Consider the following 65,737-nt stretch of genomic DNA (forward strand, 5'->3'; position numbering starts at 1 on the left):
GCCACATGCGGTATACTTAACTCGTCGCCATTAATTGAGAGTATGTTAGCAACCAGTTCAGTAACCCCATGGGCCGACGCCAAGAAGGCCGGCAAACTTACGTCTATCACACGACGTACCCCAATGCCGCCATGACGGATAGGTAAACCCGCTTGTGTCCACTGGGTCTCATTTAGTGACACATTCACCACCGTCTCTATTGTACACTTAATAGCCAAGTCAAATGTTTCGATTTCACGTGGGTATAACCAGACAGGTGCCGTGCGCAGTAGGTAAGTAATTTTAGGAACAGCAAGGCACTTTTGTATTAAAGATAAGGCGACGTGTGGACTCAAACATTTGAGACGTTCATTAGCACGTAGAAGGACTTCTTTGCGACTTTGTAGAGCCTCGGGAACTGCAGACGGAAATATCGGGGCACCGAGTAAACTAAAGGAGTCGGGTCGAAGTTCTCTAAGGCCAGGCAATACTGTTGAAAAGGAGGGGAAAAAGGAAGATGACTCCGCGCCACAAGCAAAAAACTCACACTTAGAGGCATTGACTTCTAAACCCAAATTCCTAAGGCGCGGTAGTAAAATATCCAAGTCTTGATGTACATCCTCCGGTTTGCCTCCAAGTGTACCGTCATCGAGGTACCAGATATTAAGTGGAGATTTTAGCTCGGTGATGATTTTTTGTATTGACAGGCTAAAAGTGAGGGGTCCAAGGGGTCTCCTTGTTGAGCACCCACTTGGGACATTATGCGGTTGGTACCGTAAAAAGGTTGGATGGTAGGTGGTACACCTGGTAGAGAAAGGGGTAGAGAGTTGGAATATTCTCCCAAACTTCGTTTAATAAAGTGTCCCTCTCCACAGAGTTAAACGCATTTTTTAGATCTAGTTTAACTAGTACACTATTCGTATTATTTGGGTTTAAAACAAAAGTACGCACTGCATGGATCGCCGCTTCGCAACCTAGAGGCGTCCCGAAGCCAACTTGATGTGGTTGGAGATAGGAAGCCATTTGCTCTTTTACTGCACGGCACCCAAGCTTGGCGACGAGTCGTCTAAGCGTGCTCCCTACAGCTATTGGACGTACGCCTCCCTCCTTCTTCTTCAAAGCACAAAGGGTTGCTCCGTACAAATAAGGGCATACCTCAGGGTGTAACTTTCCGCTGAGTAAAAAATTACAAAGGCTAGTTAAGGACTATTTATAGATTATTTTTAACATAGATACCTACACCTGCAAGAGTTTTTCTTTAAAACATTACAAGTCTATCCTACTGCTACAAAATTGTAACACTTTATTTTCAATTTTTTTAACTTAATAACCTAACCACAAAATTAAATTTTTTCATGAAACATGGCTAAGAACACTCCCAACTAACTCAGCTTTCAAACAAAAAAAAAAAATCTAAATCGGTTCGTCCATTCGGGAGCAACGATGCCACAGACAGACCACACACAGACAGACAGACAAACAGACAGACAGACACGTCAAACGTATAACACCCCGTCGTTTTTGCGTCAGGGGTTAAAAAGTGTAGTCATAATGTAAGTAACATAATGCAAACGGGTTAAAAGTTAGAAGGATCTTCTTTACAAAACTGTGTTTCAAAAGTTGTTTACCGTTCAACTTATTTATATTTTATTTGATCTGACGCAGTGTCGTCAGCATTTCATTTCAGTCGTAATATCATTACAATTTCAAGTATCAAAATTGTATTGACCCAACAGAAAGCATTTTACAACTAGGGCATGACCTTCAAAAATGCTGAATTGTTGTGTAACGTAGTGCCTTCTCCGAACGTGAGTCACGCAGCCATAATATAAAGATTTTGTTCTTTTTGGAATTTTTACCTTTACTTAAAGTAATTTGCGATCATCAGAGTAATCAACATTTTAAAGTTTTTGGGGCCAAAGTATTTGAGACGCAATCCAGTCGCATCGTATTACAATTGCAATACACATGACAGCAATACAGTTGGTTAATACCAATTTGGAAATTGAATAAATGCCTTAGCCAATTTACATACTTACTTAACATATTTATTATTGTCTTTTTAGTTGGTATTCAAGACAAGAAACAGAAAAACAAATGAATCTGACACAATTGCAGGGATTGATGAGGCAAGCTTAGATAGCGCCATCTGTTCAATACTTCGCTTGACAACGCTAACGAGATCAGACTAGCTCGACGTTCTCGAGCGTGATCCCATATATTGAGCACCACGATTATTATGGAGTCGCGTAAGTAGCCGGTCAGGTGTTGTAGGAAATCGGACGCACCTCAGTCACATTTCCGTAGCACTATGTGCAATTTTAAACGCTCAGCGAGTTATAGCTAATCGTATCGAAAACCAGAACACGTTTGCTCTACCTTTCTAAGTATATAGTTAATATTACGGGTCTTTTGGTCACCATTCGAATGGTTTTATTACATGTGAGCTGCACCTTAATTACGTAAGCAATAGGAGTGTACGTCCAGGAAACTATCTCAAGTATCTCGCAAACTGGATATGTAGCGATCGGACAAAGACCTAGCGGTCATTCCCTCGATCTGGAGCTAGGAAAGTTGCACACGAACGCTTATATAAATGCCTGAACTTGATTCAGTAGTGCACTTTTCCATGTGACTTCGCCTAGAGCGCTTTTCTTTTCACACTAGAAAATAATGTGATTTTACAATATCCAAAGCGCAAACGTCCATCATGTCCAAGAGGATCCTAGTAAGTTTTAAAGCTATTAAATGGTTAAAAGTAAATTAACAGGCAATTTATAGTTTTACAATCGTTTGTTACGCAAAGCAAATAAGCCCATTTAACGAGGTAGCTGATTGATGGCGTTGTACGCCTTTCTTCAATAGGCGATGATGGATCATTAAACTGATTGGTGTTTTCAGATGTTCGTGGCTTTCGCCGCGCTGGTGTGTGCGAACGAGGTGGAGGATTCCGAGCAGAAGAAACGAGGCGCCGGCAAAGGGACCAGCTTGAACTCAATTCCCACTGGAGCCCAAAAGCCGGAATACACGTATCAGGTTTATTCTCAGACTCCAAGTTCACTAGGCAGTTCTTACCAAACTCAAGCTCCGAATTCATTCTACCCAAGTCAAGCGTCGAGCCAATATTATTCAGTCCCGAGTCAGCAGGAGGTATCTCCAGGGTATTCATCTCAGCCACAAATAAACCTTATTCCTCCGCCAGCTACTTCGCCATTTCTTCCCATCAATTTTGTTCCAAATCCTGGTTATCAGTCCAAATACCAAATAATTCCTTCTAAAACTGCAAACGGGAACATACAGCTACTCATACAACCATCCTCTAATTACCAGTCGAGTCCTTTTCTGCAGTATCCCCAGTCGCTATTCTCACCTAACCCTGCGAACCACCAGTACAGTCAGCAGCAACTTCAGCTGCCTTCTCAGCAACAGTTCAATGTGGCCTCTCCGTACCAGCAACTGCCTTTAGGACAGCCTTACTTGGGTCAGCCATCTCCCATGTTTCTTTTAGCACCACCAAACCCCTACAATAATTTGCTTTATCCTGGTCCGAATCCTTCGCAAAGTTTTTACAACTACTACCCATCGAACGCCCAGCAGAAATACAATTTATCTTATGGGTCATCGTCGCAGCCGTCGGTTGAGTATGAGAAAGCCCAGGGGCCTGTATCATCGAGCCTGCCGAAGGAAGATAATGATATCGGGTCGCATGGGAGCGACTACGTACCTTCGGACTCAAGTACCAGCTACAAGACGGCGTACGCGACCAGTCGCAGCGGCTCCTACTCCAAGCTAAAATGACTGTGTATAAAGAAATTAATGAATTTTATCTAGTTACCGATTTCGTGGCTTTAATTTAGTCGTATGTTACAGGTGTTCAGTTGCCATTTTTGTATCATGTTACAAAATGTTATTTATTAATGTAAGTATGGCAGTTGTTGGTAATATTATTAAATGTACAAAATAAAATATATAACTATGTGTTCAAAGTGTTTTCATTTTCGATCGACGTCACTTGCGATCAAATAATAAAATATATAAATTAATTACCACCTATACAAGTTACAAAAGTTTATATATTTTTATTCAGATAATACAAGTAAAAGTAGCAACATAAAATTATAAAATACTATAAGTAATAAAGACATATACAATAAAGAAAATATATGAACTAAAGTAAACTATGTACTAACTTATATTTAACTTATAAATAAATAATACTCCCTTAGTCATCACTATATGTTATGGTGCCCAGCTGGTAGCGTTACCTCTGTGGATAGCCAGACTTAATCTATGGCCGTTATAAAAATACTTACTTCAAAACCCTACTAGCAAACATATCTCAATATATCTGTCGTCCTTAAATAAATTACGCGACCTCAACGCAACTGTCAGGAGAACACTACATATATGAAAAAAAAAATCCGACAAAGTTTTAATAGGTGGAAAGTTGAACTTGTTAAATATACTTAACCGAACGGTGGATACTTTTCCACATGTTTTCCTATAAGAGAGTTTGCTCCATAACTCTTACTCGTTCCTCCATGCTCTGATAGATAATATAGGTTTCATTCCATTCGATATACAGTATATATACTCGTATGTATGTAGGTAGTAGGTACAGTCGACTAAAAAGAGATGTATCCACTTTTTCACTTTATTACAATGCAATAAGGTGAAAAAGTGGATACATCTCTTTGTAGTCGACTGTACATGTATTACATTCACAGTTAAATATCGTTTTCATCTTCACAATTCGGATAAATCTGATTTCATAAGAACAATTGCTGACTGCGGGGGATGAATGAGTTAAATGATGTAATCGAGACAAACAAAGGTATAGTACCTATTTGTGTGGGATAAACTTTTTGATATGACTACACCAAAATTGCGACTATTTTACACAAAAGTACAGGGTGATAGATTAGATTAGATTAGATTTCTTTATTTCATGATAAAAATTACACTATAAATTTGCTACATGTCAAAATTATGTTTATCTTCTCATCATGATCGTCAAAAATTACATAATAAATTCCAAATAAAAATAATTGTGTCTCCCAAATGAGGATCGTCATTTACAAAGAAAGAAAATACACATGCCAAGCTAAATAAAATTAATAAATTAAGTTACAATATCATGAAAACGTACGTGAGATTTTTATGAATGATATAAAAAATGTAATGAAAACGTAGGTAAGTATTTGTATTAAGAACCTAAATAATAATTTGATTACCCTATACAGAGTGCATTTTTTTGATACCACACGGTGGTAACTAAACAGTCCAAACACAGTCGACAGCCTGCTTCATGGTTAGCAGTCAGAGTAGCCTATGACCATTGGACGTGAGCAACTTCAGAGCTGTTATATGCGCGTTTTGAAGCATCTCGGCAAGGACCTCATTCCACAGTCATAGTTAGAAATTTATAAACATGATGTAAATTTGAAAAGCTTTGCTCGACGGGTGATCGGATATTTATTTATGTTTTACAGTTAAGCCTTATGATTTCGATCATTTTGGTAATCATCACTATCACTACATAGTATAAAACAAAGTCGCTTTCTCTGTCCCTATGTCCCTATGTATGCTTAAATCTTTAAAACTACGCAACGGACTTTGATGCGGTTTTTTTTAATAGATAGAGTGATTCTAGAGGAAGGTTTACATGTAGGTATAGTACCCGTGCGAAGCCGGGGCGGGTCGCTAGTATTTTACATAAAAAAGGTTTTTCTGGGCAAAAAAAGAAGTAATAAGATTACCTTGCAGTTTATATGTTATTGCTTGTATATATTATAAATACGATTTGTTAATCGAAATATCTACCTACATAACTACCTAGATGATGTACTAAATTCATGTGATATATCTATATATTGTATAATATATATCCCACGTAGAAACACAATGCAAATCGAGGACGCATATGCCTCTATACAGGGTGACCTGAAAGAATACATTATATGCATTATTACCATAAAATTATTCTTCATATGAAATGTATCTCCTTAATTAGATATTTTATACTTTTCTTCTTCTGTACTGTCAAATAATTCATACCCATAGGTCATAAAGCTATTTTATAAGTAGTATTCCGGGTTAAAATATATGATTATTTCATAAGAATATTTTACGTAAGTATGGCAGGCATGAAAAGTCCAAGTTGGCTCCCTCCTAAAAAGGAAAAAAGGCTCCTTATTAAAATAGGTACGGTGCATTAGGGTAATTCCGAAACTCGTCTAATTTCGAAAGTCGACAAAAATCACCATTTTTTTTTCAATTAGCCTCTTTTGTGTCCCACTGCTGGGCAAAGGCCTCCCTCGCTTTCTCCACTCGACCCTGTTGTCGGCATTCAAAATCACCATTATTTCCATCATATCAAGATTCCCCTTTCGGAATTACCAGAGCATTTCTATCATTCGGCATTACCCTAATGCATCTTAAATAATTCTTTTTGACACTGAAATCCGAGTTTAAATGTCTAATCGAGCCGTACGGCGGTGATCTCACCCTGTATGGGCTATGGGCTGTATGTCGCGGCGCGCCACGCAATTAGACAAGTTTGGTTTTAGTGCAAGTGATTCTACGGGTTTCCCTTCCAGCCCTGCGCACGCGCCGCTATAGATCGTAAATCGAACTTTCACTTCAAACTTAACGCGCAATAAGTAAGGCTAAACACTTTATCCTATTTTCGCTTTCTCAGAGTAATAAGCTTAAAATGTAGAGTCTATCTTATAAATATGTATTTTTTGGGAATAGGCATTACAAATCAAACACTTTGAGTACTTATAAAGAATACCTAAAAAGTTTTGAGTAAATGTAGCTAAAGATGAAGTAAGAAAAGTAAGATTTTTAAAGCCCTGTAAATTAGGGTGGAGCGTGCTTGTATGGAGAAAAATAAAAATTAGAAATTCATAACGGAATAGGTATCAAAAGTTGCGGAAAAATTTGAAGATTATATTCCTGGCATCAAATTTAAAATTAGGTACTACTTTTGGCCCTATACCAGCCGTAAAAGCAAAAAAAATAAGGTAAAATTAAGAAATAAATTAAATATGTTTGACGTCAATTTTTATTTTTTATTATTAATTTATATTGTAAAGGAAGCTGTAATTAAGTGAATTTAACCATAATAATGTTTAAATTTATTAAAAAATAGTAAATAATGATACTTCAAAATTTCATTTTTAACTCAATAATCACGTTATCAAGCGAAATACGATAAACGAAGTAACATGTGCAGTATATTTTTTGGGTTGTATTTTATATAAAAGGACATCTTTAGATATAAATTAAAAGCTTTGGGTTTTTGCATTTTTCTTGATTTTTCCTATTTTTACATGATGACCAAAAGTGACATTTTAGGCGTTATTAGGCAATTTAGGCTTACTTTGAAGCATTGTAACTAAAATTTTTGGTTGGACTGATACGTTGTTTAATATGCTAAGATGAGTTTATTTAGATTGAATGTAATTAGGATTTTTTGGAAAATCCCAATTTTGCAATAAATTTAGGTCTCAGAAAGAAAATGTTTTGAAGTACAAAAAAATTAAATTAAAATCATTTTAGATACCAAAGGCTACGTTTAAATTCGTTTAATATATAAATTTAATAAAAAAATGTAAAAATAAAAAATTAAATTTTACAAAAAAATATTTTTTTTTTATTAAATCAATGGTAGAGGGCCAAAAGTATATAGCTAGATTTTTTTAATTATTTTTCTCGTAATCTACATAAAATTAAGCATTCTTTGAGTGGTATTCAATTGCATATTTCCAAAAATTTTTAATTCGCTCCACCCTACTGTAAATTGATTGGGGGGTATTGTAAGAAAACTCTGACTCAAACAAAATTTGTGTTTGAGGCAAATGCATGAAATATTCATTACCTTACCTCTTTAGAACTAGCAATAAAGCCCTCTTTTTTGCCTATTTCAGGATCATAATGTATGATTTTAGGATTGAGACACGATTGAGATCACTTTTCAGGGGGGCTACCATGAAGTGCTAAAGCCGTTCAGTTTAGGTTGAGAGAGAGGGACGGAGCTATGGAACTGCTATAGCTTCGTCCCTTTCTCTCAACCTAAACTGAACGGCTTTAGCACTTCATGGTAACCCCACAGTAATTGTTTACCAGGGGATCGATTTTTGAATTTCGAACGCACGAATTCGCCGTTTGAAAGTTTGTGGAAAACGACGTAATCGTAATGCTATTTTTGAAAAAGGACGGCTAGTAATTTTGAAACTAGTGGTAATGACCCTCGTTTTCGACTCTGTTAGTAGAAAATCGCTACTAGTGGAGATATTATTGAACGAATTTCACGAAATCGAATGGCCGAGATTCAAAAATCTGCCCCTAGTACCACAAACATTAGGTAGGTACATTTACCATAGGGAGAGTAGTCATCACTAAATAATATTAAACTAAAATGTTGTTATTCGTATGGTTATAAAACCTGAGTACTTGTAATGATTTCAACCAGTTTTACACTTGTTTCAAAACATGGAAGTCACATTGGCACGCTTTTATTACCAAATTCCAATAACTTATCACATAATTAACAGCCGTGATAAACTTAAACACAAACATGATATAACAAGTAGGGCTATTTATTATAATTAACGCTTGTTTCGGTTTTCAAGTAAATTGGCACGTCCATTTGGCTCATATCACGTCAAATTAACGTGAGAATAAAACGCGTGTCGTAACTGTTATCATTATCACTTGTGGGCGCTGGGTGCTATCAGCGTAGTACACAGAGTTTAAACAGAAGGAAATGAATAAATTAAAATTTTGAAAAAAATCCCTATCTAGTGGACCGATTTTCATGAATAATGGCTAAGAACACTCCCGACTAATTCAGCTTTCAAACAAAAAAAAACGAAATCTAAATCGGTTCATCCATTCGGGAGCTACGATGCCACAGACAGACACAAACGCAAACAGACAGACAGACACGTCAAACTTATAACACCCCGCCGTTTTTGCGTCGGGGGTTAAAAACAGGAATGAAGGATAAAGGGAATGACGGCTCTAGGTAAAACTGTCATTTTGAAAACAAAACCTTTTAGGACCTGTTTATATGACTCTAAACTGTTCGTTATGAAATATTTCATCGTTAAAACTAACGGAACGGATCATGACTATTTTTCCGAATATTGAAAGTTATTTTAACAAGATTTGGAGTAAATTGAAATGAGTTCCGAAGCCTGCCACTTGCTAATAAAATAATGTTTTTGACAATACACAAGATTATGCATATTTGTGACATTCAGGTCTGACCATCCATGATGTGTTTTTAGGTTTCATAAATTACTGTATGGTTAGGATGATGATGAGTATTCTTTCGAAACCCCTGCTGGGGTGTGAGTGGCCCCTCGCGCTGGGCGCTGTGGGGGCGCTGTGTCGGGGCGCGCCCCATTCTTGTGGGGCGGTCTGTCGTCGTCGTTTTGGGGATGACAGGGCGATCCGGTGATTGCTAGCCCTACTGCTGCCGACCGTTATCTAACCCCCGCGACCCCTAACCTGGTGTTGTTTGAGCGGGACCAGGTTTCGGGGTCGCAGTGAAGGCGGCCGGCAGCTCGGGCTAATGGTTAGGATACTGTTTAAGATATGTGTAGTGTGCAACAGTGAAAGGAGTCCGCCTAACTAATTGCCGCGTTATTCGTATCATTCCGATTGCAGTGGGATGAGCATGAGCAATCGAACCACCTGCTGTAAATACAGGATGTTGCGCGTTTTGGATTATAGTCGGTTTGGCTTTAAGTACGAGTACCTACAATATGTCATGTATTCATTTGTATATTGACACAATTACAGTTGTATTTACTTTTACTTTTATTTAAAAGGTAGGTTAATATCATGGCTTATTTATATAGGACTTACATAATTCATACTAACAATCGTACCTCGATTTTTAGCGCCATCTATTAAATACTACACTGATGATGCCTACAAAAAATATTTTTTTCAAAATGTGTATTGACGTGATGTCATGATTTTAAAATAAAGAAATGTGTCATTTGTTCTTATAAAAAATAAAAAAAGCCAAAATATTTAGGGAAAATATGATTTTGGCCACTTCCAGGCTGCGAACAGCGCCATCTAGTTTTAAGCTTAAAAGGCCCATACATTTCAGGGGTACGCTTTTGGGTACTGGGCTTTGTCAGTCCAGTATTAAATCGTTATTGGTTAATATGAAAATAAAACTAACACTGCACTTACGCTCAAACATTGGGCAAGTGGTGGTTTATACCCAATACAAAAAAAAATAATACGTATAATTCGCTTAAAAATGGAGACTGATAAAAGCAAATAAACCGCCTCATGGTAAGGCTGGTCGAATGCTTGTTTGCCACCGACGTGGTTGTCTCATGTCTGTTATTTGTCACAATAATACCAACGTATGCATATCGTCACTACTTTTAAAAAAACTTGTATCTTCGGCTGTCAATGAAAAGAAAATAGTAGTAAGTATGTATGGAATGCATATAGACTTACTGCGTTTTAACTTTGAGGAGCAGCGTGAGATACGAGAGTTTTTAAAAGTAGTGACGATATGCGAAAGTGACTCATGCTTAATGATGTGCAAATGGCGGAAACTTTCCAAAAAAATCTTAAATTTCTTAAAAAACTCACGCAACTTTCACGAAAAATAAAGGGAATTTAAATGAAATGGAAAGTTTCCATCCATACAATTGTCCAAACAAAGTATGGAAAGTTTCCGAAGTTTTCCTATGTGAAAATTTTAGAATTTTGGAAACTTTCCGTCGGCACGTCAGTACTCATGTTATGACAAATGATATAAACATATGCACGAATAAAATAGAAACATACTGTAGATGCCCGCAAAATAAACACCAAACTTGTTCGATGTAGGTACTACAAGTTTACATGGACCGGTCTGTTCATCTACTTTTTATACAATCTCACTCCCAAATCAATGTCGATGATTTCAAGTTAGTTTGACGTTTATTTCGAAGAGGTAAGACATAAAATAGCGGTAAGTTGAAGTATCGTAAGAAGTAATAGTAAAGGCTATTAATTATAGTTATTTGTTATACAAGGGTGCAAAGTTGTATTTTAACGCCGAGTGTGGAATTGAAAAACGAGCAAGTGAAAGGATTCTATAGTTGAACCACGAGCGAAGCGAGTGGTTCGAGAATAGAATCCTGAACTTGAGAGTTTTTTAACACACGAGTAGTAAAATACATTTGCACCCGAGTGTAACACAAAACTTTTCCCCTCATTGTAGCGAGGAAACTACAACGCAAAAAATGCGTTTATCACTGCTTCCAGTAGTTCCACAGGTGGTAAATCATCTTTATTACTAGATTCACCTACTTTTATCAATTTTAAAGCAGTTAATTTGACTTTATTCAAGGTCAAATTACTTTACCCACTAGTGGATAAAATGCGTTTTTACCCGCTGGTATTAAAGGACAAAACACGTGTTTCCGAGCTAGTGAGGGGAAAAAAATATTACTTAACGAATCCTATATTTGACGTGGATGTGCTGTAATACTTAGGTTGGGCCTTCCTTTTCTTGTCATAATTCTTACTTACCTTTTTACGTTAGAATATGTGCAAAAAATCACATAAACTATAGGGCCCCAAACAACTCACAAGTACTGATGTGCTGACGGAAAGTTTCAAATATTCTGAAATTTTCACATAGCAAAACTTCTGAAACTTTCCATACTTTGTATGGATGGAAACTTTCCATTTCATAAATTTAAATTCCCTTTATTTTTCGTGAAAGTTTCGTGAATTTTTCATGAAATTCAAGATTTTTTTGGAAAGTTTCCGCAACTTGTACATCACTACTCACGACTCTCTTTCCGATCCAGACAATTTCTCTTTCCGAGAAGCCGGCCTAGCCAAAGTAACAATTGTTAATACGAAACGCCTGGCTCTCTTGCACCCTACTACAAAAGAACGATAGAACTAGGTATGAAATTACGAAGCTATTGTAGGTTCTTAGACTCCAACACACCCAATGAGACAACAACACACACAATAAATAAATAAGAAATAAATAAATTAAATGGTTGTATTTAATTAATTTATTTCTTATTTATGAAATAAAACCATGGAAACGGATTAAATCGCGTATAATGAATTTAAAATACATCCCGACGTTTCGAACTCTTTACAGCGTTCGTGGTCAACGGGTGACTGAGGAAAAATTACAATGTGCAAAAGCTACCCACATACAAGAAATATTAACGAACCATGACCACAAATAATATAGATTTCTAAGGCAGGTTCACACACTATTAATAAAGCTAGTTATACAATATTCAAAAAAATTTACCATTACTATGTTAAAAAATAATTAACCAATTAATCTACACAAAATTAACAAAGAACAAAACTGCAAATGTCCAACACCATACAACACAAATGCCACACAGCCTTCGTGATAATGGAACAAGCACGACGAAGGCTGTGAGGCTACGGTTTTTCCACCAGACATGGGGTCCAAGAAGAACGAAAAAGGGATAACGGGGCGATTTCGACGCATTCTACCCGGAAAGGTAGGAACTTACTATTAAAGGCATGGTGGTGTTAACATTTAAATCAAAACAAGATGGCAATTAAAGATAAACTTACGTACACGCAAGCACTTACTGATTATTCGTAAGATAAGGGCATAGAAACTTACCAAAAGCTAATGCAAACGTTCCAATCAACTTTGTGAGGAAAACTTTTTTTAGATGTAAGCTTATTCAATGTTATCTGCATGATTAAATAGGTGCGTGCCGTTCGTCCTCAAATATTTTATAAGAAATATTCAAATTGTTCCGTGTGGTGACGGGTTAAGAATTTCACCAGCCCCTTTCTTCCCGTGGGTGTCGTAGAAGGAGACTGTGGGATATGGGTTAAATTGTGTCGTAGGCGAGAGGCTGGCAACCTGTCTGCAATGTCACAGTTTCGTTTTCTTTCAACCCCTTATTTAAACTTTAGTAGTTTCATGTGCTCTGCCTACCCCTTCATGGGACACAGGCGTGATTGTATGTGTATTTCAAAAATGGCAATAGTTATAATTATCAGTTCATTCAACTAAAAGGCACTCCTGATCACTGGCACTCCCAAGAAAACGAGTCATTGGCAATTATTTTTCCCACAGTAACTTTTATTTTCACTAACTAATGCTGAATACAGCAATGTAATCTAAACACCTAAGGAAGCTGATTCAGATAAAAATGTTTTGATATTACGTACTTTAAATAATATACCCGGAATGATAATCGTTGACGATAACCGTTGATCGAAATACATTCTGGCTCTGTCGCGCCACTACTACATAAGATAGATAGGTAGAGCTAGCCACGAGATGCTTGTGATGTTGACTTAAGGCCGGTTGCATCAAACCGTCTGTCACCGTTAAAGCGTTCGTTAAATTTTATTGTATGGGAAGTTCCATAGTCTGGTGCGTGACGATGACAATGTGTCTGTCAAATGTGGTTGATGCAACTGGTCCTAAGGTCCCACCCACTATTGCTTGCGTTGATTGGTGGCTCTAGGCACTGACGGACGTCCATAATCATATCTTGTGAAGAAGACCGTATCGTCAAGGGCTGTATCGAAACATCATACATTTTTGAATTTAGAATCGAACTCACTGGCCTTCTACGAGTAGATGCACTGGTAATGCTTGTCGCACCAGTTCAGTTTAGTACTTGAGGATCAAGTGCGGTATTCTGGATACTGACGCGTATGTCCAAAAGGGAAGTCACTATCACTATCACATTTCCTAGTATGTTATACAACCTGCGTAAAAGTATTTTATATCGGAAGCAGGGCTAGGAATCTTGTCGAGAAAAGTTACGTTACCGGATAGATGTTAATATGAGACGTTTAGTTGGAGTAGTTATTTATCTTAGAACATATCCCGGAAAGGTGGAATGAAAAAGGTACTTACAAATTAATTTAGGAAATATGGTACTTTAAAGGGAAAACGAAAATCTATAAAGTTTTAGTACCGATCGTAGATCAAGAGAAAACTTTTTTATATCTTTTTACCTGACACTTTTTTACCGACTTACAATTTGTTGGTACATGGCAATATATTTGCGTGTTTTTATTTTTAATAAGAACAAATGAGTCAAATGACGTAAGTATTTCTTTATTTTGAAATTATGATATCACGCCATTACACATTTTGAAAAAAAAAAAGAATTTGTAGGCATAAATAATCAGTTTATTTAGTTATGACAGTATTTAATAGGTGGCACTAAAAAATGGTACAATTCCTAGTATGAGGTATGTAAATTCTATAGGTATAAATAAACCTTGGCCTAGGTATTTCGAATTGGGTCGTTAGTTACTCTTTTACAAATAAGAAAGACACAATGGTAAATAACAATCGTTATTACCAGAAGCCGATTAAATTCTCAGTAACCAATTTACCAGACGTTACACACGCCGATGCCCCCATAGCTCCGAAAGACGCGCGCTGACCGGAACAGTTGGATAACGGTGCATTATGTAATATGGGGCTCGAATGGATCGATCCATATTTGTTTACTTTTTGCTATGATGGTGAAAAGTGTACTATATTTAGCTTTTATGCAACTTGCAACGTTTTTTCGTGCACGAAGAAGTGCAAATTTGTCAAATTGAATATGTAGGTAATGGCATGGGTTTACGAAACATTAATTACACGATCTATAAGTACTGGTGAAAAGTTTAGTTAATATGTTACTACATTTTATGAATCTTGCTACGATTGTGTGGCGAACCTGGGGCCAATTTCTCGAAGCTAAGTCACAATTTACAAGTTAGTCAATGTCTAATATGACAAGTTGAAAAGAGACTTCCGCTTGTAACTTGTAATTTTCAGTTTTTAGAAATGGGCTCCTGGCAGCTAAGTTAGACTTAGGTATTCGATTCAGTTGAAAAAAGTCTGACATGCATAATGTAAGTTGGAAAAAAATATTGCAATGTAAGAGCTATATCGTATAATTGTTAAGAAGATTTGTTCATATATATGAGGATTTTGATATATAAAAAGATTTGAACATATTTATTACCTACGTGCCTAAGAAAATTAGGTTCTTAAAGTAGATTTATTTTTTATTGCACCATAAAAATAGGTATTATGCGAATACATTTTATATTCATTGGTATATAAAAAATCAATATTGGTTATTGATATTTTTTTCTTTACAAATTCTAACACTGATTGACAGGAGTTCACAGGTGCACCACTTTCGATCGTTAACATATTTTAAACTAAACGTTTCGTGTACGTACGTCATATGTAGGTTGTTTTCTTAATGAAGTACAATATTTTGTGTTTACCAGTAGATATTTTGTAAACTATGCATGTACATATTTGGGTACATAGTTTTTACTGATAACTAACAAGACCTGCCAGTCACTGAATCGACCTTAGTAGAGTATTTTGTACAATAAGATAACGCATCACATAATTTTAGAACAAAACGGGACTTAATCGCGTAAACACTTACATTTATATTAGGCCCGACGTTTCGAACATCACATTATGTTCGTGGTCACGGGTAGACTGGCGAGGAATTGCATCAACATCTTCTAGCCGCGCGAGTTTCTCGAACTACCCGCACTTGTTCTTGATTATTCACTTTTGCTTTTGTTTTTTTTCAATATAACGCATCACATAATTTGTAACACTTTCATTGCGTGTGAAAGGAATTGGTAAAAACTATTTCGAAAGAAATTTAAGATGGGCGTAATTTACAAAAAAGAGATTAGAGATAAGGAATATCTATTTATATTGAATGTTTTTTAGATAACTCTCCCTAGTCACATAGATTTTAAATTTTTAGCGAGATAAGGTAGGTTATAAAAAATACTAATAGATGACTTTTTAAGTTTAAAAAAATCAAAGCTGCTAAGCTGAAACTCTGATTCTCACATGAAGTTTGAATACAAGCGTAACTTACCACAAAATTTTAATATTTTAGTTCCCTCAGTATGTTTGTGCTTTTAGATATTATCATTTATCTCAGGAAGTTAGTTTAAGTAGAAACTGTAGCGCTCTCAGAATCTCTGTCACTCCTTGCGTTATCCTGGCAACGAGGATGCCGCACGCATTTAGCCTGGGATCCGCTTTGACAACTAAACTGTAGGTATTAAGTGTGAATTGTTTTAGTTTTTTAAGCCTTAGCATTAGGTAAATGTCTTACTAACACTAATATTAGTTCTTTAGAGTTGTAATGTTCTACTAACCATCTAAATATGGACCTTGAGTCTGAAATAAATGTTTTTTTTTATTATAATTTATTTCATTTATTTAAACCTTATTGGGATTAGTCCGGCTGAGAATCTCTGTCAGTGCAGGTGCAAAATACTAGTATTTAGGGATGTACCGACTAGTCGCCGACTACATTTCCGGCCACATTTGTAGTCGGCGATTAGTCGGCGACTAGTTGGCAAAAAAGGCCGATTAGTCGGCCCCTTATAAGTGATAGAAAAACAGGACGAAACTAATCGGCCATCCAACCGCCAAATCAATAGTACATCCCTACTAGTATTATAACTTCTATACTATATAGCACTTATGCCCTTTTACACCTAAACTGCGAGAGACTTGTACCTACCCATTTTATTGGGCCACAAGTTTAAAGTCTCACACACTTGACCCGGTCGGGTGTCAGCGTTCCTGTCAAGGTGTCAAAAACGGCTTCCACTGCACATCGCCCGAATTGACCCCGTCTGCCAAGCTGTCGAGTGCTAGCACAGCCATAGACTACTTCTTACAGATTCCGCATTAAAAAAATCTCGTATGCACCCCGTTTTTTGAAAAGTCACGGTCACTATCGTCATATTTAAATAAGTGGATGGGCTCTAATTTTGCTCCTACTGCAGTCGTCACTCCCAAAATGATTGGGCAATGTGGGTATACGTTATAGTAATTTCTGCTTGATGAAAAAGTCGTTTATTTTTCATGTTTAATTCTCTTGTCATGCCTTAAAAATAGCAGGTTTGTTAGAGTAGGTAGTAGGTACCTAACCGCTGCGTGTAACTGTTATGACTAGTCCATCTATCAGTAATCGATGGTGTAAATAAGCACAAGCTTCACGCCTCCGCTGACACTGAGGATAACAATTTCGGACAACACATCCGAGTGTTTATTTGATTCTAATTGGTTAAGCAATATAAATGCAGTAAATTGTTGTTAGTGTTCTATCATTTCTCACGGTTGTATAGCGATTTATTCTGATTGAATAAGTAGGGGAGACCGAGGTGAGTTGGGACAGAGGCGAGTTGTGACAACGTCGATTTTTGGGATCTTATTAATCAATCAATCAATCAATTCAATCAATCAATTATTTATTCGTGATAACTACAAAATACACAAGTAAGAAAACAGAAACAGCAAATAAAAGAAATTAAACATATAAGTTACCACGAAAAGGTCCCGACTCAGCATAAAATGCTAACCCGAGGGTCAGCGCTGGTCTTCCGTCGGGACCATTTTGTTGGTCACGAACGCAGCTGTACGACGCGGACCTGTGACACAGTGAACGCAGCGCAAAGATAAAACTAAACGCAGCGGCGAGCGCCATCTTGTTGCCGCTAAGACGTCATGGGTCATGGTGACATGGTTATTAACTATCAGCAAGTTCGCAACAGCGCACGTCACGTTTGTTAGCCTGAGACTTAAAGTATAAAACCTCAGGTTCCCCTAGGTGATATAAGAACTATAAACCTAAACTACTTACCTGCCTAAACTTGAATATTTAAATTAGAAATTCGAGAACACTGTGAATTGTTTTACTTGCAGCATCTCGTAGATCTGTAGCTTACCAAGAATTTTAACTAGCATAGCATGAAACATCAAACTCGTGATGTACAGGCAGGTTAGTAAAATGTTCAGTAGTTATATTATACGTGAATCGTCAATAAACAAAATATACGATGTTATAAATGACTTGACCTTTGCACTTTCCCTCACACAATTGTTACGCTTTTCAAAACAAGCAGTCCAATTTAGGGTTAGTTGTTAATTCCTGACATATCAATTAAAATATGATATACATTTCCTGTCAAAACTATTAAGTTTTAAAATAAATGGTCTCAAAAATAAACTCTATCCAGTTAAAAAAAGAATCGCTCTTCAATTGTTTAAACTGAGTAACTTCAGAGCATTCAAAAGTAAACGCTAGTACAACTCGTATCATTTACGAATACGCGCGTCATGACTTGTAAAGTAATGTTAATAAAGGTAAAATTCGACAAACCTGCATGTCTTTATGGATGACACAAACTGACCCGCACTCAGTTTGCTATTAATAGCTTTCTTTAAACTACTTCTAAATGGTAACCGCTACTGCGTGATTACTTCATTAGTGTTTTTTCTCATGATTACACACATACAAATTCATGAAGATTGTATTCATGAATTTGTATTGCAATTTGTTGTTTTGAATATACTGAACGAATGGACCTAGAATTAGTTTGAGCAATTGATGAGGCATGGTGAATATTATTAGCGTAAATTAATTAGAAGCTGTAAATACGTAATCAAATGCACAAACGCTTAGGATATCGTTATCGTAGCTATTTCTATCGCTCTTCCGTATTGGCGCGACAGAGCCAGCAGGCTGCGTTTCGATTGGCGTCTAGCGTTTCAGCGTGACAACGATTACTTTATATACACCGTGTTTCACTTAACACTAAAAACCTGAAAACAGTTTGTTCAGAATCGAGAGTAGAATCGATTGAGTTATATCTTGATGGGGGTAATATTTTTATTTAAATTAGTATTATTAGTTATTTTTTACGTGCCTATTCTATTGTACTCGTAATACAACATTGTGTATATCGCATTGCTAGAGGTTGTTTACCTTTTTTCAGTATTTAGGGGTATTAATACTGGCCGGTTACTTGGACGATTATTTTTTCCGCTACTAGTTTGACGTTGTTTGTCAGTTTAATCTTAATGTTTATCATAAGTCATAACAAATTGAACTCGTACCTAATTACAACCTTGTCATTTTGAATATTGAGTTTATTTGCTTACTGCGATTACCTGTCCAATTTGAAGTTTACTGTGACAAAGATTTAAAGTGTTTTACAGTGACATCTTAGCTGTCTATTGGTAAACCTTATGTCGTTGCAGTAACATACACAAATAAATAGTCTTATGGTTTATGATGGTAGTTAGCAATTATTTTATTGAGTGTAGAGCTAAAAGTCAAGTAGAGCTGTACAGAAAATTAAAAATTCAATTTAAAAAAAAGTAACGATCAGATTAAAAGATGAATACTCTAGATGAGTTTAAAAAAATAAAAATCAGTTGGGGTGTCTGAGGTTTTGAGTGATACCGGAAACACCGTGTATACATACTCTATACATACTCACAATTTTTCGTTTTCTTTCAACCCCTTAATTGCCAAGAGTGGCACTGAGACTTTAGCAGTTTCATGTGCTCTGCATACCCCTTTATGGGATACAGGCGTGATTGTATGTATGTATGTATAATGTAATATAAATGTATGTATATTAGCCGTACTTAATTTTAATAACTAATGTTTTTTTTAGGGTTCCGTAGTCAACTAGGAACCCTTATAGTTTCGCAATGTCTGTCTGTCCGTCCGTCCGTCCGTCCGTCCGCGGATAATCTTAGTGACCGTTAGCACTAGAAAGCTGATTGGTATTAATATGTATAACAATCACGCCGACAAAGTAGTAAAATAAAAATTGGAAAAAAAAATTTGTTAGGGTACCCATGTAAAGTGGGGACTGATTTTTTTTTTCATTCAGATCTGCCTTCATGAGAAACGGTATACAAGAAATTTGTTAGTTATTTTTTTTTAAAACCAGCATGAGGCCCTTAGGCCCTAAAATTCAAGGACCCTTATCATTTTGGTACATACTTACTATGTAGTATTCAATTTTACTTGATAATAAGGAAAAATAATCATTTGGATTTAAAATAACAATTGCTGAGCTTGTGGCTCTAGGGTTTTTTTAAAGGTCACGTTTAATACTGTAAAAAATACGAGTTCTCAGTGATGAGAAAATAATCTCCTCAACACGTCGCATATTAATAAGAAAACTAATTGGCAGAATATTACGAGCACACAGTATGTTCTTCAAGTTGCGGCCTAATTTGTTAATCTACTGCTAAACCGAATTATTCTTCTTGCTTAGCAAGTCAAAGTTTCCCGCCGGGGTGTTCGTGGTTCAACTTTCATTAGCCAGACTCTATACATATGAATGTATAGAGTCTGGCTAATGAAAGTTGAATAACACCATAAAAATTAGTAAAGTAAGTGCTGTAAATATTAGAAATAATAAAAAAGAAATCATGTTATCAATGTGTTGCCAGCTCCAATTTTTTTAAATTGCCACGTTTTTTCGGGATTAACTTTCATTAGCCAGACTCTAGCGACCCTGCGATACTCCATCCAAGGCGGTGACGGAATTGACGACCGGTCTGGCTCAGTCGGTAGTGACCCTGCCTGCTAAGCCGCGGTCCTGGGTTCGAATCCCGGTAAGGACATTTATTTGTGTGATGAGCACAGAGACCTGAGTCATGGATGTATTTAAGTATGTATTTATCAATTTAAGTATGTATATCGTCGCTCAGCATCCATATTACAAGCTTTGCTTAGTTTGGGGCTAAGTTGATCTGTGTAAGGTGTCCCCAATATTTATTTATTTATTTATAATTCGTTGGTGTTTTTAGACGGTAGGTAGTCCTAGACTGATTAGTCCGTCATCGCTCCTGGTTCTCCCGGACCGGGTGACATGCGTAAATGCATTTCCCCGAGCTTATCGAACATTCGAGATGCATGTCTTTTGAGCGCTACTGTTTTAGTTATACAATTAAAAAAAATAGTGAAGTGGAAGGAAAAATGCGGGAAAGCGGAACTCGTCACAGTATGGGACAAATGATTATGAGAAAATGTTCTGTAAGGGCGTGCCAGCTTAGATGATGGGCTTTAGACGTAAAACATCGAGTGGTAAAATCTATAGCGATGTACCTTTTCCGGAAACGTTACTACCTTACAAAATACCTTACTAAACATACCTTAAGTACGACATTTTCTGTATAAAGTCCTAAATATCACACTTGTCATCTTCAGTCAAAAAATCCGCGACCGATTTAGCAACCATCGCGGCATTTCACTCGCACTAGGCAAGGGAATGGAATAAGATCAAAGCTCCGCGCGGCTTACAAAGCCTAAGCTTTAACGTAAATTAGCGATTACGAAAACCGCAACGGACAAGATTAATTTTAGCGTAAACTTTCTATTTAAGTCCATTAAATCATCAAACGTACGCACTGTCGGAATTACGAGCCCCAATGCAAATGATATCGTCTAGTATGAAAAAAATATTATGTCCTAACTTCGACCTCAAAATTCAGGATGAATTAGATGATTAGTAGAACATGTAACATAAAAACAAGAGAGCTTATAATGCATATTTTATTTATTCAAAACATAAATTAACAATTTTCCTCACTAGTAAACAAAAAAACATAATTTCACCAAATGTAACACTCGCAAAAATGTTCGTCTTCAGCGTAGCCGATGCAGAAAAGAACAACTACCACTTGGTGGCGTCACCTTTTGCATCTAAAACGGCCTTAATTCTGAGCGGCATTGTATCTACCAACTGTCTATACTCCTCAGGGGTTATTCCATTCCAGACACCCACAAGTTTCTCCTTAAAATCAGCTTTGGATTTAGAAGGATCTTTTCGCAACTTTTTCTTCATTTACCACTACAAAGTTTTTATGGGAGACAAGTCTGGACTGCTGGATGGCCATGATATGGTAGGAATTTGTTTTTGTTTCAGCCACTCCATCGTTGTCTTGCCAGTATGACATAAGGCACCATCTTGTTGAAAAGTAAATCCATTTATATACTTGAACTTTCTTATAGACGGTAGTGAACTCTATTCCAAGATGCTTTTGTATTTCTCTGCATTGACGGTTCCATCTATAAATTGCAGACATCCCACACCCTGTGCCGACATACAGCCCCAAATCATTTAAAGATGCTGGAAACTACACCTTGCGTTCAAGACAGTCTTTGTGAAATGCATCTCCTTTTTCTTGAATGACTTTACTTCGTTCATCGCCAACTATGACCTCAAATTTGGATTTGTCGCTCCATATTATTTTTCGCCACTGATCGGCAGTCCAGTTTCTGTACTTTTGTACAAATTTCAACCTGTTAGTTTTCTGCTTTTGAGTAAGTAATGGTTTCTGTTTAGCGGTGTGAAAACCGAAGCCCATTATTTTCATTACTGTCTTTCAGGTATCGACTGAAATGTTTATTTTGATCGCGTCATGCCATAGTTAGGTAAGTTCTCCTGCTCTTGCATGACGATTTTTCCTGATGATGCTCCTCAAAATCCTGTTTTCTCTTTGGCAGTTATTCTTCGACGGCCAGATTTATTTAAACAGGAGACGGTTCCGTGTTTTAGTTGATGCTGGATGATTGTATGCGCCGTAGATCTTGGCAAAAAAAGGTCTTTGGATATTTTGGAACGTAGATTTGCCGCTATTGTTACTGGAAATTATAATTTTCCTCACTGATTCAGGCACCGACTTACCTCTTGCTATTTTGGTATAAAAATGTTGTAGAATAATTATATTTTTTACAGAATTTACCTTTTTATGTAGCCGTATATCATATCAGACGACTTATAATATTATTAATTCAATTTAAAATATTATTGTATAATATAAATCTTACTAAACTATTTTTATTTAAAATAGACGACCTATTATGCCTCAAATATGAACTAGGCGTATTTTTTTGCTTTAGATATGTTATTTTTATGATATGATTATATTTAAACATTAGGGCATTTTGTACGGCGCAAGATTAAACTAGTTTTAATGGCTTAGTGTGTCGTGTATTCCATTTATCATCAAAGTCAATCTGGGTTTAAACACCAGTTTCGGAAATAAATATCGCACGTTGAAGTGTGACTAGACGATATCATTTGCATTGGGGCTCGTAGTTACATAAAATTATGAAGTGATTAAGTTAGCATCTTTAGTAATGCAGATAGTATAAGTACTTACAAAATATATTTGACGACTGGTCTGGCTCAGTCGGCAGTGACCCTGCCTGCTAAGCCGCGGTCCTGGGTTCGAATCCCGGTAAGGGCATTTATTTGTGTGATGAACACAGATATTTGTTCCTGAGTCATGGATGTTTTCTATGTATATAATTAAGTATGTATTTATCTATTTAAGTATGTATATCGTCGCACCCATAGTACAAGCTTTGCTTAGTTTGGGGCTAAGTTGATCTGTGTAAGGTGTCCCCAATATTTATTTATTTATATTTAGGTACGTACGAAGTATCTAATTCATTTGCGGTTTTCAGCGAGCAACAATTAATACAATTATACACAGTGTATTGTATTGTAATACCATATGTACAATTATGATAATTATACACAGTGTTTCAAATCCTATAAATCGTTTGTGGTTCACAGGAGACAGAGAAAAAATAAAGGAAAGCTATTCTGGTAACATCTCATGGACAGAACTTCAATAAAGTTAGACGGACAACCCAGAAAAAAGTGGAAAATAATGGGATTTTACATAAAAGGGAACGGAATTCACAGTTTTCTTAACTATACCTACATATTTCGTGACTGTTAAGTTACTAACTACTCGTGGATTTAACCACATACTGTCATCCTCGTTAGTATGCTATAACACCTAAATTACTATCATTGAGTCTTTGCAGCGTATCCAACCGACACTGAAACCTGTTAAGATCCAGATGATATGAGAGAGACGAACATGAAGAGCCTTGTTTGACGTTTACCGCCCACAAACTATGAATTTTAATTAGTTTGTAAAGTCTAAGAACTTAATTAGGCAATATAGCCGTTGATTAAGGACTAGACTAGACTTGCAATCGAATTTAATTACTAAGCACTATTTGTATAATCGTTCATTCAGACTATGGCGAAATGACACAAATTATATCACTGGATGCTTTCGCGTTCATTATAAATGTTATGGTATCGTTTAGAACTTTAATCATAGATTGTCAGATCAAAATCTGCCAAAAACATGATTGTAGTAAATATTTCGTTATTCATTTGAGGACGCCTTAGGTATCGCTTGACATGTTGAAGGAGGATATGAACTCGATAACAAATTGCCGAGAATTAGCGCAGGACCGAGAAAAGTAGCGTTGTCTGTATCAGAGGCTGTCTCCAGTATCTCATGGAGGTAGTAGGTTTAATAACCATACAAAAAAAAAATAAATAAGTACAACTTCTGAGTCCCTTCTTTACCTTCCGGAGGGCTAGAGCACATGATTGGCGTGAAATTATGTCGCCCCGAGATAGACTACTCATCCTTATCTCATGAATACAATTAGAAAAGAAGTATGATATATGTCGCGAATTGTTGCGTCAATCCTATGCTAGTTATAGCCCTGCAGGTTAGAAACTGCCTCCCTAACAATTAGTATCAGCTACTTAATTAAAGATGAGGTGAATTAACCGACAGGGTGTCGTCCCTGCTCCACTTACTTAGAAAGTCCCAGTGAAACCGTCGGGCGAGGAAAAGTGACAAAGGTAATACGCAGTTTGCGTCACGGATTAATGACACGGTCAGGTAAGAGTTGGGAAACGGTGGATGCGTGTAATGCAATCTGCATCGGTGCCGAGCGTTGGGTTGCGACTCGGTTTTTGACCTTTCGCAGATGTCTTATAAAGTTACCACTTTTTGTAGGTACGTACATATCTCTGACGCCTGTATTTCTAAAAGGGGTGGGCAGAGAAGATGACACATTAACATATATTATTTAAATTATTTAATATTGAATTTGTGCACGTTGTAGAATGAGCTACCTTCTGAGGTGTTTTCCATGGGGTTCTTCAAGAAGCAGGTAGGTATTTAGGATTCTCAAAGGTCGGCAACGCAAGTGACTCCCTTGATGTTGCTTATGTCCATGGGCGGCGATGACTGCTTCCCATCAGGCGGCTCGTTTGCTTCATATAATATTATCATGAAAAAAAAATGTGACCAATAGATTAGACTAGGTACTATCAGCTGCAAAAGTGGATGGTAAATTTATTAATGAATTCATTCATAATTTCTCCATGCACTTTTGCGGCTGATAGTACAAGAATGTTAAAAAATTAATAATTATTAACTATGTAGTGTATTCACATGTCAAGTTAGCGTGTGTGAAATTGAAACAGTGAAAGCTTAGCTGTAGCAAACAAATGGGTTGCACGACTAACAAAACTTCAGGCATTAAACATTTACTAACCTTTTTACAAACTTGCAAGCACAACTAATAAAAATGATGATAATCCTTGTAACATTAGACTTAAAATGCATATTTGAACGAGTGTCTTTATTGTAACGTAAAATATATATATCAAAATAGATTGCACTACTCAACGCTGTACTAAATCAATATGTCACTGAGCGTTAGCACCTTCATAATTGTTTTTACAGGGGTCCTGTTAAAAATAATCATGTCGTAATTTATGACGGTCTAATAATATCTGAACCGGATTTAAGATTCGTTTTCGTATTAACATAATATGCTCCCTCGCAGTTGATGATAATTCAACCCCGATACGAACTAGTGTTAAGATCATTGTAACTCGCATTAAAGATTATATTTATTATATATTTATTAAGTTATAATTATTTTTTGAAAGAAAACTTACCGAATGTAAAAGAGCAGTAGTTTTTATGGTTAATTTTAATTATAAACGACATGCGAACAAAAAGAACATTATTTAAAAAAAGTCTTACGCTAAACATTTACCACAAGAAATAGTTGCGAGTGGTTCGAGAATAGGATCCTGAACTTGCGAGTTTTTTAACACACGAGAAGTAAAAAATACATTTGCACCCGGGAGTGTAACACAAAACTTTCCCCTCACTATAGCGAGGAAACTACAACGCAAAAAATGCGTTTATCACTGCTTCCAGTAGTTCCACAGGTGGTAAATCATCTTTATTACTGGATTCACCTACTTTTAAAAGTTTAAAGTAGTTAATTTGACTTTATTCAAAAAAATTACTACCCATTAGTGGATAAAATGCGTTTTTACCCGCTGGTATTAAATGACAAAACACGTGTTTCCGAGCTAGTGAGGGGAAAATAACATTAAGGCCCGCTTGCACCAAAACCACTTAACTCAGGGTTAGTGAGCAACTCTTCCCTCCCCTCGGCCCTCGGGTAACTCTTTTTAGATAAATACATTTTAATGGAAAAAATTAGTAATTTTTTTTACGAAAAATTATTAATAAAAAAAACATTAGTCTAATTATATCGATATATGTATGTAATATAGCTTGTAACAATAGGTTGTTTTTGGTTTGATATGGCCGCTATGGTTTGATAAATGGCGTTGGTTGTTATTCGTATTGCTCGGATAATATTTTAGAGGCATAGGCAGTCCTAATTAAGCTTCTTCAAGTATATCTATAAATTATTATGTAATACCTTTGTCAAAGTATTGCTAAAGCACATTTGAGTACCTAATAAATAACCACATATAACCATCAGTGTATGAAACCTCTCACCTACTTCTGCTTATAATCCGTACTCAATATCCTGTTACTAATTGCTAGTAAAATGTTTAAAACGTGTACGCAAGTTTTTGGCTAGTTATGGTTTAATTACCGACAAATTTCTACTAGTACCCACAACCCACAACATACCTATCTTAAGTATGCGTGGGTACCTAATTAGCATAGGTTTTAGTATGTAGAGCAAATTTAATGAGCTAGATAATGCGTTCCTTATGTTGATTATAGGATTATAGGATTAATGGAAAATATCTTTCCAAATGCATCAAGTTGAAATATGTACATAAAACATTGAAATGCATGCGCTATGACATGGGTTTCTTCAAGAAGCTTTTTCTACTCGTCGACTGTAATCTGTCAATTAGGACACCACAGACTAAACTATAAGTGCTAACTTTTCAGTGCTGGATACTCTATGGCAGTTCCGACTCAACTATAATATCTCATTATAGTTGACTTTACTTCATTATAGTTAACTGTAATAATTTCAAAAATAGAACTTCATACAATTTCTATACTAATTTGCGATACCTGGCAAATTGTTCTGCATCTGAAACACATTTTTTTTTATCTGTCGCGTTATCGCCCAATCAGAGACGGTTGTTACAAACAATTGGTTGCTAGGTAATACGATGTTGATACAACGGTGAACGACGCTATTAACATTAATTTTAACTTAAATGATGATATTTCCGTCCATTGATGATGAAGATGATGACTCGTAGAAAAAGTATTGTATACAATAGTGATATAATTGACAACATTTCATATTTTTGAGTACTACTTTTTATTGTTTGGTTTGAAAGAACTCAATACTCCCCCCCCACACACACACACACACGCAAACACACACACACACACACTATTGTAAATGTACCTGTAGATTATCCTTATTATTTTTCTACATTGATGATTATTTAATACAACCTCATTATTGCAATCAACTCCTGTTAGGTATACATTGTAAAAAATCTCGTTGAATATTTCTCCTTGTCTCCGGGGTGAGAGCCTGGAGATCTGTATTACAGGTTCACGCCTAGTTCAGACTCCAGTCTCTCACAAAGGATAATAAAACTAAGCTGTTCTAATTTTAGTTCAAATTGTTTGTATGTCCTTTGTGAGGTAAAAATAAATGAAATTTATTATTATTATTATCCTTTATTTATTTTGCTTCTTAGGTTAAGCTTTTTATAATATGAATATCAAAGTAAAATACAAAAACACATACAAAACAATATAAAAATATATAAACACATTATAAAAAACCTAACCTAGGGTGCCGCCAGCAGCGGGGCAGGGCCCAAGCTGCCGGTGGTTAGGGCTGCAGAGAGAGGAACCGTCGAACTATCCGCGCTGTGTCCAAGATCACCGCCTTCTGCATCTGGCCCTTGATCCAGCCACCTAGCGAGAGTCTCTTAAGATGTTGGTCGAGACTCTTCGCTATGAGACCGTTCGCTGAAACGACTATCGGAACAATGATCATTGATTCAACATCCCACATGGCGGTTATCTCGTGAGCCAAGTCTAGGTACTTACTGGACTTGTCCTTCTCGGCTTTCACGAGATTCTCATCATGGGGGATGGTGATGTCAACGAGCACTGCCCGGATTTGCGATTTTTTTGATATAGTGGCAGCTCTAAATCAGCTATTTGACGTCACTTCCCCTTTAAACTATTTTTAAGATTTTTTATACTAAAAATGCGGAAAAAAAATAAAAAAATGATTTATGTGATCTACAAGCGTATACCTCGAAATGGTTTTCGATTTAGGGACATTGAAAATTTTGAAACGTTGTCAATTAAGCTTCTCACTCTCGTACCGTACTATTAGGCCACTCAGCAAGCTTCGTGGCCTAAATATGGTACTCGACTGAAAAGCTTTGTATTATATCACGATTGTATAAAATACTATTAGGATTTTCAAAGGTCGGCAACGTATATGGCTCCCCTGATGTTGCTTATGTCCATCAGGCGGCTCGTCTGCTCGTTTGCTGCCTATATCATAAAATTCATAACGAACGCTGTAATGGTATACACAGTGTAACATAAGGAACCCGAAATATTTTTACCACTCATTTCTGGTGGCAATGCGGTGATGGGTCAAGTAATCCGTCTGCTCATTTGCCTCCAATACCATGAAAAATAAACCTTACTGTATTTCTGTGATAGGCAACCACATGTTACTTACTAATGTGATTCTTTTGCAAAATTTCAGACGTTCCGTCATACACAATTCTTATGAACTGCTATTAACAGTATTGAGACATGCATCTACAGCTTTTGTTAAAATGCAATTTAATACGTTCTCGACGTCTGACGTAATAAGACATCGTTTTCGGCGTTTTCTATAGACACCAACACAATGGAATTATGAGCCATAATAATAGCATAGAAGTTATGATGATAGCGTTTAATTATTAAAATCATAAGTTTATAAAAGATGCCGAATTGGTTGATTGGAAGCCCAAAACCCTTGTGATGTGTAAGCATACCTAATTAGATTAAGTAGGCTAGATGCTTTATATATGGAAACTGTATTACTCATAATGATCAGCTTATTCTATCTGCATTCTAATCGACATTACATATTGATGCCTTGGAGAGTCAACATGTGTTTCATTTATTAAACTCTACTACATCCCTACCGAATAGAACATGCACCAATAGCTTCGACCAATACATGGCGACCCTGCCAAAGCGTGTCAGCGTGTTGAGGAACTACGACCACTAAGGCTTCTCTGCAGCATTTCGTCGGTTTGCTATTTTCAAGATGGGGAAAACTGTGTCTAGAGTGGAGAAGGAAGAGGTCATCATAGCTCAGGCCGGTCAGGGCAATAGCGCCAGGACGAGTCAGGACATCAGCCACGCGGATGGGCAATCATACATAACGATGGCTATGGGAGTGATGATCACCGTTATCTTCGTCTATCTCGTCTGGAAAAGGATCCACAAGTGTCTGACGCAGAAGATCGAGCGCCAGGCGGCTGCTATGGTGATGCGCAGGCGTGCGTCCGTCTAAGGTGGCGGGCAGCGGCTGTCGTGGGGATTCCTGGAGCGCTGCGGATCGGCAAAGCAGTGTGAGTGTCCTACCACGAACTAAGTGACAAAGACTTTCATCGGACTACCGGAAAAATCATGTAAGTGTAGTGAAGTGACAAAGACTTTCATCGGCCTGCCGGGAAATCATGTAAGTGTAGTGAATTATTTTCCTATGGACTGTAGACCTTATCGTGTGGCGTTATATTAGCTTAAGGCTCGTTATAGTTATGCCAGATGTTTTAGAATTTTATAAGCGCATTAATTATTTTAAGGAATATTTGCTTAAGCTTGGGCCAGTTAGAAGAAGCGAGAAGTTAGGGCAGGAAAAATTTTCGGAAGCAAAGTCGGTTTATAACGAGTATAATGCCTATTTAGAGATTTATATTTCAAAGGTAGAAAAGGGGGAAGTGCCCCTCGACAATAAGGTACAACAGTATATTGCGGAAGTCGAAAGAGCATATGCTAAAATATTGCAACTGTTCGGGGAATCGCAACAATTAATTAATTCAAACATGGGTTCCAAATCGAATTTCGACTTGAAGACGGCAGTCTCTCTTTTGCCCGTCATGGATGATACTGAAAAGGTTTCTTTGCAATTAATCGACGCCATAGAGTTGTATGGGACAATGATAGTCGAAGCTGACATCCCGGTGTTGATAAATTTCGTTTTGAAAACACGTTTGTCTTACAATGCAAAACTGCGGTTAACAGGTACCTATACCACAGTAGCGAGTTTAATTGCAGATATGAAACTTCATCTGCTAACTCGGAGGTCGGATACCGCTTTGCAGAAACAGTTGCAGACGGCTAGGCAGGCGGGAAAGAGTATAGAGCAGTTCGGTAGAGATTTAGAGGATATTTTTGTCAAGCTGACAATTTCACAAGCCAATGGTGATTCGAGTGCTTACAGTGTTCTAAAACCCCTTAATGAAAGGCAGGCTATTCACAGGTTTACCAGTGGTTTGCGAAATGACCGGTTAAGTACGGTAATATCGGCTCGCAATTACACGTCTCTTAAAGACGCAATACAGGGTGCTAAGGATGAAGAGATTGCGATGACACCAACACCCTCAGAGCAGGTGTTCGCGGTGCGCGGTAGGGGTGCAAGAGCCCAAATAGCTTCGGGTCGTGGAAATGTATATTTCAACAGTAGGGTAGGTGCAGCGAGACACCCGCAGTACGAGTACAGGAAAACCGAAGGACGCGCTTCCTACTTGCCCAGAGGCAGAGGCGGTGGCGCTTTCAGGGGTGGTTTACGCGGCCATGGATATCGTAAGAGCTACGGGCATAATGGTAACGGTTTCGGACCCCGTAAGCCCCATAATAAGCAGTACGTAAACACGGCTCGTGAGTGCAATGACACGAACGAGTCACCAGCCAGATCGTCTGATCTTCAGTTTTTTCGTAACTAACACCTTACCTTATATTATGGCCTTCGGTAACGTGAATTCAGTTCAGCTTCACGTAAATGGAAAGTCGTTGACATGGCTATTGGACACCGGAGCGTCATTGAGTGCAGTCAAATATGGTTCGATAAGACCAACAGCTCCGATGATTCACCCACACACAACAAACGTAAATGGGCTAGGCGGTGTAATTACATCTGTTGGTTACAGCTATCTCGATTTATTTTATGAGACAAATGAATCATTTAGTCACAAATTTCATGTTTTTGAAAATTTACCGGTTGACGCGGACGGGATCCTGGGTCAGGATTTCTTAAAAAAATATAGAGGCAATATAGATTTTGAAACGGACGTTTTGAAATTGAAAAAACGGTAACCGCACATCCTTTATACCGGTACGCGTTTACTCTACACATAGCAGTAACGAACAATCATTCATTGAGTTACCTTCGCGAAGTGAAATTTTTGTAAAAGTTCCCATTAATGTCGCGGGAGATTTTGTTGTTTATGCCAGCGAAGTATGCGAGGGTATTTTCATAGCAAATTCTTTGTCTAGAAGTACGGATGGTAATTTGACTGTTAAACTATTGAACACGCGAGAGCAGGTTGTGAGGATTAAGTGTGTTACTCCCGAAATTAGGCGACTGGAGGAATTTGACGTTCTTAATTTTGATGAATGTCCAAATAACGCCGAAAGAGTGAAACTGTTGCTTTCTTTGTTAAAATTGAATTATTTAAATTCGGAAGAAAACGCCAGCATCTCAAGTATTTGCGCTAAGTTTGCCGATATTTTTCACCTACCAGGTGATAAGCTGAATACCATGAACCTTTACGAACAAAAAATCCATTTAAAGCCTAATGAATCTCCAGTTTACAGTAAGCCATACAGATTGCCTCACTCTCAAAAAGCGGAAATTAAAAAACAAATCGATCAAATGTTACGAGATGACATAATCGAAGAGTCCTATTCGGAATGGGCTAGTCCTTTGTTAATAGTACCTAAAAAAGCAGATTCCAGCGGGGAAAAGAAATGGAGGGTCGTAATTGACTACAGAAAAGTTAACGAGCGTATAGAGAATGACAAATTTCCATTACCGAATATTACCGAGATATTGGATTCACTGTCTGGTGCAATTTATTTCAGCACCTTGGACCTTAATCAAGGATACTATCAAGTAAAACTCGACCCTAAGAGTAGGCAATACACGGCATTTTTGGCTGATAAGCACTACCAAATGAAGCGCCTCCCAATGGGTCTAAAAACGAGTGCTAGTGCGTTTAGCAGAGCGATGACAGTTGCAATGACGGGTTTGAATTACTTACAATGTATCGTTTACCTTGACGATATTATCGTCATGGGACGAAATCTTCAGGAGCATAGCAAAAATTTAATAGACGTATTTTCGAGGCTGAGGAAAGTCAACTTTAAACTTAACCCACTAAAATGTACGTTTCTAAAAAAGGAAATTTTATATTTAGGCCATTTAGTTACGTCAGATGGAATCAAACCAGATCCAAGCAAAATTTTAGCGATTAAAAATTATCCAACTCCAAAAAATGAAGATGAAGCTAGAAGGTTCGTAGCGTTTGCGAACTATTACAGAAAATTTATTCCGAAGTTTGCCGAAATAGCTCAGCCAATAAATAATTTATTTAAAAAAAACGTAGACTTTGTATGGACTAATGAATGTTCAGATGCATTTAATACCCTAAAAACAGCAATGAGTAACCCACCATTGCTACAATATCCTAACTTTTCAGAAGATAACGAGTTTAGAATACACACCGATGCGTCAGGGATAGCGATAGGCTGCGTTTTATCAAACGGAGATGGTTTACCTGTTGCTTACGCCAGTAGACCCCTGAACAAAGCGGAGAAAAATTATCCCACCATTGAGAAAGAGCTTTTAGCTATTTTGTGGGGAATAAAATATTTCAGACCTTATTTATTTGGACGACGTTTCAGAGTAATTACGGATCATAGGCCGTTAGTCTATTTATTTAACATGAAGGATCCCTCCAGCCGCCTAACCAAGTTCAAATTGTATTTACAGGAGTACGATTTTGTGGTAGAGTATTTGAAAGGTAAAGATAATGTGGCTGCAGACGCATTATCAAGGGTTGAGATAACTAGTGAACAGCTGAAAGACATGAGTGAAAGAGTTATGTTCGTAACAACACGTGGGCAAAAGAAGCGAATGGAAGAGAAAGAAAGGCAAAAAAATGCCGGCACTACGGATTTCCAAAACGGTTGGATTGATCACCCAAACGTGGCCGAAATTCTAAAAAAACCTAACAATTCAACACAATTAAGTTTTAATTCAGAAGAGTATCGCAAGTGTGCGAAAATGAATGATTGTATTTATAGCAGAAACAATACGTTTGTATATACACCCTCATTGTCACTTATTAGCGTTGCACCAGTATCCCTATCATGTATGAAACGAGCTTTCTTCATGAGGGAATTGGAAGCTTTCTGCAATATTATAAACATTAACGAAATATGCGTTATTAAAAACAAAGACAATGAAAAGATTATCAAAGAGCTAGCTCAACATATAAAAAATATAAGTAAGTGGTCCGGGCCACGACTATGTATTATAAAGGGTGCAAAAGAAGTAAAGAATAAAGATGACAGGCGAGTCATCATGAATGATTTTCATATCTTACCCACTAGCGGACACGCGGGTATGCGTAGGATGACGAATAATATAAAACGTCACTACTACTGGCCAAGCATGGAAAATGACATAAAAGCTTTTGTAAAAAAATGCGATAAATGCCAAAAGCAAAAATTCCATAAACACATAAAAGAACCGATGTCTATTACTACCACAGCCACATCGGCATGTGAAAAAGTGTATCTAGATCTAGTTGGCCCTTTAACTAAAGATAACAACGGGTATAGTTACATATTGACGATACAGTGCGAGCTCACTAAGTACGTATGGGCTTACCCATTACCCAATAAAGAGACCGAAACGGTCGCGCGAGCATTCGTTGAAGGTTTTATTTTACATTACGGCATCCCGCGCGAGATAGCAACAGACCGAGGTTCTGAATTTATTTCTTCAACTATGCGAAATACGTGTAAATTGTTAAAAATAAATCAGATACAATCCACGGCATATCACCATGAGAGTCTCGGTTCTTTGGAGAACTCTCATAAGGCCCTGGGAGCTTTCCTCAGAATCCAGACGGATAACCAGGCTCACGAATGGAGCAACTGGCTTCAATTCTGGTGCTTCAGTTATAACACGACTATGCATTCTGAAACTAAGTATACTCCCTTCGAATTAGTATTCGGAAAACTTTGTAATTTACCAACTAATATAACTAATAATAATATAGATCCTGTGTATAACTTCGATGATTATCCGATAGCTTTAAGGTATAGATTGCAAAAGGCTCAGGAAGACGCCAGAAATAATTTAATTATGTCAAAGCAGTTAAGAAAAGAAAGATATGATAAAACATGTAATCCAATTAAGTATAAAATAGGCGATTTATTATTAGTGAAAAAAGAAGGACGTGAAAAAATGGACCCAGTGTATTTAGGTCCATACTCTGTTATTGAAGACATGGATGTTAATGTAAAAGTTTCTATAGGAAATAAACAAAATGTAATCCATAAAAATAGAACTATTCCTTATTTTATGTAACGAGTTATGCTAGTAATAAGTTAGTCATAATCATTGACTCATCGGTGCACCAGGTGTGCGTCACATTTCATTATATTATTGTTATCGTAACCTAAGAGAGTAATCACCTCACCATAATTATGAGCGTGTCGTATTATACAATAACACATAAAAGTAATTGACCTGTATTTTTATTGTAGGTTAATTTGAAAGTTTGTTAAACATGATTTTTTTTGTGTAAAAAAAAAAAAAAAAATAGGGGGGAAGGTGTGATGTGTAAGCATACCTAATTAGATTAAGTAGGCTAGATGCTTTATATATGGAAACTGTATTACTCATAATGATCAGCTTATTCTATCTGCATTCTAATCGACATTACATATTGATGCCTTGGAGAGTCAACATGTGTTTCATTTATTAAACTCTACTACATCCCTACCGAATAGAACATGCACCAATAGCTTCGACCAATACACCCTATTGATTAAAAGCTACGGTTTGACAGACGTTTTTTTGCAAAAGATTACAACATTTCGCAATATTACGCCCTTTTTATTCTGTCATTCTTTCAAGTATGTGTTCCTTATTATTCTTTCAAGTATGTGTTTCGTTTTGCCAATTTTGGTATGGTTTGCAAAAATGACGTCACAATAGCGTGCAAATTATTTTAGCGAGCTGTATGCAGATTATGCCCGGGTTTTGTTTCGACATAGCATTTAACACTTATGTTGGAAAATAGGTAATTAGCGGTAAACAGAGCCCATTCTTGAATGAAAGATGCTAAAAGTACCTAACTTTTTTTAAATTACCTATTACCACATACCAGGATGTAAAGATTATAACATGTGACTATGGCGTCTTTTTTATAACTTAGATAAGAAAATATATCAGGAAACGAAATTGCTGAGTCAGCGTTTTTTATTATCATAATCAACTAACTAAAAAGTGTTTAAAACTATGTTATGGATTAGTTTTTTTAATTCTTTGCATTTTACTTTTCTCGTAGGTATTTGATGTTCGAGTGTGTTCGAAATACTTCATCCTACCTTTCAACCCCTAGTTCTGACCGGTATGACCGGTCTGGCGTAGTTGGTAGTAACCCTGCCTGCTGCGCCGCGGTATCGGGTTCGGATCCCGGTAAGGCAATTTATTTTTGTGATGAGCACTGACATAATAAAATATATAGTATGAGAACTATATCGTTGTCTGAGTACCCACAACACAAGCCTTCTTGAGCTTACCGTGGGTCTCATTCAATGTGTGTATAAGAATGTCCTATAATATTTTTTTTTCTCTCGTCTCCATAAAATGGGCCTTATTGTTAGCATCTGAAAAATATTTCGTAAAATATCGAGTAGTATTTTTGCGTTGAACAGAGTTCACAGAAAAAATACTATTACAAATTAAGCTATAAACACTAGGAAGCAACAAATTAAGTTTACGTAAATCGCTGTCAGATTAAACTATCGCTGTAGTACTTGCATCTTGCTCAATCGATCTAAATAAAGAGCTTTCTAATAAAAAAGTTGTGAGCCGATTTATAGTTTATTTACAAGATGTTGAAACCGAAAGCGTTAGCCCTTTACATCTTTCATCTACAGCTGCACGTCATGAACAGAAAGGTGCACGTTGCTCTAAAACAAAACACTATTAATACATAAGCTACCGTTATAGTTTGTAGGCATGTTACTCATACTAACAATAGGAGGTTTGTACTTATAACTCGATTCAATAAAAAATATATAAAAAAAAAATAGTTTATTTGCCAAAAAGTGTTACAAGAGTTTTACCTTTGACCACCACACTAGGCTAGGCCTGTCTCGTGGAGTCAGTCCAAACATTACCATTTACATTACATTTGAAGTGACAGTTTTATGAATAACATTTACTTTTTAACCGCCGCCCAAATCTCAAGAAAGGGGGTTCTCAATTCGTCTGTATTATTTTTTATGTTTGTTTTACGTGAAAATACTTTTGAAAAAAAAAACTTTTTAAGCTCATTTTCTTTTTCTTGGTCTCAAAATTGCGTACCTAGTTAATATCCTATTCCTTATTGTCGGGTTCCTTATGTCACACAGTGTTTAATATCTTGATATATTTTGTATACAAACATAAATAAATAAAATGTTTTTGACAGGCATGAAGATGAAAACGCATAAGTTCGCAATCGTGGGATGTATCACCAATAAACGCCACTTCACATCATTCTGTAAGTATCACTTACAGCTATTTCGACGTCCCATATTTCTTTTGTGACATAACAATGTCAGATCGCGGAGAGGTCTGATCGGGCCCTAAAACTGGTTCATCTCGACTGGAATCCGGCTATTAGACGCAATCGATGTTACCAATTTCGTAATATACCTACGATGTAAATATTACGATTTTCTATCCTGTAATGGCTTCGCTGTAATAATAACTGCCATTCCTCATAATTATTGGGCTTAAAGCTATAAGATGTATTTATCTGAATCGGTTCGATAGAACATTTAAATTGCCGCAGCGTAAATTGTTCATTGTCTTTAATAGACGATTAGACGGGTAACATTTATATAAGACTCGTAGTTAATTAGAGATGCATGTTATACATTATCATCAACGATATTATATCGTGTCATGTAGCTTTTTAATTCTATTATAACTAATTACTTATTTTTTTGTAGCACATAATTATGGTGCTGTTTTTCCGCTTCAGTGCCGGAAAGAGAACTCTCCTTGCGTTTTTCAGAAGTTACAATAACGTTGGCCCTTTGAAACTTTGTACCTACTATGTACAGTGAGCTGCAAAAGTGCATGGGGAAAATATGAATGATTCAGAGGTCTATCTATTTAGAATAACTTCATTTTAATCGTAAAAACCTATTAATTTTATTCATCTAGCTTATATTGCAGTGAAAATCTTACGGTATAAAAAGCGAACTTAATGCAAGCGATCATTTTCTATATGCCAATATAAGAAAAATAGAGAGTGTGGACAATAATACTTCATAATTATTAAATAGCAAATTATGACAGATACATTCAAATGATTGTACTTATTTCAGTATATTTATATAAAATTCGAATTTATAAGCCTTTCAACGAGTATTTATAAGATCGCAAAAAGCTGCAATTTCCAAGCTAGCACGTATACCTACTAGGTTCTATTTTATAAGTATACATATCGAGATGAACCGTATCAATGAAGTATGTATCATCAACATCAACGGCGGCGTGTTTTCGTTGTACAGCGGCCGATCGCCTTTCCTGTACTTCAATATGTAGAGTAGTGCGGTATTTAACAACACAACGCCAATACTCCGCACCACTTACAAACCGGGCAGCCGGCAAGACGCATTTGCGCGGTACAATTTAGAAAAAAGTTCGTACATATTTTTAAAATTCGAATTAGTTGAATTCCAGAACATATCAGCCAGTCATAAATTAAAAAAGTAAACTGTCACTTTTCCCGCCCTCTTTTTTTCACAAACCATAGACAAATAAAAATCGTTTTTCTAAACGTCAATTATCGAGTGTGGTCATTGGAGGAGGCACCGATTTTCTTTTTTTAACCAATGGTTTTGAAATTATAGGGTTTCCAACGGCTCCGGTTGCATGGATATTGACGGATGTGAGGACAGTATGCAGTTGACGTCGTCATGAAGATGCAATGACTTCGGGACCAGCTGTGTGGTGTTATTGAAGTGCTAACCATAGACACAGTGCTCATGTTTTGTGATATTTCGGGAGTTTCTTGGAATTCGTGATCTAGTTTATCTTCTAATTCATGATGCTAGTGAAAGAGGTAAGAGGCTTCTCATATTTGAATGATTGCTATAATTACTAAAATATACTTATAGTGAGACTGTCATTAAAAAGCTGGGGGGCGATTTTTAAATCTCGGCCATTCGATTTCGTGAAATTCGTTCAATAATATCTCCACTATTAGCATTTAAATTCTTCTAAAAGAATTGAAAACGAGTGGTCATTACCACTACTTTTAAAATGGCTAGCCGTCCTTTTTCAAAAATAGCATTACGTCGTTTTCCACAGACTTTCGAACGGCGAATTCGTGCGTTCGAAATTCAAAAATCGATCCCCTGAAAAATATTTAACACTAAAATTTAACTTCCCATAGAAAATATGAATATAGTGCCTTTTCTACTAGCAAGTTGAGTATGTTTTAGTAGACTAACATAAGGTCCGTTAGTCTACTAGTATTTGAAACTAATTCCCGATCAACATTCAGATTATTTCAATCATAATTCATAATTAATAAATAATAAAGCAGAAAAGACACTAACTCGCCAATTCAAAACTAACATATTTCGTTCGTACATGAACTAAGTAGCTATACTTTATCAAGCCGTTTTCCGTCACTAAAAAAAGCGGCCAAACTTAAAAAAATTAAGAGCGATTATTTATCGTTATCGTCCATAGAAACTTTGATTTTCGCGCCTTTTCTAGTGATAAACTTGTTTGGCCGGCTATACCTAATGGCCCTTGCGAGACACAATAACTAAATGACATCATTTAGATATCATTGTATGTTCGAATTGGCCTAAGTATATTTTAAACATTTCGGGTCGAAGGGTTGAGGTCAATTAATAGAGAAGTAAAGATGATTTAAGTTTGTCAGAAGAAAAAGGCGTGAAATTAAGTGAGATGACACATATTCGCGCCAAAATTTTTAGATTTGCTGCTTTTTGCTGGTGGTGGATTCGTTTTTCAAATTTGCCGCCTTTTTTCAGTGACAAGGTTTGCTTGACCGTCTATAGTAACCTTTTTCTTCTGATGAATCGGCTGTGCCAGAGTGTATTTTGGGTGTCCATAATTCCATATAGTGTAGTCTGTATATGAAAAAAAAAAAATATGTGGAGATTGTGGAGAGAATCACAATATTGATCAATGAAATAATGAAGACATAGTTAAACTCTCATAAAATTTATCAAATTCAATCACATCAGAGTGCGTAGCCGAATGGCACAAACGCTCACGAAACGCTCACGAAACGAAACGCTAGTAGATATCTATCCCTATCGCTCTTGCGTATTGGTGCGACAGAGCCGGACTACGTTTCGTTTTCGTTTGGCGTCGGAGAAATGCCATTCGGCTACGGGGCCAGGCCCCGTAGCCGAATGGCATTTCTCCGACGCCAAACGAAAGCGATCTAGCCACCCAGCAAGCATCCAAATCAGTTTTTTTTTCTATAGCACATTTCACAACACCTCGTAACAATATTCCATTAAGTTTTTTTTTTCAAAACGATTTTAATATTCTTGTCAGGCAGTTTTGTGACAGATTATGTCTCTTATCTGAAAGCTAGTGTGTGCGTACAATAGCAATACGACATTTAATTGTCCATAAATTTCGTAAACTACATCACATATAACCGTATCATAATAAAAGGTACAAAAGATCCTACGAATTTGGAGCAAGAGTCGTTGACACGAAAACTTCAAGAAGACCTTTAGTTGCGCAAATTTGAGGTAACAAACAGGTTCTTTATACATCTCGATTATAACATAAGTTAATAAAACTGTAGCGTGGGATTGGATGGTGATTATAGTATTTTTATTATATTATTTGATTGCGGTTAAGTGCTGTGAATGCGTTTATTCGATTAGCGTTGAAATGAAAATACGTTGCAATTAATAAAACTTGCAACACATTTCAATTTGTTTCATTGCTGTTGTCTGTAGGCCTAGCACATGATGGCCGCGAGACTATGTCGCCGCGACATAGATGACACGTCTTTGTCTAATTGTATTAATGACATAAGGACGGGTAGTCTATCTCGCGGCGACATATTCACGCGGCCATCATGTGCTAGGCCTGCTGATCTGGTTAGTAAAGATTGATTTGTTGTTAAATAAGGCCACGAGCGCAGCGAGTGGTTCAAAAAGTGGAATCTTGAGCGTTGCGAGGGTTTCAAGGCACGAAAGTTAAACATAAGTACTTTGGCACCGAGGAAACACAATTTTTTTCACCACACCAACACGAACAAAACACTGACTCTAAAACATCAAATTAAATCAAATCCATCAATTTATTAGATTTCTATGATTCAAAATCATCATTTATAGGTAAATTCTACAAGCCAGCTTAAGACATCAAGTTAAAATGTGTATGAAATTACTTAGCACTCTTGTGGATAAAATGCAATTTTGCTATCTGCTTTCACATGAGTATAAAATATTTTTTACTAAAACATAATACCTAAGGACTATAATCTCTGAAAAAGGGCACAAGTCCGAGGTGGAACTTATGCCCTTCTTCACCGAGTCAATTTGAGTTATACCCTTTTTCACTAGGCCCTCAGTATTATTATTGTAATATTTTCCGTATGTATAGGTAACTACTAGCTAAGCTGCTTAACATGACAGTTGCAAACATACATATTAATTTTCACCCGCACAAATCATTGTCATTCATACTCTAATGGCGTGCCAACCTAAATTAATGTAAGATGTCACGGTGTGTTACTATGCCTATGGCTTGCTTTGCCAATGCACGCAGTAATACCTATACATAAATGATTCACCATCAGACGTTGCATGCTATGTGAACCTCAAAACAAAAGGCGATTTCGTTTCACAAGACCTGACTTTCAATTAGGATTCAAACGGCCACTTGATATTTCTATAGAAATTGTATCCGTTTCACACATCACTCATACAGAATACTTTGACTGACGTATTTGCAAAGATTACCCACAAAAAAACAACAATGCGGCTAACCTATGATTAGTTGCGAGACTATATCATCTGCTTATTAGATATGCGTCCGATTACGTCGTCGCGTCGAAAATGTAACAATAATGATATAGCGGCGAATTATGGTGACCGCATGTGTCATAGAATGAAAGCGTTGGAATCTTTTAACCGCATAAATTACAAGTAAAAGCTAGCTCCCGTTTCTATGTACTCCACAAAGCTAACTGGTTTCGTAATAGGCTACAATCTGTTTTTTGCCGTTCACCTGTTGGACATAAGGCTGCAAGCGCGCGCGGCACGCCTCTTCGGGCCATGTTTGGGCATGTGGTGCAGTGGCCACGCGCTTCGGACATCCACCTTACTCACACCGCACGCTTTTACTTTCAGGTTGCCCTTGTGTGCTTCCTGGCCCTCGCTGTCGCAGCCGAGAAGAAAATCGAGTTGCAAGATATTGAAGATGACAATTTGAAAAGTGAAAAAGAAAAAGAGCAAGAGCAGAAATCCGAACCTCGGTCTCAAACTGTGATTCCGGGCACTGGTCCTGGTTTATTACCGCTAGAATTCTTCAAAAATGGACTTCTAAGATATTTTGAAAATCCGAATCCGGTTCCTCAGCAGCCCAGATATGTCCAGCAATATGCGGTTACTGAGCCACCAGAAAAACCTCCAACACAAATAGCCTCCCCTAAATCTCAGTACGGAGCACCTTCTACTCAGCAAGCGATGGTTGGCTATCTATCCAATGTCCCTATGCAAATATATCTAGTCCCACAGTATTACAATGAAAATGGAGAGCAAGCAGCTAACAGCCAGCCGGGAGTTCAATACGCTGCACCAGTAGTCAGTCGAATTAACGCCTATCCTACAGCGCCAGAAGCAATACAGCCTCAACAGAATTTCATAGAGGTTCCAGCGTACGTTACCCCTACTGGAAAAACATATATCCAGCAACCAGTTGCTTACGTCAGCTACGCTGCTCCGTCCACTGTAGCCCCCGTGCAGGCTACTGTCGCACCATTGATATACCAAGTGCCGGTGGTCCAGTACCCAACAGCTATAGCCGCACCTCCCGTTGCGCCCAAAGGTTATTATCAGAACCCCCAATTCACCGAAACAAATAATGTTGAAGAAGTTCAAGAAAACGAAATCGAAAATCCAAAGGACTATTCAAGTCAAACAGATGTGTCTTATTCTAAGCCAAGTCCTGAATATCCTCGATATTATTCCTCTCACTCCCCTCTTAGAGAAGATCCGCGGCACAATGTCATTTCTGAGCTTCCTCCACCCAATCCATTGCTTTTGAAAGGCCCGCCGTCACATTTATCTCACCTTCCTAAAGCACTGCCGATGTTCCGTCCCTTATCAAAGCCAGTGTACGCCGCCGGTGGCAACTTCATATCATCTGCATATTCACCTAAACCCAGCGAAAGCTTTGGTATTCCTTATAAGCGAAGACCTATGTCTCTGCTCGATTCATATGTGCCTTCAGGGGTTCAGTTGGAATATATGAAAAGGGGCTACGCCAAGGACCCTCTTGCAGCTTACGAAGCGCTGTCCAGCCACCGACACTACTCCCACTATCCCGCGCCTCGACATTACGAAAGAGGTTTCCTCCCGAACCAGATGTACCATACTGCTGCCGGAGGAATCACTTTCGGACACTTGAAAAGGACACCGAAGTTAGATAAATCATCACAAAATTAACTTATGAGTATTACTTTGAAAATATGGTGCGATTTGTGGCCGCACTGAACTGAATTTGTCTGTAGATAATCATGTACTTTTTACAATGCATCTGTAATATAACTAAACTAAGCGATATTTAAAACGTTCAATTAGGTAGGAATTAGTTTGGTAAGCGTAAAGAAATAAGTTTAAAAAGTGTGACAAAAGATGATTGTAAACTTATGCTTTGTAGAATAATATCATCAGTAGGCCTACCACATGATAACCGCGAGAGTATGTCGCCGCGAGATAGTTCACATGTCTTCTTCTAACTGTATTAATGACATAAGGACGGGTCTATCTCGCGGCGACATACTCTCGCAGCAATCATGTGCTAACCCTGCAGGTCAGTATGGTGTGAACAAGCACTTGTGTTACGTATGTTTTAAATAAATATTTGTTAAAATTGTACTTCTTTATTGAGTTTCGAGTAAAACGTAAATTAGTTCATAAGGAATGAAAATGAATCAAGTTGGTTACTTGAGTTTCGAGTAAAACGTAAATTAGTTCATAAGGAATGAAAATGAATCAAGTTGGTTACTTGAGTTTCGAGTAAAACGTAAATTAGTTCATAAGGAATGAAAATGAATCAAGTTGGTTACTTAAGTTTCGAGTAAAACGTAAATTAGTTTATAAGGAATGAAAATGAATCAAGTTGGTTACTCTTAATTAAAATTCCTTTCACGCTTCAAGTAGTAAATCTGTCCGAACGCATCTCAAATACGGTAATAGTGGCCTGATTCAAACATATATCAAAATTAGCTCTAGATAGGACATAGATGGGGTACGTACGTGTCAAAATCAAAAGTGAAATGATTATTAAAACAAAAAAAAATGCACGTATTTTATTAGTTGATTCCCTGTGCGTACTTAAACGTAAGTAGTGGTATACAGATGATGAGTAGCATTTTTCGTAGTATTCCAAATAAGTAATATTAGAACCAGCTACATAATAAGTACATTTTGTAAAACAACAGATTATATGCTCCATACTTTATTTTAAATAACTCAGTCCCTGCAGGTGTTCCAAAGTTGGTGTCATACATCAAAATAATACTATAAATAAGCTCTTTCAAACGAGCCATGTCCCATCTGTATACATTCATGGGAAAAATTGCCCATTCTCCTTTGGGACACTGATATATCCTATCTATATAGAAGCTAGAGTTAGTTTCTGAGGTTCGAATCGGGCCGCAGGTAGGTTCACATAATTTAGCCAGGATATTAATTTGCCATCCATTAAAAGCACCGCCGTGCCGGCCGCAAGATTTAACCACGCTAATCTGAGGAAGGAAGGTTAAAACATAGCTAAAGTACTTACCAAAGGAAATTAAATTACCGCAGTATGATTCAAGTTAATTTAAAGTAAATTGTTCCATTTTGATGTAGGTTATATAGCCTAAATGACTGTCACCTCGGCTAGGCTAGCTGATAAGACCGTGACAGATATTTTTGCGGCCTTCGTTGCGTTACATATTTATTTTTGACCTAACTGTAATATACATTACAATTTTGATAAAACCCCGACCGTGACATAGTGAACCGATTTTCATGAAACATTGGCTAAGAACACTCCCGACTGATTCAACTTTCAGAAAAAAAAAACTATTTTAATTGGTTCATCCGTTCGGGAGCTACGATGCCACAGACAGACACACACACAAACAGACTGGCAGACAGACAGACAAACAGACAGACCGACAGATACGTCCAACTTATAACGCCCCGTCGTTTTTGCGTCAGGGGTTAAAAAAAGCTTCCGACAGCAATTTGATACGCGCCAAAAGGTAAAGGTACATATTATTGCTTACCTACAGCTATAATTCGTTGATACAGAGGAAAATAATAAGGAAACTTTCTCCATTTAAAAGAATTTGTATATCCACAATCCACATCAATCAAAATAAATATACTGATAAATCTACTCTTATTCTATTCTAAGTTTAGCTTTGTTCTATTGTTCCGCGTTTTAACCAAGCAACATAATAAGACTATTAATATAACTGACAGATAATACGTGAAAACAGACGATCTACTTAATGCCTAGTAACGCTTTTTACGATATGAACGAATTTTACATTATTTAAATTACTGTATTCATTTCATTTTAATATTAATATTCCTTGATTTCGTTTGATAATGTATTGATATATTTTGACATTTTTAATTATAATTACTACCAATTATTACTAATATAACCATGTAATAATGATGTAAATAAATTTTGACGTGTAATATGTAACAATATAATAAATAAATGAGTATGAATATGAGTATGAGTAGAGATGGGCCGAATATTCGGTAAATATTCGGCATTCGGCGTATTCGGCAAGATTTCAATGTTTGTATTCGGCCGAATAATTCGGTTGCATTGCCGAATATTTACCGAATAAACAAAGTAAATAACTAATGAAGATATTACGTATTCCATTGGATAATAAGCTCCTTTAGTAGCTTTCTAATAAGGAACTACTAGAAGGAGATAATTAATACATCAAAATATGTAAAAAAACGTAGTTTAAGAGTTGACAAGAGTTCAGAGTTGTTTTAACTAAGTTTCAGTTATCCACTAAATCATATGAACATAGTTATAGTAACCATTATCAGTCATTTAATAGTTTTAATGAACATCCGCTTTAAAAATATGGCGTAACCGAATATTCGTATTCGGCAAAGTCCATATTCGGCCCATCTCTAAGTATGAGTAGTAATTGTAGGTGCTATTAAGGTTTTACACGCTTATTTACTTGACTGGATAATAAACAGTCCGGTGACCAATAGAGCACTAAAGGCTACATTGGGGCTATCTAAGAGATGGTAATTTGCTTCCGCGATTCGATCACGATTGCTCCTTCATTCTATTCATTTCCCTGATTTGCTTGCCACGTTTAGCACAAAGAACATTCACGCCATCTTGATCTCCGAAACATGGTTGAAACCATCGCTTCCATCTACCCTCTATCCATTACCGGGTTACCGTTTATTTCTCTTGTATCATTTCATGGCCAATTTAATGCAGCAGCTTTTTCAAACCATGACCTTATTTATGCTTCTTTTAAAATTCGCCCCCCAAACGCCGGCACAAAATAGTTATGCGACGCAATCTTCAGAATGTGGATCGACAGGCGCTTCTCGCTGACCTAAATAAGATATGTTGGAAGGATTTGGAAGAGGCCCCTGACGTGGACTTGAAGATAGATACTTTTAATAGTTTGTTGCTTGCGGCTTTTGACAAACACGCTCCTTTAACACCGATGCGTGTTAAACATCTCCCTGCGCCATGGCTTACCCCGGACATCAAGGAACTGATGGCGAAAAGGAATCGCGCTCGAATAAAGCTTAGACATAAGCCTTCAGAGACCAACCATCAAAATTATGTTAAGCTACGAAACCGCTGCAATAGGGCTTGCAGAGATGCTAGGCGTAGGTACATTTATAAAACAATTGACGAATGTCCCCCCACTAGGTTATGGAGCTTCCTGAAGTCCCTCGGGGTAGGCAAAGCTCCGAATGATTTTGCGAATGTCCCAGACCTTGACAATATTAATCTGCACTTTAGCTCGTCGCCCGTTAATCTTAACCCTGCTACAAAAGAAAAATCTTTAGCTCTTCTAGCTAACTCCCGGCACCCAAACTGTACTACCTTTGAGCTTGGTAATATCTCACCCGAAGAAACACATGCTATTCTCAAGTCACTTAAAACGAAAGCCGTTGGGGAGGATAATCTTAGTTTAGATATGATTATGCTCGTAGCAGACTTTATCTCCCCCATCATATCTCATATTATTAATTTTTCCTTTTCGTCCGGTATGTTTCCTTCTATCTGGAAACTCGCGAGTGTAATTCCTCTCCCAAAAGTCTCCAACCCTTCTTCTATCTCCGAATTTCGTCCTATCTCTATTCTGCCTATTCTCTCCAAGGTTATTGAACACTTTGTTAATCGACGCCTTACTTCACATCTCAACCAAAATAACCTTTTTAATCTACTTCAGTCGGGTTTCCGCCCCGGGCATAGCACAGTCACAGCATTGGTTAAGGTCACTGACGATATTCGTTATAATATTGAAAATAAAAAGGTCACTATCTTGGTTCTTTTGGACTTTAGTAGTGCCTTTAATACGGTGGACTTCGATATACTTCTTGCGTTTCTTAATAATCTTAATTTTTCCCCTATATCTCTGTCCTGGTTCCGTAGTTACCTTTTTGGGAGGCGGCAGCGAGTCCGGATTGATGACAAGGTCTCCGAATGGACTGAACTTTTGGCCGGTGTCCCCCAGGGAGGTGTACTGTCACCATTACTATTTTCCATTTTTATTGATAGCATTACTAAGCGTTTGAAATCCTCGTATCACCTTTATGCGGACGATTTACAAATATATTCAGCGTCCAACCTTGACGACGTCAGTTCTCTAGTAGGCCAAATTAACTCTGACTTGGAAGCAATAAGTGAATGGGCATCATCGTTTGGGCTGAAAGTTAACACCGCAAAGTCGCAAGCAATAATCATTGGTAGTCCTTACTCCATCTCCAAACTGCCTCACCAGGTTCTACCAGATATATTGTTCGAGGGAACTCCGATTCCGTTCTCTTCCACTGTCAAAAACCTCGGTATTGTTATGGACCAAACGCTTTCATGGGACCCTCAAGTCTCCGAAATAAGTCGTAAGATTTTTGCCTCTCTACATTCCCTCAAGCGTCTGCAGAACTTCCTCCCGCATCAGACTAAGGTTATGTTGGCTCAGTCTCTTTTACTTCCTCTTCTCGATTATGCCGATATTTCTTTTCTCGATCTAAGACAGGAACTGCTTGACAAACTTGAACGCCTCCAGAACGTGTGCATAAGATTTATATTCGGGCTAAAGAAATTCGACCATGTTTCCCTCTTTCGCAGTCAACTCAAGTGGCTTCCCATCCGCCGTCGCAGGGATCTGCATATTCTTTCTCTCCTATTTAATGTTCTGTTTAATCCTTCGTCTCCTCTTTATCTTTCACAAAAATTTAAATTTATGGCGGACGGTAGTGGCCATCGTCTACGTTCTAATTCTAATCTTGCACTGGCAACACCTCATCATAAATCCCGTGCGTATAGTAAATCTTTTGCAGTGCGAGCGGTTCAACTTTGGAATGAGTTGCTTCCGTCCTTAAGGAAATCGCAGTCCGTTGCCTCGCTCAAGGGGCAGTTAAAAAAGCTGTGGCTATCGGAACATGGATGACTTGTTTGTAACTAGTTATAGATACTACATATAAATATATATTTATTTACTATATATATTGTTATATATTCTTTATATTTGATGTACCTTTTATTCCAATTTTATTTTATTATTTTTTGTTTTAGTCTCTTTTATATTTTTATGGGCTTTCCTATAAACTGTTGTACTAAGTGCTATATTTGTCTACCATTCTTCATCACATTTCACCTACTCAAAGGTTAGCTGGAAGAAATCCCTTAAAGGGATAAGTTCGCCTTTGTACTGTCTATCCTGTGTCATATTTGTGTTTTGTGTTTTGTACAATAAAGAGTTTATACATACATACATACGATTGGTCAGTTTGATCCAGATTACATAATAAGGATCAGGCCCCGTAGCCGAATGACATTTCTGCGACGCGAAACGCCACCGAAACGCCGCAGAAATGTAGTCTGGCTCTGTCGCGCCAATACGCAAGAGCGATAGAGATAGATAGCTACAAAAGAAATATTATCGTGAGCGTTTCGTGAGCGTTTGTGCATTCGGCTACGCACACATAGCCCCTAGACAAGTGGCCAATCGTTAAGAGGATACGGTAGCGAAAATGCTAAAATGGAAAAGAGCCCCCCTTTCAACTTGGGAATTTTAGTTACATATACACGTGTTATTAACTAGATTTATCGAAAACAAATTGTCCTTAAGAACAACTCAGTCAAAAGATATTTCAAAAAAATCTTTAAAATCGAGGTTCCGCTCTCGACTCTTTCCAACTTCAAAACTTAATCAATCGGAACGAAATTTGAGAATCTGAATAACAATGAAATAATCTATGTCGGAGCGTTTAGCTTTTTTGGTTAATTGTTACCAATCGTGAGCGCCACAATGAAAAAGGCCATTTTTGGAAATTTTTGATTGGCTCTAGAGTCTTTAAAAAGCAGAATAAAAAAAAATCAAAACGGTCCGACACAGATAAAAATAATAACAATCTGTGTTGAAAAAATCATTGCTCTATGTTCAAAAACCAGGGAGGAAATAGTCGAGAGCGTTTGTATGGAGAATTGACCCCTACCGTATCGTCTTAACGCTTTGTGGTTCTGTTCCACCAACACAGAAGAGCCCTCTCCCTCTATAGAGATCCCCCTCTATAGAGATCCCTCTCTAGCTACGATACGCTAGAGTTTAAGCGATTGTGATATTGTCAAGGTACTTGTAGTAATAAGGTACCCTTAGCCTATGGTCAAACATACAGTCGTTGACATTTTGTAGTGAATGATACGCAAAGATTGATACGAACGGAGTGTTAAGCTAGGAACATACTACGCGGACGTCCGTCGTAAATCGACCGCGACCGCGACCGATCAGTGTGCGCGGAACAAAACATCCAGCAAGCCAGATTTCGATCGGACGTCCATGCGCTCAAGGCCACGGCCACGACCGTCGACCGATAGTTTGCACGATTAAATTAATTGTCCAGATTCCTGTCCGCGGTCGATTTACGACGGACGTCCGCGTAGTACGTTCCTAGCTTTATGCTCTTGGCCATAGGCTCAGTGCTTGTATTAGACAAGTGGTCAATCGGTCACGTATAATGTCGAACGGTACACAAATGTCTATTCAGAAGAGCGAAAGAGACAGTTGCGTATTGATCGCCACGGAGCGTCTGCGGTTGTCCACTTGCCTAGGGGTGCCAGACTTCACGCAATCTCCGATTTGCCAAGCCATAGATAAATTACACGCGTTCATGCAACGTCCATGCTATTTAACGAAGACATATGCTAGATTTAGAGCTTTTAGATCATGTTTAGCATGTAAATCTAAATGAGAAATCGCTATTAAAATCCACAACTTCCACGTTCGGGGCATCCACGAGAAGAGGAGGCAAGAAAATCAACCGAATATAATTTTTAAGAAAAAAAAAACCGCCTTCCTTTGGGGTTCTGGTGATAAATACTTTAAAATGTTGGATTATGTTATGAATTCGTCAGTATATTTTTTAATGTTTGTTATTCGATATCTCCGTCATTTCTGAACCAATTTTGAAATATGGATGATTCTGCAGTTCTTATAAAAATACCAAAGTCACTATAAGTGTGCCGTTCAGATTTGAGGAGTTCCATTCTGACCATCATCAGGAGTTCCACTGCACCAAATGTCACTGTTCCGTACGTAAATGCATGCTGTTCCTTTAAAAACACAAAAATCACCATATGTATGCCTTTCAGATTTGAGTTCCCTCGATTTCTCCAGGATCCCACCACCAGAACTGGGTTCTGAGAAAAATGGGACCAATCTGTATGCATATACATTCAATCAAAAAAAAATTTTCAAAATCGGTCCAGTAACGACGGAGATATCGAGGAACAAACATTAAAAAAAAATACAGACGAATTGAGAACCCCTTCCTTTGAGATTTGAAGGCGGTTAAAAATATAAATAAATGCATACATGAAAAACCCTATACCTATTATAACAGAATATAATATATAATAGTACAAGTACAGAAGGCTCACTCCTTTGATGTTCACAAAACGCCGCCATTCTAAATTCTTACCTACATTAACAAATTGACCGGATGCGAGCAGCCGACATTGAATTCTATTGCGCCGCGCGATGGTCGTCACCAGTGGATGGGTCGCGAACTCGCGGCCAACGGCATGTACTTGTATCGCAGCGATAGAATCGTGGAGTGAGCCGCCCCTGCTATTATTTCTACAAATTGCACACGATATATAACGACATACATAGGTAGGCATACCTACACAAAAGTGAAGTACATCAACCTAATAGGCTATGTTAAAGGGGAATCTTGATATGATGGAAATAATGGTGGTTTTTATACGATTTTCGAAATTAGACGACTTTTGAAATTACCCTAGTGTAGGGTACCTAGTAAAAGGTATTCCATCATATAGATAGATGATGGAATACCATCAGTAGTGGGAAAACAGGCGGGTCCAAGAATTAGACTATTACATCATAATGCCTCCGTTTTATTATCACTTGGTTTAGCCATCTTGCTACGCGTCAAGATGGATAGAGACTTATCTCTATCCATCTTGACGCGTGTGACGCGTGATTTGTTGGCGTGTAGCTTACTACACGCCAACAAATCAAGTGGAAAGATATTCGAAACACATCAATCAACCCAACTATAGATGGCAAAAGCCATCTATTACACTACCCAATAGACACAGTCAAGGTTTTAAATATACAGGGTGTAATTTTATAACATGCAATATACCCGTGTGTTGACGGTATAATTTTACAACTCCCTTTCTTCCCATGCGTGTCGTAGAAGTTGACTATGGGAAACAGTATATTAAACAGATAATAAAGAGTACTATCGTATCGTGGCGTAGGCGAGAGGCTGGCAACCTGACACTGCAATGTCACAATTTTCGATATCTTGCAACCCTTACTTGCCAAGAGTGGCCCTGAAACCTGAGTAGTCTCATGTGCCCTGCCTAACCCCTTTATGGGATACAGGCATAATAATAGGTACTTTCAAAATTTTACCTATCCCATTTAATTCCTACTCTAACCTAACAAAAAGACTAAACGATTAAGAAAAACTACATGTATCATCATCCTCCTTGCGTTGTCCCGGCATTTGCCACGGCTCATGGGAGCCTGGGGTCCGCTTTGACAACTAATCCCAAGATTTGGTGTAGGCACTAGTTTTACGAAAGCGACTGCCATCTGATCTTCCAACCCGAAGGGGGGCCCGAAAAGAAAAACCATATATTTGGTACTTATTCAATAAAAATGTATTTCTGAAAAAATAACTATAAATAAACTAAACAAATGGCAAACGTAAATTACTAACATGACAAATTGAATAATACATAGAGTAATTTTAATTACATTTATTTGGTACGTGTAGGTATATAATTATTTAATTCTAATCACTATACTAAGTTATAAGTAACTACAGTTTGTAATAACTACAGCCATTTCTAGGACGTTAACAAGAACGAGAGGTAGAAATTGTTATTTGTTTTACAAGGGGCAATGTTGTTGAAAGCCAGCGGCGTATCGCTTTCGTTTGGCGTCGGAGAAATGCCATTCGGCTACGGGGCCAGTACTGTGGTGAATTTGTTTTGCAACAATTATAATACAGTAATGTAAATAAATTATAAATTATAATTATGAATTTTGTAAACTAACGAAAACCATTTACTGTAACCTGTAAATGTCCAGGTGATACTGAGAAACTTTTACTATGGGACCAACACCCAAAACGCGAAATAAAAATTTACTCTCCCATAGGAAATACTTACTATAAAATAAAACTACCTATGAAACTGTCAGAAGATATTTTCGTGATTTCGGGGTTGATCCCATAGTAAAAGTTTCTCAGTATCACCTGGACATTTACGGGTTACAGTAAATGGTTTTCGTTAGTATACATACTGTATTATAATTAAATTATAATAAGGCCTAGTTACCCTTCGGGTTGGAAGGTCAGATGGCAGTCGCTTTCATAAAACTTGTGCCTACGCCAAATCTTGGGATTAGTTTCCCCTCGAGCAATCGAAAGAATGTGGAATCTTGAACGCTGCGAGGGTTTCAAGGCACGCAGGTTAAACATATTTTGCCACCTAGTGAAACACGACATTTTTCACCACATCAAACGTTTTACCAGTCGGTGTGGGAAAAACAAGTGATACACTTTGCTACACGCTGATCTGCAGGCGTTATTCATTTTGTCTTCTACTACATTATTTTGAAAGGTTATGTACTATAAAAAACTGTACTGTACTATAATCTGTCAAACACGTATGTCAGTAAATAAGAACAAAGAAAACTATAGGTATCCTTTTTTCTAGCACCATAGAGAAAAGGATGCATATAGTTTTCTTTGTTCTTATTTACTGACAGACTCGTTTGACAGAGTATATTATGTTCTGTAAAGGTTATTTAGGGAATATTACGGCAATGTGCTGCCGCCAGAGTGCAGCAGTGTTTTGAAAATTTTCACTATGACATTGACACAAATCAAAGCGGTTTGTTGACACTAACGCCTACTATGAACAATTACAAATACCACGATAAATTAAAACACGAACGTAGAAAATATTTTAAATCCACATGAGTTACGAATTTCCTCTTCGCACGTGTATCATACCTTTTACAGTGTAATTATATGGCCCCTTAATAGTTTCATCATACACAAGTTCAACTACCAACTTTACAACATACATTAGCAATTAAAAAAAAAAAGACAATTTTTCTTGTTGTACGTGGTTGATTTTGCTTAGATAATAGGTATATAAACGTCTAGCAATTCTTAATAAGAAATAAACTGGTCCATTACTAGAGTCTGTTCGAAACGAGAAGAGTCGTGAAATGTATGGGGTCTAATACATTCCACGACTCTTCTCTTTCTGAACAGTGTGCGGAGCAGAATGCACAAACGCTCACGAAACGCTCACGATAATATCTCTTTCGTAGCTATCTATCTCTATCGCTCTTGCGTATTGGCGCGACAGAGCCAGACTACATTTCTGCGGCGTTTCGGTGGCGTTTCGCATCGCAGAAATGCCATTCGGCTACGGGGCGAGATTCTAGCTTATTACAATATTACTACCTACCTATGTTAGTTTTCTATCATTAAAGGGGATGTGAATTTAATTTTTAAGCTACAAATGTTATGTTAGAACTGTCGAACCGAGTCTCGTGATCGAAAAATATACCTACATAGTTATATTCTAAATCCTAAACTAAAAAATTACTTAATTAAAAAGAAGTTTTATTAAAAGTAAAATAATAAAGTTTAGTGCTATCAAAATAAAGTATCTGACTTAAACAAAGTACGTGTTAATGTCCATCTAAGAATCCAACGGAATCTAGGTTAGGCGGTCTTTAGCGTGATTCAAATCCGCACACCGCTGCGGCGAGCGAACGAGACAGCGCTACACGTGCACAATTGCAGATGTATTGTCTAATTGTCTATCGCTCACGCACGATTGACAGGCGGACAGTCATCAATCTGTGCGTATTAAATTTTTCATCACACTCGCTCGTAAACGGTGTTATTATATGCCTGCATACTGATACGCAATGAGCTATTTTACCGCCTTAGGGCGGTAAAGTGAATACCTGGGATGGGGTCTTCCACGACCTGTCAAAAATTACAAGATGGCGGACGAATGTTCGAAATGTCACCGTAGGTATTTCAATACATTTAGTTTAAAATTTGGTTATTCCTTCGGCAGAAGTGTGATGAAAAACATTGTGTATGTCACGGGCGGCTGAAGGATTACAAACTCGAGTTATTAAAACAATAGCCTCTCGTTCGCAATCCTTCACTTTCTGCCCTTAATACACAATGTAAGTACTATTAAACTGTAGCGGGGATTTCCACATCCTTGGGCATATGCATTGTTAGTACACATGTCATTATTGCGGTCACCAGCTGAAACCAAATAAGTCTATGTCAATTATTTCAATTATTTAAGGTTATCAAATGACTTCTTTTTTTTTTTTTTTTTTTAAATATAGGACATTCTTACACAGATTGACTGAGGCCCACGGTAAGCTCAAGAAGGCTTGTGTTGTGGGTACTCAGACAACGATATATATAATATATAAATACTTATATACATAGAAAACAGCCATGACTCAGGAACAAATATCTGTGCTCATCACACAAATAAATGCCCTTACCAGGATTCGAACCCGGGACCGCGGCGCAGCAGGCAGGGTCACTACCGACTGCGCCAGACCGGTCGTCCAACTTCTCTATAAACTCTTTAAAGGAACTTAAAAGCGGTGTATATTATACAGAATTTAAATGTTTAAGCGAACCTAACTACAGAATTAATTTTTTTTAAATACCCCCGACCGCGACATAGTAGACCGATTTTCATGAAACATGGCTAAGAACACTCCCGACTATTTCAGCTTTAAAACAAAAAAAAAACTAAATCTAAATTGGCTCATCCATTCGGGAGCTACGATGCCACAGACAGACACATACACACAGACAGACAGACAAACAGACAAACAGACAGACAAACAGACAGACAGACAGACAGACACGTCCAACTTATCCTCGTCATTTTTGCGTCGGGGGTTAAATAAAGAAAAACTTACAAGTTTTAAGTACATAATGCAAATCTTTATGGTGCGATTCATAAAACTGACCGTCTGTTTGTCTGTTGCATTGCTATTTTCAGCTTAAAATTATACACGGTGGGCCTGAATAACCCGAAAGATTTTAACATATTTACGTAAAAACAAAAATAGTGACTTTTGTAACTTCTGGACAATTTTTTTTGTATTTTTGAATAGATTTTCACATGGAAAGTAAAAGTTATTCATAAAACTTCACTTAAAATGAATTTTTAATTTTTTTTTTCCTAAAAACCTCATTTTTGAAAGGTTGCTTTTCAATTTTGACATCTATCAATGAGGATAGTGAGACTATTCTCCATAATGGCACCGAAACTGGTGATTATTGGGCTGGACAGTCGGGGCCGCGTTTGCGCGCTGTGTTGACGTGTTGAGTTCGGGAGAAAATGACGTCAGCACCGAAGACATATTTTCGTTACTGTAGTGTTTATGGGTGTATGGAAAGTTCTCAAAATGCAGAAATGTCATTCTTTAGAATTCCTAGACACCCAGAAAAGTAAGTGGTTGTTATATATTTGCAGTGTTAGGTACATTATTGCTTACGTAAATGGCGTAAAAGTGAGATTTAAAGCTAGAATGACACATTAAAATCAATAAGGATTTATCTGTAACGACATTTAGGTAGATGCTGCGATCTATCTAGCTCGAAAGTTTGGTACCTACTTAAATATTGTGCAAACATCTATTCAAACATTTTATGTAAATATGATTTCGTCAGTATTTAAGAAACAAATACGTACTTGAATCTTTATTAGATAAAAAGGTAGAAAGAGCGTTGGTACTAGCATAGCGCCATACACAGTTACTAATATGATAATGGCATCAAGCCCGTTAAAAGGGCATTTTCTACTGAGTAACAATAAGATTTTTTTTTCAATTACTAATAACTCTGAAACTAAGCGATATCCAGAAAAGTTTATATGACATTAAAGTCTCTAAAAGTGGTCAGGAAATACACTGTTGATCTTTCGGGTTATTGTAAATTTTAATTTAATGTAATAAGATATGGATTTTAATTGTCCGAAAGAAATGATTTTTTAAGCCCACGGTGTAGCTGGCTTGAAAACTATAAATGACTAGCTTTTACCCGCGGCTTCGCTCGCGTTAGAAAGAGACAAAAAGTAGCCTATGTCACTCTCTATCTCTTCAACTATCTGCACCTAAAAAATCACGTCAATTCGTCGCTTCGTTTTGCCGTGAAAGATGGACAAACAAACAGACACACACACTTTCCCATTTACAATATTAGTACTTAGGTATGGATTACAACTTAGTCCTTACCGCCCAGATAACGCCGAGAATAATTCCGACAAAAGACTTCTCATCATCAGACATGTCATCACGTTCGTGGCTCGCCTCGCGCGCCGCTGGTTTGGAATACACTAAGATTGCAATCCCGATAAGTGCATATGTTACCATCAGCGTAGCGTACTGAAAAAGCAAATAAGATACTTACAATTAATTTTTCATCACAGTTGCTGAGTAAGTGTGCAATTGGAGATGTAACGGGAATTAAAGGGAGTTATAAAATTTGTAGTTAGGTACAGCGGGGCAAATCTCGACTTAGGGGCAATTGTAACTGATCAATTTTTCCATTGTCACACTAGATATTGAGTCCTACATGTTTAGTTTAGTTTATTTATTTCATAATGGTAAATTACAGTATAAATTATTCTACATTAACCTATATGAATTTACATTATGATCGTCATGTATCGACTGAACACGCCAAACATATATAACCGGTGGACACTCTATTTAATAATGCAAACATTGCAAAACGTGGAAAAAATGGACCAGTTACATTTGTCCCCCAGTCGAGATTTGCCCCGCTGTAGGTACCTTACTACCATAACTCCCCCGGGAAATAGCTTTATCTTCCGCTGTACCTTACCATTTTTTTTGTAATTTTTATTGCAAGTTTGCAGAAAAACATTGTGTGTAACTTGAGGCGTAAGAATATTGCAGGCAATAGCCACATTTAGAGCCAGTTGCATCAACCAAATTTGACAGACACATCATCGTCACGCAGCAGACGTCTATGGAACTTCCCATACAATAAAATTTAACGAACGCTTTAACGGTGACAGACGGTTTTGATGCAACGGGCCCTTAGTGTCACTATCATGACGCGAAAGGAGGCCGTCGAACAAGTGCGCGAGGATGGACCGGGAGCTCCATCACCTGCCTGAGGAGCTTCCTATTGGAAGGAAGGCCCTGAAGTGTTGCCAGGTGCCTTCAGCGGAGTAGGCTGCATGGCCAGCCTCTAGAGCTGGGCCCGCAAGAGCAACGCTGGTGGGGCAACGGTTGTTTACAACCGTGTTCCCGAAACCCCGCCCAAGAGCGACCGTCGGAACACCCCAGGGGGTTAGTCCGCGGGAGTCGGACATACCCATACCCACTTGGCTCTTCCAGGCCAGTAGGATCCATAACAAAAAAAATGGGATCCAACCAAAAAAAAGTTCCCTTGTGGCAAGCGCGATAGGCTATCAGTTAGTTATTTGACCATTTTTTTGAAATTCTCGTAATTGGCAAAAATTACTTTTAGGCCCACTTGCACCAATCGCTTAAGCCAGGATAATGGAGGCTTAACCCACCATTTTATATGGAATTTGACAGATGAGAGCCCACGAACCCTGAGTGAGGAGGTTGGTACAAGTGGGCCTTAATGATTAGTTGGCGCTTGAGATTATCCTGAGACAAACCTGAGATGACTGTGATAAACTGTGATTATCACCTCTACGAACATTAAATAAATGTCATATACAAAGAAAAATCCAAGCAGCTTGGAACACTCGGAGGCATTGGTATGGTTATAGTATAATAGTACAACCACCCCAACCTGTCACTGCAATGTCACAGTTTCGTTTTCTTTCAACCCCTTATTTGTCAAAAGTGGCACTGAAGCTTTAGTAGTTTCATGTGCTCTGCCTACCCCTTATGGGATACAGGCATGATTGTATGTATGTATGTATGTATGTATGTATAATAGTAGTGAAACTGCTTAAAAAATACAAATTAAAATATTTTCTATGAGAAAATAGTTTAATTGCATCTAAGACTTCACCTCTATATACGATTTGCAAAAGTATTAAGTGCCTATATCTTGAGGTCACTATTTATCTATAGTTTAGATACTTACACTTGTCAGCGACTTCCTGTTCTCGATAAAAGCTGCGCCATATCCCCATAACGCGACGAAGACGAACTTGAGCCCAAAAACTGTTTGCTGAACATTCTTAGGTGTAGCTGGTACGATGGTGAGCGATCCCACGCCGCAAGCAAACCAATACCAACCAATTACAAACTGAAAAAGATCGAATATAATTTGTTTATTTGATAAGGTGTAATGAGCTGGCGACTTCCTCGCGTAACGTAGATAAAATATTCAGAGGAAATATACCTATTTTAGATCTATGGTACCTATTAAGTTTTTATGCTTAGTCTTAGTTTCTATTATGTATTTAAGTAGATCATGTAATTAAACGGTTTAAATAGGTTTAAAAAATATTCTTTCTTATAAAGAAATATAAGTAAGGTACAGCGGGTCAATTCTCGACTGAGGGGCAATCGTAACTAATCCATTTTTTCCATTATTACACTATGATGTTGAGTTCAACATTTATCCACTGAACACGCCTACCAATCCTACCATTCTTATTAACCGGTGGACACTCTATTTAATAATGCAAACATTTTAAAACATGGAAAAAATGGACCAGTTTCATTTGCCCCCCAGTCGAGATTTGCCCCGCTGTACCTTACACTAGCCTTTGCCCGCGGCTTCGCTCGCGTTAGAAAGAGACAAAAAGTAGCCTATGTCACTCTCCATCCCTTCAACTACCTCCACTTCAACTTCGTTTCGTCGATCCATTTTGCCGTGAAAGACGGAAAACAAACAGACACACACACTTATGATTAATTAAATGAGAAAATGTACAAAACTAGGCAAACAGTGTAGACGTTACACGAAATGCATTTGAAAACTTGGCCATTCGGACTATTATCTAATATATTGTTGTGAAATATAGTCCTAATTCAAGACTATCATGGAATATTTGTAAAATATGCATTTCCTACTTTGAATACGTATAATAATATTATTGTTTACAGCACACGGTAACAAATAACGGTGTGGCTGATGGAAGCAGTAACCTTAGCCTATGCCAACCAATTGGAACCCTAGGCCACTGTAGAACTATGTCATAGTGACGTTATAAAACAGACTGTAACAAATCTCTTACTGCTTGTCATTTTGGCATGGTTGTAGAGTGGCCTAGGGTTCCAATTAGTTGAGTGTACAGTAAGTACACCTGCAGCTCCAGAACTGTTGCATTGCTGGTTGGCAAACAATTTCCGCAATCGTGTAAATGAGTGGATATGGCGGAACAATTTGTTAGGAAGGTATTTGAACAAAAATCTCAATATAGGTAAGTAATTTTTCACCACACCAACTGGTACGTATAAGAGCCTTTGCTATTCGTAAACATACGTTTATAAAAGAAAATTAACATACAACAAAATAAAAAAAAAATAGAAATAAAAGAAAAAAAAATTAAATTAAATTATTTTTTTTACAACAAAATTAAATTTTGTCCAAAAGAGTGCTAAGTAATTTCATATGTACAAATTTTAACTTGATGTCTTAAACTGGCTGATAAAATTTACCTATAACTCATGATTTTGAATCATAAATTTTGAATAAGGTACAGCGGGGAAAGTCTCGACTGGGGGGCAATTGTAACTGACCCAATTTTTTCATAAAAACACTAAGGTGATGTTGAGTTCTACATATTGTATCCACTGAACACGCCTACCATATATAACCGGTAAACACTCTATTTTATAATGAAAACATTGTAAAACATGGAAAAAATGGACTAGTTACATTTGCCGCCAGTCAGACTCGAGATTTGCCCTGCCGTACCTTAAGTACATTGATGGATTTGAAAATATGAATTTGATTTGTTTGATGTTTTGCAGTAAGTATTTTGTTTATGTTGGTGTGGTGAAAATTTTGTGTTTCAGTCGGTGGCAAAGTTTGTTTAATCTGCGTGCCTTTAAACCCTCACAATACTCAAGATTCCACTTATTATGATATGAATTGACACGTGCGGTTAAACAACAATTTTACCCCCTTGTAAAACAAAAAAGTATAAATACCTAAAACAAATAATTATAAATACTAGGCACTCACCACAAAAGAGTTGCAAATAAGAAACAACGTTTTAACATTGTGTTTACTTTTTCCCGAAGCCATGTTGATTTGAATTTATTGAACGCGTTCAAGACACAGATCGCAATCGTGCACCCGTCCACTTGTCCTAACCGACTGAGGGACTGAGGGTGGTGGTGGGGTCCTTAAGTTCCCAATTCAAATGTTTGGTGGTAAGGCGCGAGTGCCACTGCATGGCAGATCTATATGCGAGCGGCGCGCGGTGGCGATATATAGTTAATAATAGCTTGTCAATAGTTATTTGTTATACAAGGGGGCAAAGTTGTATTTTAACGCCGAGTGTGGAATTGAAAAACGAGCAAGTGAAAGGATTCTATAGTTGAACCACGAGCGAAGCGAGTGGTTCGAGAATAGAATCCTGAACTTGCGAGTTTTTTAACACACGAGAAGTAAAATACATTTGCACCCGAGTGTAACACAAAACTTTTCCCCTCACTATAGCGAGGAAACTATAACGCAAAAAATGCGTTTATTACTGCTTCCAGTAGTTCCACAGGTGGTAAATCATCTGTATTACTAGATTCACCTACTTTTATCAATTTTAAAGCAGTTAATTTGACTTTATTCAAGGTCAAATTACTTTACCCACTAGTGGATAAAATGCGTTTTTACCCGCTGGTATTAAAGGACAAAACACGTGTTTCCGAGCTAGTGAGGGGAAAAGGATTTTAGCCAAGATACTATTAGCTAGGTTAGGTTAGGCAAACTGGATTGAAGTTGTCAGTTTGACGGAGCCGACTAGAAAGACCAAAGACCATACTAGCAAGGACGATTACAATGGTTATAAAATGTTATGGTATTAAATGGTTCTTGATACTAGGTATGTAAAATGTGGTAAGTAGGTTGTTTTTGAGACATTTTGCTCTATTATATAAACATTTCATCGCTTGCTATGAGTTACTAGTCTTACAACTCTTACAAGGTCTACTTGAGATAGCCTCTGTTAACGCTTACGCATGACATTTTCTGTTTACAGTTACACCAAAACAATAAGGGCCTGGCCACATGGGCGCGTTGCGGCGACGCACCGCAAAAATTCTGCGTTGCGTTGCCGCGCCGCCAGTTTCTGCGGCAGGAAATCTGCGGCGCGGCACCGCGACGCAAGAACTCGCGGTGCGTCGACGCACCGCAAAAACTCGCGGCGCGGCACCGCAACGCAGAATTTTTGCGGCGCGTCGCCGCGCCGCCAAAACTGGCGGTGCGTTGCCACTGCTCGCAATTGTGAACTGTTGTGTTCGAATTAAACTTCGTGTCGTTTATATTTAACCCTTCTTTACTTGGTGATGGATTTTTTTCCAAGCATCACGAAAATTGAATCAATAGTAGATTTAGTACAGTTTTTCACGATAAAATACTAAGCAATATTCGAATTTTTCAATATGCTATTAAAAATCATCTTTTTTAGTTACGTTGTTTCATATTAAAAAAATGGTGATAGATTTTTTTCATTATTTTTCCAGTGCTCAGCATATATACCACCATGGTGTCATATATCTGTAAATTGTTAAAAAAAGTAAAATCATGCAATTAAGGGTTTATTGACAATGGAGTGCCTCTCTAATTTATATTTCCGCAATGGGTACATCGATGGGTAGATTTAAATAATAACATTTTTAACCCCCGACCACAGAACTTTATTTAGATAGAAGAAACAAGTTCATCTATTTGTATAGGGGCCGAGCGTGTCAAATTTTGTACTGAAGTTGTTTCTTGCCTGTAATTTTAAATATGTCTCAGGCTCTTGATTGTTCATAATTTTTGTGTTGTTGCAATTGAATATCACGTAACGAGGCATTTTTTATGTTTTGATTGACTTCAACTTACAAAAATTGACGCTCGAAAGCTGCAAGCTGCGATTAAAGACGGACAACTCAGTGGATTTCACTGAGTTCATTTGACACGCTAAGTAGATACGTTTGCTTGATCTATGGTATATATGACATCTGTGCCCCCGACGCAAAAAATGAAGGGGTGTTATAAGTTGGACGTGTCTGTCTGTCTGTCTGTCTGTCTGTCTGTCTGTCTGTCTGTCTGTCTGTCTGTCTGTCTGTCTGTCTGTCTGTCTGTTTGTCTGTCTGTCTGTCTGTCTGTCTGTGTGTGTGTCTGTCTGTGGCATCGTAGCTCCCAAACGGATGAACCGATTTAGATTGATTTTTTTTGTCTGAAAGCTGAGTTAGTCGGGAGTGTTCTTAGCAATGTTTCATGAAAATCGGTCCACTATGTCGGGGTCGGGGGTTTTTTCAAAATTTAATTAAATAAATAATTTTATGACTTTTATGTAATTCCCAAAAGATTTGACAATTTGTAAATACATAGGTAAAGAAAATATTCGTTCTATCTGAATATGACGATAGGTACCTACGTTAAAAATAGAGCGCTTTCGAACTACGTCCGAACCGAATCCGATAAATTCGTGAAAATAAAATTACGCACTATTATGGACTATGGACGGAAATCTGGCAGGATTTTGGAGTAGGCCCTTGAGGCAACCTGCTAAGATGCTTCTCTTATCATAGTCAACCTCAGGTCCGCAAGCTGGCAGCTGGGGAGCGGGGCTAAATCGAAAATCTTATATATATTTAAGACGATACAGGACGGTTCAATTTCCATACCAACGCTCTCGACTATTTGCTCTCTGGTTTTTGAAGGTAGACTGATTTTTTCAACACAGATTATTCTATAAATTGAAATAGACATCATACACGAAAGAAAAAACGACAAGGCCCAAGGCAACAATTAGTGCTTGCACCTCCTATATGAATCCATTTGCAGCATTACGATATAGCGAAAGACTATTTTTAACCCCCGACGCAAAAACGAAGGGGTGTTATAAGTTTGACGTGTCTGTCTGTCTATTTGTCTGTTTGTCTGTCTGTGTGTGTGTGTGTGTGTCTGTGGCATCGTAGTTCCCGAACGGATGAACCGATTTAAATTTAGTTTTTTTGTCTGAAAGCCGAGTTAGTCGGGAGTGTTCTTAGCCATGTTTCATGAAAATCGGTCCACTATGTCGCGGTCGGGAGTTTTTTCAAAATTTTAATTTTATTATTAGGTTATTAATAACAAATCAAAAAAATATTCAATAAAATAATTTGATTTGTTCCCAGTCAGATTGTTATTAATTATTAATCTTATCTGTGTTGGAACGTTTTGATATTTTTATTTTTAAAGACGCTCGAGTCAATCAAAAATTTCCAAAAACTGCCTTTTTCATCATGGCGCAAAAAAAGTGATACTCAAGATTGGTAACAATTAGCCAAAAAACCAAAACGGTACGATATAAATTTGATGAAAAACGTGTGACCAGGGTGGCTAGCCGAATGGCACAATCGCTCACGAAACGCTCACGAAACGAAGCGCTAGTAGATATCTATCTCTATCGCGCTTGCGTATTGGCGCGACAGAGCCAGCGGCGTATCGCTTTCTTTTGGCGTCGGAGAAATGCCATTCGGCTACGGGGCCTGTGCCTTTAAAAAAGTAAAACAGAAAAACGTACGTCGTTTTCGTACGTGTTTTCACTACGATCAATATGCAAATGGATAATTTAGTAGGCAAGTTTTATTTAAATCGATTAAATCGTAAATAGTGGCTTGCAGCTAAAAATAATATTCAACTGGAAAAACCTAGGTACGTTTTTTCGCTAGAATCTACATTTTAGTAGGAAATTTTCTTAAAAATAGATTAAAATTAAACTGGTACAGATTTTTTTAATTAGCCCGTTATAGTGCCCTACTGCTGGGCAAAGGCCTCTCCCCTTGATTTCCTCAACTCCCTCTGGTGTTATTTTTCCGGCCATGCAGTCACTCATAAAGGCGTCCAAGTCGTCTCACCATGCATGCGACAGACCAGACGTGGCATGCACAAATACACTTCAGCATGGCGGTTTTCTTCCCTACTTACTTTAATATGTACAGATCATTTCTGTCGTAGATCAATTTTAGCTGTAGACCACCGTTAACGACTAATTTACGAAAAACTAAAAAATGTTTACAACATGTCGGTGTGTACCTTAAACAAACCATGAAAAAAAACCGCTTCCTAAAAATAAGCGCGTTAGAAAACACGGAGAAAAAAGAAAAAAATAATTTTACATTGCAATAATATTGATGATTAGATTTCCTACCTAAACCTTTGAAATCAGATTTCTTAAGACGATACGATACAGGTCAGTTCTCCATACAAACGCTCTCGACTATTTCCTCCTTGGTTTTTGAAGATAGAGCAATGATTTTTTCGACACAGATTATTATTATTTTTTCTGAGTCGGACCGTTTTGATATTTTTTGCTATTCTTATTTTAAAAGATGCTAGATCCAATCAAAAATTTCTAAAAACGGCATTTTTCAATATGGCTCGAAAAAGGGATACTCAAGATCGGTAACAATTGTCCAAAAAATCTAAACGGTCCGACACAGATTATTTCATTTTAAATTATTCAGATTCTCAAATTTCGTTCCGTTTAAATAAGTTTTGAAGGAGGAAAAGAGAGCGGAACCTCGATTTCAAAGATTTTTTCGCAATATCTTTTAACTGAGTTGTTCTTAATGAAATTTTTTTTTTCGATAAATCTAGTTAATAAAACTAGTATATTTAACTAAAATTCCCAAATTGAAAGGGGGACTCCTTTCCATTTTAGCATTTTCGCTCCCGTAGCGTCTTAATGTATTGCAATAATCTAAACATCCAAATTATAGACTAATCAATTATTTTTGTTAGTAATTAAATTCCGTTAGGCCGTTTTCACATTATCCAATCCGATATCGGATGTCATAAGGATTTCAATGGAAAAAATACAAGATGGCGCCTGTAATGTATGGGATATCGGTCCTACATCCGATATCGGATTGGATAATGTGAAAACGCACTTACGATTCATTAAGTTTTGAAGGAGGAAACAGTCGAGAGCGGAACCTCGATTTTAAAGAATTTTTTCGCAATATCTTTTAACTGAGTTGTTCTGAATGGACAATTTTTTCGATAAATCTAGTTAATAACACTAGTATATTTAACTAAAATTCCCAAATTGAAAGGGCTCCCTTTCCTTTCCATTTTCGCTCCTGTAGCGTCTTAAATACCTAAAAGTACTTAAACACCTAAAAGTACTTAAATACCTAAAAGAACAACCAGCGAATCGTGTCATCAGTCATC

At 37.4% G+C, this 65,737-nt stretch overlaps 3 protein-coding genes across 4 annotated transcripts; 2 read left to right on the forward strand and 1 right to left on the reverse strand.

Annotated features, from left to right (window-relative positions):
• Positions 1 to 2,614: 2,614 nt before the first annotated feature.
• Positions 2,615 to 3,884, forward strand: LOC125235588 (leucine-rich repeat extensin-like protein 5). The gene is made up of 2 exons (XM_048142186.1): positions 2,615 to 2,707; positions 2,881 to 3,884. The coding sequence occupies exons 1-2, from the start codon at positions 2,690 to 2,692 to the stop codon at positions 3,775 to 3,777; spliced, it is 915 nt and encodes a 304-aa protein (XP_047998143.1). The 5' UTR covers positions 2,615 to 2,689; the 3' UTR covers positions 3,778 to 3,884.
• Positions 3,885 to 37,923: 34,039 nt separating this feature from the next.
• LOC125235357 lies at positions 37,924 to 43,438 on the forward strand. Of its 2 annotated transcripts, none has more exons than XM_048141901.1 (3): positions 37,924 to 37,968; positions 38,180 to 38,391; positions 41,690 to 43,438. In XM_048141901.1, exons 2-3 carry the CDS (start codon positions 38,374 to 38,376, stop codon positions 43,004 to 43,006), a joined length of 1,335 nt encoding a protein of 444 aa, XP_047997858.1. In that variant the 5' UTR covers positions 37,924 to 37,968; positions 38,180 to 38,373; the 3' UTR covers positions 43,007 to 43,438. The 2 variants fall into 2 exon arrangements, with proteins under 2 accessions (XP_047997858.1, XP_047997857.1); XM_048141900.1 differs by having other exon boundaries at positions 37,932 to 38,038.
• A 10,953-nt stretch (positions 43,439 to 54,391) lies between these two features.
• Positions 54,392 to 60,673, reverse strand: LOC125235086. The gene is made up of 4 exons (XM_048141516.1): positions 60,554 to 60,673; positions 58,499 to 58,663; positions 56,638 to 56,787; positions 54,392 to 54,637 (listed from the first exon to the last, which is right to left on the reverse strand). The coding sequence occupies exons 1-4, from the start codon at positions 60,614 to 60,616 to the stop codon at positions 54,563 to 54,565; spliced, it is 453 nt and encodes a 150-aa protein (XP_047997473.1). The 5' UTR covers positions 60,617 to 60,673; the 3' UTR covers positions 54,392 to 54,562.
• Between the last annotated feature and the right edge of the window lie 5,064 nt (positions 60,674 to 65,737).

The sequence above is a fragment of the Leguminivora glycinivorella genome, chromosome 17 (genome assembly GCF_023078275.1).
Source record: "Leguminivora glycinivorella isolate SPB_JAAS2020 chromosome 17, LegGlyc_1.1, whole genome shotgun sequence".
NCBI classification, from domain to species: domain Eukaryota; kingdom Metazoa; phylum Arthropoda; class Insecta; order Lepidoptera; family Tortricidae; genus Leguminivora; species Leguminivora glycinivorella.

Bases quoted from the DNA above. Each gene is read 5' to 3' on its own strand.
- LOC125235086 (XM_048141516.1), bottom strand. From the start codon at position 60,616: ATGGCTTCGGGAAAAAGTAAACACAATGTTAAAACGTTGTTTCTTATT. The intron at 56,788-58,498 runs GTAAGTATCTAA...TTGCTTTTTCAG, and splicing joins ACAGGAAGTCGCTGACAAGT to TACGCTACGCTGATGGTAAC. The intron at 54,638-56,637 runs GTAAGGACTAAG...ATTTGGTTTCAG, and splicing joins TTCTCGGCGTTATCTGGGCG to CTGGTGACCGCAATAATGAC.